We start from the raw sequence: 72,089 nt of genomic DNA, 5'->3' as shown, positions 1-72,089 counted from the left end.
GGATTAGATCTCTTCCAAGAGTTTTTAAAACCATCCTCACTGCTGTAATTGTATTTTCTTGTTATCCATATAAACATCCAGTCCCTCTTCGAATCCTGCTAAGCTTTTGGCCCCATTGATATCTTGTGGCTGGGAGTTCCACAGCCTACTTGAGAGCTCTGTGATTTTCAGTTGTGAATTTACCACAGACAACCTTTTTTGCCCTCTACTTCTGAGTATGGCCCATTATATGATGATGTATTTATGAACACATGGCAAGTGCATGGTGAAAACAGTCATTCTATCTATCTATCTATCTATCTATCTATCTATCTATCTATCTATCTATCTATCTATCTCATTTTCTCCAGTCCTGAGAGTCCAAATTAAGCTACTCCCTCCTTGCAGTACATGAGATAAATTCTTAGAGCCAAGATTTTAATTCAATAACTTTGACTTCAACTGTGTCATTCCAGATTTACATTTGTAAATTCAGTAAGAACTGGGCTATATTAACTTTCTCTTACCCAATACTCCCCTGTGATACACTCTGACCCCCAAGAATCCCTCCAACAGGTGCTGAAGTGCTTTGCCTGGCCAATGTTGACTGAATCCAGAAGATCTGATCAGACTACAGGCTTCTCCTCACACTCACAGGACCTGCATCCTCTCCCCATGCAAGGGTCTGTAGATATCTGGAACTTACAAGCTAACACAGAGGGCTACTTCACCTGTGTGGGGGAGAGGTTGGTGTCACAAATGACTGAATTGTGCAAACACTATGGTTGCACTAGTATCCACTTGAGTGTGCAAGTTACTTTAGCCAGGCTTGTGTCACTGTAGATAGGCATACATTACATATAACCACTAATACACTCCCCTTTCCTGTACCTCAGCTCTGCTCTGCTGAAATAGAGGCCAGTGGTTCTGTTCTCTCATGACCTTTTGGAAATTCTTGCACAGGTATTGCAAAGAAGTTCCGTTTATGACCCTGAACGTAAGTTTTAGATAAAGCTTCTGGTCAGTTACCGGGGCGGTATCATACAGTTGTTCACTGAACAAAGAGTTAATGGCAGAAACCCATTGCAAACAGTATGTTCAGAACTACTTTGTAAAACAAAAGCCATTAAGCAATAAAGCTGTCACTCCTCCTTCCTGTAGAGATTCCAACAACTCTGCTGCTGGCTTTCAATATTCATGCCAAGTCATGAAAGTTTGGTTTGCAATATTTGTATTACAATGAAAAGTTTAGCATAACATTTACACATCTGTACTTTAGTACACTCATGTCAACAAATTCTTTCCCCTCTGGTCTTTTTTCAGAAATGATTTCTCAGGTGAGAATAGAACTTTAAATGTAGAGTCTGTCATTTAAATGTCTTCACAAACTGAAAAGATTGCAATGTCTCAGCCCTCATTCAGTCACTTGTTGGCAAACAAAAATCCAGTAGCTGTCCTCTGTCCTTCTGTTAATAGCTGACTGGTTCTGCTCAGGTTCTGTTGTGTCAGTCTGTAGCCTTTATCTGCAGCATTAAGATTAATATTGAAAATACTCATTCCCTGAGCTCTCACTGTCTAGTATTTATATGATGGGTTCTTTCATTGGGACCCCCTTGGGACTGTCACATGATTTGCTGAGATTCCACTGAGCCTTACCCTTCTGCCAATATGGACACTCCTTAACTCTGTCTTCCTGAGCTAGACCCTCTTGGCTTCCTCCAGCACAGATCCAGAGATAGGGCCACACCCCTCTGCAAAATACAGACACGAGATCAGCTCCATTCTCGGAAGACTCGGTTAAAGGGACTTGCCTCAGCATCCCAGTGCACAGCCTTTCTGGGAGCCTGAACCCCAGATAAATTCATTGATGTTATTCACCCTCTTTCTCAAAGTAAAGAGAGATATACACAGACTGGTTGCCCCTAGGAAACAATTACTTACACTGGGTTTATTAATAAACAAAAGTGATTTTATTAAGTATAAAAGGTAGGATTTAAGTGATCATAAGAGATAACAGACAGAACAAAGTAGGTTACTAAGCAAAATAAAACAAACATGCATGGCTAAGCTTAATACGCTAAGAAATTGTTACATGTAAAATCACCCTCAAAGATGTTTCAATAAACTTCTTTCACGGAATATTCCTTCCTAGTCTGAGCACAATCCTAATCCGAGCCCAGCTGAGTCCTCTGCCACTGCACAGAATATCTGCAAATGTTAACAATTCACAGCCTTTATTCTTCACTTCACGTTTTAAAGATAGTGAAACTTGCCAACATACCCAGTTCCTGCTAGATGGGGAGCCGCTGACACCAGAGATCTTCACCTGAAACGACAAGGAGTCATCGGAGAGGTGGCATGGGCAGTAGGCAGTATCTGTTCAGACAGGGGAGGCTTTTATAGAGGCTCATTTTTATGAAGTATGCCTGCACATTCCCTTGGGGGCCACTTGGCCATCAGGGAACCTCAGGAAAGCTCACCAGCTTTAGTCCCCATCATGGCCCATGGCAAACTGCAGGAGGCCAAATCACAGGGGATGGGTGGTGGTGCTGCCTAACTAGACTGCAGCAAATGCCCTGTTGCAGGCTCCATTCCTGGAATCCTTGGGGGCAGGTATAAACCTGTTGAAATAGTAATAATAATAATAATAATAAACAACCCTATTTGTCCCCGGCACCTCCCTTTCCTGCATTACAAACTCTTGGTTCAGACCAGAGAAGGGAGATTCCACAAGGCTCCCCACATGGAAATTTACCTCAGATTGTTCCAGGAGGGGAGGTCCTGTCCCTTCTCCCTGAGGAATGAAATGGGGGACCCAGGATCCGCAGATCCCCAAAGTTATATACAGATCTCAATGATCCACTGGTAGCTAGGCCCACTCACCCACAATCTCTGGGCCTCTACAACCACTCCAGGACCCTCTCCAGCTCCCTTCTAGCACAGGTTCATCAGTGATGTGCTACCAGGGCCTGTCACAGCAGCCACTGCCCACGGGACTTGCTGAGGGGGGTGTTGTACAGGGTGGCAGGGGCTGCACAGAGATGGGAGGGCTGGTTAGAGTAGCTGAGGGGCACGACACCCCAGCCCTAGACTGGGCAGGAGGTTTCAATCTTTCCATGTCCAGAGTGCAGCCCGAGACTCCGTCAGTGCAACCTTCATTTATGTTACGAGGGAGAAGCAGATGAAAAGCCTCCAGTTTCGCTTGGGGATCCAGGCAGTTGCAGCTAGGCAGCATCATGGCAGCTGAGCTTACAAAGAAAAACTATCTGTTTTCTATGAAAACTCACCTTCCAAAAATGGATGAAAATGAAACATTTTAGTTTGGGTCAATTTTTTTCATGGGGGGGGACTCTGTTTTCCAGCCCAGCTGTAGCTCAAACCATGAGCCCCTGTGACTTCTACTACAGAACTATGCCCCGAGGGGGCAGCACTCTCCCTCCATCGGCTTCTTACACAGAGCAGCCCCTGGACGTCTTCTACGGTGGCTATGCCAGGTCTGTAACACAGGGAGCTCCTGGAAAAGGCTTGTCTGGAGCAGTCCATTCATCAATGGCACAATTTAAGAACTTAAGAATGGCCATATTGGGTCAGATCAATGGTGCATCTAGCCCAGTGTCGTGTCTTGTGACAGCGGCCAGTGCAGATACTTCAGAGGGAAAGAATACAACAGGGCAATTAACAAGTGATCCATCCCCTGCGTTTCCTCACATATTCTGGCAGTCAGAGGTTTAGGGACACCCAGAACATGCGGCTTGATCATTTTGGCTAATAGCTATTGATGGACCTGTCCTCTATGCACTTATCTAAACCTTTTTTAGACCCAGTTATACTTTTGGATTTCACAACATTCTTAGTTAATGAGTTCCTCTGGTTGACTGGGGGTTGTGTGAAAAAAGTACTTTTGTTGGTTTGTTTTAAACCTGCTGCCTACTAACTTCATTTGGGTAAGCCCTGGTTCTTGTGAAGGGGCGAGTAACACTTCCATGTTCACTGTCTCCACACCACTCATGATTTTATAGACTTCAACCACATCCCTGCTTAGTCGGCTTTTTTCCAAGCTGAACAGTCCAGGCTTTTAATCTCTCTTCATCTGGAAGCTGTTCCATCCCCCTAAACATGTCTGTCATCCTTTGCAGTATTTTTTCAGTTCAAATATATCTTTTTTGAGATGGGGCTACCAGATCTGCACTCAGAATTCAAAGTGTGGGTCTACCGTGGATTTGTACAGAGGCAATATGGTACTTTCTCTCTCATTATCTATCCCTTTCCTAATGGTTCCCAATAGGCAGTGAGTGCAGCCCCCCCCTTTGGGGAGGCTAGCCCCACCAGACCCAGCGCTTCTGCCTGAGGCATCCTGCCATGACCATGCCCCCACATCTTGGCGATCCCCAGTGCCTCCCCAGCCCCCAAGGCTGGAGTCCCTAACAGCACCCAAGTCCCCACGGTGGGAGAAGCCCCGGGTCAGCCAGAGCCCCCCTGCGCAGCCGCACCTGGAACCCTCTGCTGGGACCCTAAGCTGCCTCGTGGAAAAAGCTTGTGTCTTCTCATGGGGAAAAGAGAAGACTGAGAGGGGACATAGAATCATAGAATATCAGGGTTGGAAGGGACCCCAGAAGGTCATCTAGTCCAACCCCCTGCTCGAAGCAGGACCAATTCCCAGTTAAATCATCCCAGCCAGGGCTTTGTCAAGCCTGACCTTAAAAACCTCTAAGGAAGGAGATTCTACCACCTCCCTAGGTAACACATTCCAGTGTTTCACCACCCTCCTAGTGAAAAAGTTTTTCCTAATATCCAATCTAAACCTCCCCCACTGCAACTTGAGACCATTACTCCTCGTTCTGTCATCTGCTACCATTGAGAACAGTCTAGAGCCATCCTCTTTGGAACCCCCTTTCAGGTAGTTGAAAGCAGCTATCAAATCCCCCCTCATTCTTCTCTTCTGCAGGCTAAACAATCCCAGCTCCCTCAGCCTCTCCTCATAAGTCATGTGTTCCAGTCCCCTAAACATTTTTGTTGCCCTTCGCTGGACTCTCTCCAATTTATCCACATCCTTCTTGTAGTGTGGGGCCCAAAACTGGACACAGTACTCCAGATGAGGCCTCACCAATGTCGAATAGAGGGAAACGATCACGTCCCTCGATCTGCTCGCTATGACCCTACTTATACATCCCAAAATGCCATTGGCCTTCTTGGCAACAAGGGCACACTGCTGACTCATATCCAGCTTCTCGTCCACTGTCACCCCTAGGTCCTTTTCCGCAGAGCTGCTGCCTAGCCATTCGGTCCCTAGTCTGTAGCGGTGCATTGGATTCTTCCGTCCTAAGTGCAGGACCCTGCACTTATCCTTATTGAACCTCATCAGATTTCTTTTGGCCCAATCCTCCAATTTGTCTAGGTCCTTCTGTATCCTATCCCTCCCCTCCAGTGTATCTACCACTCCTCCCAGTTTAGTATCATCCGCAAATTTGCTGAGAGTGCAATCCACACCATCCTCCAGATCATTTATGAAGATATTGAACAAAACCGGCCCCAGGACCGACCCTTGGGGCACTCCACTTGATACCGGCTGCCAACTAGACATGATAACAGTTTTCAAGTACATAAAAAGATTGTTACAAGGAGGATGGAGAAAATGTGTTCTCCTTAACCTCTGAGGGTAGGACAAGAAACAATGGGCTTAAATTGCAGCAAGGGAGGTTTAGGTTGGATATTAGGAAAATCTTCTTAACTGTCAAGGTGGTTAGGCACTGGAATAAATTGCATAGGGAGGTTGTGGAATCTCCATCATTGGAGATTTTTAAGAACAGGTTAGACACCTGTCAGGGATGGTCTAAATGGTGCCTGGTTCTGCCATGAGTGCAGGGGACTGGACTTGATGACCTCTCGAGGTCCCTTCCTGTCCTTTGATTCTGCGATTCCCCAAGAACCTGAGATTTTTATATGTGCCATGCAGGATCCAGGGCAGCTGAGGAGGCAGTTGTTACACTACCCCCAGATGGTTATGACTTAGGTATGTTGCATCTTGTACAAAACATGATTTGTGAGGTGTCTGGAACAATTATGGTTTGCAGAATATGATGATCCTATTTGTGTGCATGTGTTATTTTTGGATCTGAATTTATGAATATTGACTATGTATCTCTATTTCAAATGTAGTTACACCTGGGTGACACCCACTAGGCAAAATGCTTCCAGTCTAGACAGCTGGTTGTGAAGGGCCTATTCAGGGTAATTGGCAGTTAGGGGAAGCAATAGGCCTGAGGAGAAGCTTATCCCCCACCTGGTGAGCCTTCCTGAGAACGCTCCAGACTGCGTATGGATAATGGATGCTATGATTGAGGCAGGCAAGGGCATGTGACCAGACCACATGTCACTAAACTCCATTTTGGTACTTGTATTTTCCCACTATATTAGGTGGGTTGTGACATCACCTTTTGGCCTCACTCCTCACACAAGACAACTCCTGGAAACACCCGAGGAGCAAAGACTGAACTGGGGGAAACGCTGGTCCCAGGCTAAAGGGATTTCTACCCTGTGTAGGGAAACTTGGTGGACTGCTTATACCATCAGTCAGAGTGCAAAATTGCTAATTCATACCCAATCTAACTTGTAGCTTAGGCTTAGTTTGTGGTTTTGTTAATTTGTTAGGTAATTGGCTTTGATCTGTTTGCTATCACTTATAATCACTGAAAGTTATTTTTGTCATTAATAAACTTGTTTTATGCTTTATCTTTACCAGCATGTTTTGAGCAACAATCAGTGGAAAATCTCAGCTCTTCGTACAAAGGCTGTTGCATCTTTCCCACATCAAGAGGAAAGTGACCTAGACTATGGAGCTTATGCTGTACAGACTCCTGTGCAGTGCAAGATGGTATATGTGGCACTACGCTCCATAATTTTCATCGAAATATTGCTCTAATATAATTTTGGCATAACTAAGAACTGGTTTATGTGAGATGGGTCAAGTAAGATAGCATTGGAAAGGTGACGATTTACTGAATGTGATTATCCTATTTGTATGCATGTAGCATTTCTGCATCTGAAGGTAGGAATGTTGACTATGTATCAGTTACAAAAGTGTTTGCACCTGGGGAACACCCAGAATAAAAAATGCAATCAGTCTCACTGGTTAGTCAATGAGCCATTTCACCTTCCTGGAAAGATTCCTGGGATGCTCCAAACAACCTTTGACACATGTCTGACACGTACTGGACTCCATCCTGGACTGCTAGTATTTTTGCACTAGGGGGTGGGGATCAAACTGGGAAACAAAGGATTCCCGCTATATGTAAATCCTATTTAAGGCTGGGGAGTGAGATAATCAGGGTTCTTTTTTTCACATAATCCCTCACCTCCCCCGCACCCCGGATGACTGCTGGAAACATCTAAGAAACAAGGACAAAGGGCAGGCTGGGAATCTGAGCCCAGGCTGGAAAAGGTGTCTGGCCTGTGAAAGGAATGCCTGGAGTTTTAAGCAGCAAGACAGAGCAGTTTGTCTTCAAGAAACTCTGCAACCTCCTTAAAACAACATTTAGGGTGAGAAATTACTATTTGCAGCCAGTTTCTTTCATGTATTAAGCTTAATTTGCATGTTTGTTTTATCTGCTCAGTAATCTGCTTTGATCTGTTTGCTATCCCTTATAATCACTAAAAAACTGGTTTTGTAGCTAATAGAATTCTTTTATTTTGTCTCAACCCAGTTTTTGGAATTTATAACGGGGGGGGCAGGGCGAGGAAAGGGCTGTGCATATCTTCCTCCACATTGAGAGAGGAGGTGAGATTTAATTAGCTTACACTGTACAGTTCTCTGTGCAGTGCAAGACAATACAAATTTAGGTTTAGGGGGCGTGCACTTGAGTGCTGGGCAATTCTTTAGCTTAAAGACTTCCATGCAGAGCTGATTTCAGTATCTGTGTCTGTCTGCAGCTGGATATGTCCCTACCTGTGTGTGTGCTCTAGGAAGCTTGAGGGCCATGTGCAGCAGGAAAGGATGAGGGAGCCCAGGCTGGTGGAACAGGCAGGCTCAGTGTAACTCCAGTACATCAGGTAGCACCCCAGAAGGTGGTGGGCAACCCATCACAGTATAATACTGTGTTATAATACAGCAAACATGCAAGGTCGGGAAGATGGGAAATTGACTGTTGTCTCCTGCCTGACTTTGAGTGGCTTAGGTAAAGCATTCAGGCACCTTAGTTATGTGTTTGGCACCACCTGCTGTCATGGTGGGTGATAGCAGGGCTTGAAGACACTGGCTGTGTCACCAACAAAGCAGCGTAAGATTGGCTAGTCCAGATGAAGGGTTAAGGGGCACAGCTGTTCCCATGGCTCCTCGACTGCACCCTGTCACAGCGGTCTGTGTTTCTCAGCTTCCTGATTTCATCAGTAATCTCCATGGAGTGCAGTGAGATTACTGAAGAAGCTGATTTCAGAGTAACAGCCGTGTTAGTCTGTATTCGCAAAAAGAAAAGGAGTACTTGTGGCACCTTAGAGACTAACCAATTTATTTGAGCATGAGCTTTCGTCCTCCTCAGCTACCCTGGAACCTGCATAGTGCATAATAAGAAGCAAAAACTTCCCTGAGCAAACCCCTCAACCAGCATCCAGTGTCTGGTGGCTGCAGCTGTGCCAGGGGAGGCTTAGCCTGTCCTAGATCATTATATCCGCCACTTATGGTTTTCAACATTCTGTTACTTTTTTTGACTGACTCTGCACACACTGAGGGGACGTTTTCAGAGAACTATCCACAATGGCTCCAACATCTCTTTCTTGTGGAGTGGTAAAGGATAATTTGGAACCATCATTTTGTATGTATAGTGCGGATTATGTCTATTGCTTTGTATTCATTGATAATGATTGTATCTGCCATTTTGTTGCCCAGTCACTGTTCCAAGATCTTTGCAGTCTGCTTTGGACTTAAGTATACTGAATAATTTTGTATCATATGCAAATTTTACCACCTCACTGTTTATGCCTTTTTCCAGATCATTTATGAATATGTGGAACAGCATATCACTAACTACCCCTCTCCATTCTGAAAACTGACCATTTATTCCTACACTTTGTTTTCCATCTTTTAACCAGTTACTGATCCATGAGAGCACCTTCCTTCCTATCCTGTGACAGTTTACATGGCTTAAGATCCTTTGGTGAGGGTCATTCTCAAAGACTTTCTGAAAATCTATATACACTATATCCACTGGATCCCCCTCTCAAAGAATTCTAATAGATTGGTGAGGCATGATTTCTCTTTCCAAAAGCCGTATCGACTCTTCCACAACAAATCATGTTCATGTATGTGTCTTAAAATTCTGTTTTTTTTATTATAGTTTCAACCAATTTGCCTGGTACTGAAGTTAGAATTACTGGTCTGTAATTGCTGGGATAACCTCTGAAGTCTTTTAAAAAAAAATCAGGATCAAATTAGCTATTTGCCAGTTCTCTGGTACAGAAGCTGATTTAAGTGATAGGTAACTTACCACAGTTACTAGTTTTGTCATTTGATATTTGAATTGCTTCGGAACTCTTAGGTGAATATTATCTGGTCCTGGGGACATTTACTATTTAATTTATCAGTTTGTTCTAAAACTTCTGTGATGGGTTGTCACCCCTGGGGTGCAGTCTGGAAGTTGGTGGAACCTCTGAGTCCCCTAATTTATCAGATCCCCACCCTTGCATACTTGCTTGAGTATAACCCCAGAATCATATGGTCTTGAACTGCACAGGGATCTATACAATGCAAACTCATTGATATAGGTCGATTTCCCCTTGATGTGTGAAAGACATGCAACAGCCATTGTTCACAGAGCTGAGATTTTCCCAGACACTTCACTCAAAACACACTGGTTATGATAAAGCATAAAACAAGTTTATTAACTACAGAAGGATAGATTTTACAGGCAGGGTCTTGGGGAAACAGATGGGGCAGAGGGTGAGGTCTCAGGGAAAGAGACGGAACAGGGTGTGGGGCCTCAAGTGGGAAGAAGAGTGGCAGGGGCATGGTCACAGAGGGGACGGGGATCCTGCCTGCATTGGTCCTGCTTTTGCCTTTTGAAAAGGTGGTCACCCTACACTGAATGGGATGGGCTGGGATAGGAGCTAGCTGTGACTCTGTGCGGGAGCTGAGGACCATCTCAACCCCTATGCAACAGATGGGGCAGCACAAACAGAAGGGCTGCGGAGGGGATGTGGGTATGAGTCTCTTTCCAGGACTCCTCTGAGTCAGACACTCACTCACACATGCATCTCGGCTCTGCCTCTGTGGGGAGTGGATTCAGCAGGTGTTCTCTCTGCAGAGACGTCAACAGAGGTGGTGGGGGGCTATGTGAATGGCTTCTCCTGGGTCTCCTAGCTGAAGGAGTAGGGGAAGGGTGGGTATTTGTGCTCATGGATCGCGCAGCACCCTGAGCACTCAGGAAGGACCAGAACTGTGACTACAGAACAGCTCTGCAGCTTTTCTCATGGCCCATGGATGTTTAACCAGAGACGGGACAGGGACAGGCCAGGTGTAATGGGAAACAACATCCACGTCCCTTCTCTTTATTGACTGTATCAAGAAGAATTCTGAGGTCAGAACACCCACTGATATGGATCTTTATGGGCCAAACTCCTACCATTGCCCTGGCTCTCCATGAACACAGTCACTTTGTAAATCCTGCTGCCTGCCTTGTTCGCCATCCTCCAGTGTGTTGTCATAGAATCATAGAATATCAGGGTTGGAAGGGACCTCAGGAGGTCATCTAGTCCAACCCCCTGCTCAAAAGCAGGACCCATCCCCAATTAAATCATTCCAGCCAGGGCTTTGTCAAACCTGACCTTAAAAACATCTAAGGAAGGAGATTCTACCACTTCCCTAGGCAACTCATTCCAGTGTTTCACCACCCTCCTAGTGAAAAAGTTTTTCCTAATATCCAACCTAAACCTCCCCCACTGCAACTTGAGACCATTACTCCTTGTCCTCTCCTCTTCCACCACTGAGAATAGTCTAGAACCATCCTCTCTGGAAACACCTCTCAGGTAGTTGAAAGCAGCTATCAAATCCCCCCTCATTCTTCTCTTCCACAGACTAAACAATCCCAGTTCCCTCAGCCTCTCCTCATAAGTCATGTGTTCTAGACCCCTCATCATTTTTGTTGCCCTTCGCTGGACTCTTTCCAATTTTTCCACATCCTTCTTGTAGTGTGGGGCCCAAAACTGGACACAGTACTCCAGATGAGGCCTCACCAATGTCAAATAGAGGGGGACGATCACGTCCCTCGATCTGCTCGCTATGCCCCTACTTATACATCCCAAAATGCCATTGGCCTTCTTGGCAACAAGGGCACACTGCTGACTCATATCCAGCTTCTAGTCCACTGTCACCCCTAGGTCCTTTTCCGCAGAACTGCTGCCTAGCCATTCGGTCCCATTGTCCTCCATCACCATCCCCTGACCCATTGCTCCAGGCAACATACCCCATCAGAACTGTGCTCTACAGCATGGAAATCAGTAGCTCATGTCATCTCGGATATAAGGGTCCAGGATGGAATATGTTGCCATTATTTTTATCTCTGGTGTCACCAGCACTGGAGCCAGGTGATGAACTGACCCTTCATTTGACAAACACCCTGATTATCCTTGCACGAAGATGTCTACTTTTCACGCTATACACAATTGGGTTCATCAGGGGTGGAACCAGCAGGTAGATGTAGCCCAGGAGAATCTGAAGCAAGGGAGAAGAGCCCGTCCAGAATCTGTGTATCAGAGACAAGCTGAACTCTGGTATATAGAAGAGCAGGACAACGCAGAGATGGGAGACGCAGGTGTTCAGGGCCCTGAGGCACTCTGTATTGGACGTGATGCTCAGCACTGTTTTGAGGATCATCACATAAGAGAGGAAGATGAGCAGCGAGTCCAACCACATTGTAAAGAATGCAACAGATAAGCCATAGATGCTGTTCACTGTGATGTCCGAACAAGCCTTTTTCATGACCTCCTGGTGCAGGCAGTAAGAATGGGAGAGGACATTGGAACGACAGTATTGGAACCGTTTCAGGAGAATGGGGAGTGGGAATATTATGGCCACCCCTCTTAGCACACACACCAGTCCCATCTTGGATATTCTCGGCAGGGTTAAGATGGAAGCATATCTCAATGGGTTACAGATCGCAATGAATCGGTCAAAGGCCATCAACAAGAGCACGGAGGATTCAGTGCACTGGAGTGAGTGGATGAAGAACAACTGGGCAAAACAGGCATCCAGGCTGATCTCCCTAACATTAAACAAGAATGTGCCCAGTATCGTTGGTATTGTGGCTAACGATAAGCCAAGGTCTGTGACGGCCAACATGGAAAGGAAAATGTACATGGGCTCATGGAGGCTTGGATTTGTTTTTATAATGAACAGAATGACTGAATTTCCTACTATCGAAATAAGATACATTAAGCAGAAGGGGATAGAGATCCAGAGATAGACGTCTTCCTGGCCAGGTATCCCAGTGAGAAGAAACACTGCAAATTTGAATTTGGTGTCATTGACAGTTGACATAATGTACTGGGCAGGTCCAAGGAGATTTGAACTTTCCTTTCTGAAAGGAAAAAGAACAGGAGACTCAATGATAATTAGTAAGGCATTATTCTGCTCTCAGTGCAAGTATATAGACTCCCAGGAGCTCAAGGAAGATCAGCACAAATATAGTCTTGGATTTACACCACTGATAGGAAGATAGGCATTGCCAGGTTGGATCAGACCTGCAGTTCATCTAGTACAGTAACCAGTGGCCAGTTCCAAATGCTTCAGAGGAAGGTGGAAACAGCCCTGCAAGAGGCAGCTATGGGAAAACCTGCTCCAAAGGAAAGTTTCCCCCTGACACGCACTAGTTTGAGATATTTTGTGGTGTTAATCAGGAAGTTTTATTGCCCCTCCAATTTTTTTTTAAATAGTCCTCACTACTGTAGCTGGATTTCCTGGTTATGCAGATAAGTATCCAGAGGAAGTATCAAAGAGGAATCCTGCTAAGCTCTTTGCCCCATTGACATCTTTAGTCTGGGAGTGACACAGTCCACTTGAGCACTGTATGATTGTATAATTGTGACCTTACCATAGACACCTTTCTGGCCCTCCACTTCTGAGTGTAGCCTATTGTATCAAGACAGTGGGTAAATACATGGCAAATGCATGGGAAATATGGTCATTGTATTTATCTGTCCTGAATTGAAGCTATATATAAATGTATTTCATTGCCTCATTATGTATATTTTTTTAAATTTTCTCCACTCCTGAGAGTCCAAGTTATGCCACTGACTCTTTCCAGCACATGGGATAAATTCTTAGTGACAGGTGCTTAATTCAATAACAGGGACTTTAACTATGTCACTCCACATTTACTTGGTAAATTCTATCCAAACCGGGCTCTATTAACTTTCCCTTACAAAATGCTCCAGATGATATTCTGACCTGCAAGCTGAGATGCTTGGCCTGGACATTGTTGACTGATTCCAGAGATTTCAATCATCCTACAGGCTTCTCTTTATTCTCAGATGACCTACATCCTCTCCCCATACAAGGGTCTGTAGATATTTTGGAAGTTACAAGCTGACACGGACAGTAACTTCAGCTCGGCAGGGCAGGGATTTGTCCCACACATTCATTGATTCATAGATTCATAGATACTTAGGTCAGAAGGGACCATTATGATCATCTAGTCCGACCTCCTGCACAACACAGGCCACAGAATCTCACCCACCCACTCCTGCGAAAAACCTCTCACCTATGTCTGAGCTATTGAAGTCCTCATATTGTGGTTTAAAGACTTCAAGGAGCAGAGAATTCTCCAGCAAGTGACCCGTGCCCCATGCTACAGAGAAAGGCAAAAACCCTCCAGGGCCTCTTCCAATCTGCCCTGGAGGAAAATTCCTTCCCAACCCCAAATATGGTGATCAGCTAAACCCTGATCACATGGGCAAGATTCACCAGCCAGATACCCAGGAAATAATTTACATAGGTTAATAGTGCAAACAGTGGGTTTCAACTAATATCCAGCTGAGTGGGCAAGTTACCTCAGCCATGTGCATGTGACAGCTGATGGGCATAAATTATTTAAAAGGATTATAACACTCTCCTTTCCTGAACACCAGCTCTCCTCTTTGCTGAAATACAGACCAGCAGTTTTGTTCTTTAATGACTTTTTGGAAAGTCTTGCCCAGGTACTGCATTTATTGTGTGCCTGGCTCTGAATATAAATGTTTGAAACAACTTCTCATGAGTTTACCAGGAGACAGTATCATACAGATTTTCACTGACAAAAGAGTTAATACCAAAACCAATTGCAAACAGTATTTGGAGTATTTGGAATAACATTTACACATCTGTACTCTAGCACACAGATGTCAACCCACTCTTTCCTCTCTGATCTTCCTTCAGAGGTGTCATAAATATAAAGAGAAGGTACACACCTTTAAAATCCCTCTACACACCTTTAAAATCCCTCCTGGCCAGAGGAAAAATCCTTTCACCTGTAAAGGGTTAAGAAGCTAGGATAACCTCACTGGCACCTGACCAAAATGACCAATGAGGAGACTAGATACTTTCAAAAGCTGGAAAGAGGGAGAACATCAAAGGGGTCTGTGTCTGTCTGGGTGAGGCTTTTGCCAGGGACAGAACAGGAATGGAGTCTTAGAACTTAGTAAGTAATCTAGCTAGATATGCGGTAGATTATGATTTCTTTAAATGGCTGAGAAAATAAGTTGTGCTGAATAGAATGAATATTCCTGTCTGTTTCAGAGTAACAGCCGTGTTAGTCTGTATTCGCAAAAAGAAAAGGAGTACTTGTGGCACCTTAGAGACTAACCAATTTATTTGAGCATAAGCTTTCGTGAGCTACAGCTCACTTCATTGGATGCATACCGTGGAAACTGCAGCAGACTTTATATACACACAGAGATCATAAAACAATTCCTCCTCCCATCCCACTGTCCTGCTGGTAATAGCTTATCTAAAGTAATCATCAAGTTGGGCCATTTCCAGCACAAATCCAGGTTTTTTCACCCTCCCCCCCCCACACACAAACTCACTCTCCTGCTGGTAATAGCTCATCCAAAGTGACCACTCTCCCTACAATGTGCATGGTAATCAAGGTGGGCCATGTCCAGCACAAATCCAGGCTTTCTCACCCCCACCCTTTTATTTATTTATTTATTTTTCCCAGACACACACACACACACACACACACACAAACTCACTCTCCTGCTAGCAATAGCTCATCCAAACTGACCACTCTCCAAGTTTAAATCCAAGTTTAACCAGAACGTCTGGGGAGGGGTAGGAAAAAACAAGGGGAAATAGGCTACCTTGCATAATGACTTAGCCACTCCCAGTCTCTATTTAAGCCTAAATTAATAGTATCCAATTTGCAAATGAATTCCAATTCAGCAGTTTCTCGCTGGAGTCTGGATTTGAAGTTTTTTTTTGTTTTAAGATAGCGACCTTCATGTCTGTGATTGCGTGACCAGAGAGATTGAAGTGTTCTCCGACTCGTTTATGAATGTTATAATTCTTGACATCTGGTTTGTGTCCATTTATTCTTTTACGTAGAGACTGTCCAGTTTGACCAATGTAAATGGCAGAGGGGCATTGCTGGCACATGATGGCATATATCACATTGGTGGATGTGCAGGTGAATGAGCCTCTGATAGTGTGGCTGATGTTATTAGGCCCTGTGATGGTGTCCCCTGAATAGGTATGTGGGCACAGTTGGCAACAGGCTTTGTTGCAAGGATAAGTTCCTGGGTTAGTGGTTCTGTTGTGTGGTATGTGGTTGTTGGTGAGTATTTTGCCAACTGTGCCCACATATCTATTCAGGGGACACCATCACACTATCAGAGGCTCGTTCACCTGCACATCCACCGATGTGATATATGCCATCATGTGCCAGCAATGCCCCTCTGCCATTTACATTGGTCAAACTGGACAGTCTCTACGTAAAAGAATAAATGGACACAAATCAGATGTCAAGAATTATAACATTCATAAACCAGTCGGAGAACACTTCAATCTCTCTGGTCATGCAATCACAGACATGAAGGTCACTATCTTAAAAAAAAAAAACTTCAAATCCAGATTCCAGCGAGAAACTGCTGAATTGGAATTCATTTGCAAATTGGATACTATTAATTTAGGCTTAAATAGAGACTGGGAGTGGCTAAGTCATTATGCAAGGTAGCCTATTTCCCCTCGTTTTTCCTAGCTCCCTCCCTCCCCCCAACGTTCTGGTTAAACTTGGATTTAAACTTGGAGAGTGGTCAGTTTGGATGAGCTATTGCCAGCAGAAGAGTGAGTTTGTGTGTGTGTGTGTGTCCCCGGGAAAAATAAATAAATAAATAAAGGGGGGGGGGTGAGAAAGCCTGGATTTGTGCTGGACATGGCCCACCTTGATTACCATGCACATTGTAGAGAGAGTGGTCACTTTGGATGGGCTACTACCAGCAGGAGAGTGAGTCTGTGTGTGGGGGGGTGGAGGGTGAGAAAATCTGGATTTGTGCTGGAAATGGCCCAACTTGATGATCACTTTAGATAAGTTATTACCAGCAGGACAGTGGGGTGGGAGGAGGAATTGTTTTATGATCTCTGTGTGTATATAAAGTCTGCTGCAGTTTCCACGGTACGCATCCGATGAAGTGAGCTGTAGCTCACAAAAGCTCATGCTCAAATAAATTGGTTAGTCTCTAAGGTGCCACAAGTACTCCATTCCTGTCTGTATGTCTTTTTGTAACTTAAGGTTTTGCCTAGAGGGATTCTCTATATTTTGAATCTAATCACCCTGTAAGGTATTTACCATCCTGATCTTACAGATGTGATCCTTTTCTTTTTACTGTTTCTTCTATTAAAATGTGTCTTTTCAAGAACAGAATGCTTTTTTCATTGTTCTAAGATCCAAGGGCTTGGGTCTGTGGTCACCTACGCAAATTGATGAGTGAACTCTAGGGTACAGATGTGGGGACCTGCATGAAAAACCTCCTAAGCTTATCTTTACCAGCTTAGGTCAAAACTTCCCCAAGGTACAAAATATTCCACCCTTTGTCCTTGGATTGGCCGCTACCACCACCAAACTAATACTGGTTACTGGGGAAGAGCTGTTTGGACACATCTTTCCCCCCAAAATACTTCCCAAAACCTTGCACCCCACTTCCTGGACAAGGTTTGGTAAAAAAACCTCACCAATTTGCCTAGGTGACTACAGACCCAGACCCTTGGATCTTAAAAACAATGAACAATCCTCCCAACACTTGTACCCCCCCTTTCCTGGGAAATGTTGGATAAAAAGCCTCACCAATTTGCATAGGTGACCACAGACCCAAACCCTTGGATCTGAGAACAATGAAAAAGCATTCAGTTTTCTTACAAGAAGACTTTTAATAAAAATAGAAGTAAATAGAAGTAAAGAAATCCCCTCTGTAAAATCAGGATAGTAGATACCTTACAGGGTAATTAGATTCAAAACATAGAGAAGCCCTCTAGGCAAAACCTTAAGTTACAAAAAAGATACACAGACAGAAATAGTTATTCTATTCAGCACAGTTCTTTTCTCAGCCATTTAAAGAAATCATAATCTAACACGTACCTAGCTAGATTACTTACTAAAAGTTCTAAGACTCCATTCCTAGTCTATCCCCGGCAAAGATAGAATATAGACAGACCCACAGACCCTTTGTTTCTCTCCCTCCTCCCAGCTTTTGAAAGTATCTTGTCTCCTCATTGGTCATTTTGGTCAGGTGCCAGTGAGGTTACCTTTAGCTTCTCAACCCTTTACAGGTGAGAGGAGCTTTCCCCTGGCCAGGAGGGATTTCAAAGGGGTTTACCCTTCCCTTTATATTTATGACAGGTCACCTAGGCAAATTGGTGAGGATTTTTACCAAACCTTTCCCAGGAAGTGGGGTGCAAGGGTTGGGAGGATTTTGGGGGGAAAGACATTTCCAAACCACATTTTCCCAGTAAGCCCAGATAAAGGTTTGGTGATGGCAGTGGAAGTCCAAGGGCAAAGGATAAAATAGTTTGTACCTTGGGGAAGTTTAAACCTAAGCTGGTAAAAGTAAGCTTAGGAGGTTTTCATGCAGGTCCCCACATTTGTACCCTAGAGTTCAAAGTGGGGAAGGAACCTTGACAAGAGGTGATTTCTCAGGTTAGAGTGCGACTTAAAATGTAATATTTCTCATCTGGATTTCTTCAGAACCTGAAAATTTCACAGCGTCTCACCCCTCATTCAGTCACTTGTGAGCAAACAGAAGTCTCGTAGCTCCCCTGTCCCTGGGTTAATCGCTGACTGGGTGTCCTCAGGTTCTCTTCTGTCAGTCTGTAGCCTCTACCCAGAGTGGTAACAGGCATGGGCATCAGTAAGAAAATATTCATTCCCTGAGCTCCCACATTCTCATACATAGTAATCCCAGCAACTATTATTTAGCCGCAATGCGGGTTTGCAGGAAATGATTTCCAATGTCAAATGCATGAGTGTTCATGGAAATGGAACTTCATTTCCCACAGGAAAGTAGCCTATTGCTCTCTCTGTCTCTGTCTGTCTTTGTCCTGTATTCGTAAAATCTGTAGCACCCGGGAAAGGCATTGGCACAGACGTGGAACTGAGCTGCCATAATGAATGCGTATGTTAAATCCAGTTGTTGGGATGTTTGCTGAAGAGCTATATAGGGTTAACTATTGGGATGTTTATGTTATGGCTGTACTGAGTGAAACCAGTGTGGCTCTTCTTAGTTTAATAGCAGGCTGCTGGAAAACATGAAGGAAGGGAAGCAAGAGCTCAAGAAAAGCCACCGCTCAGTAACCACCCAAGGGAGGTTGAGAGACCACAATGGAGCTACAAGCTGGAAGAGATTTCTGGGGCCAGTTTTGTTCAATATCTTCATAAATGATCTGGAGGATGGTGTGGATTGCACTCTCAGCAAATTTCCAGATGATACTAAACTGGGAGGAGTGGTAGATACCCTGGAGGGCAGGGATAGGATACAGAGGGACCTAGACAAATTGGAGGATTGGGCCAAAAGAAATCTGATGAGGTTCAATAAGGATAAGTGCAGGGTCCTGCACTTAGGATGGAAGAACCCAATGCACAGCTACAGACTAGGGACCGAATGGCTAGGCAACAGTTCTGCGGAAAAGGTCCTAGGGGTGACAGTGGACGAGAAGCTGGATATGAGTCAGCAGTGTGCCTTTGTTGCCAAGAAGGCCAATGGCATTTTGGGATGTATAAGTAGGGGCATAGCGAGCAGATCGAGGGACATGATCGTCCCCCTCTATTCGACATTGGTGAGGCCTCATCTGGAGTACTGCGTCCAGTTTTGGGCCCCACACTACAAGAAGGATGTGGATAAATTGGAGAGAGTCCAGCGAAGCGCAACAAAAATGATTAGGGGTCTGGAACACATGACTTATGAGGAGAGGCTGAGGGAACTGGGATTGTTTAGTCTGCGGAAGAGAAGAATGAGGGGGGATTTGATAGCTGCTTTCAACTATCTGAGAGGTAGTTCCAGAGAGGCAGGTTCTAGACAATTCTCAGTGGTGGAAGAGGAGAGGACAAGGAGTAATGGTCTCAAGTTGCAGTGGGGGAGGTTTAGGTTGGATATTAGGAAAAACTTTTTCACTAGGAGGGTGGTGAAACACTGGAATGCGTTGCCTAGGGAGGTGGTGGAATCTCCTTCCTTAGAAGTTTTTAAGGTCAGGCTTGACAAAGCCCTGGCTGGGATGATTTAATTGGGTATGGGTCCTGCTTTTGAACAGGGGGTTGGACTAGATGACCTCCTGAGGTCCCTTCCAACCCTGATATTCTATGATTCTATGATTCTAAGAGCCTATTCCCGGGCTCCAGCCACATTACACAGCTTGATTTGCCAGTACTGGGAGTCTGTCCAGAGGTTTGGCAGCTGTTGCTGAGGAGCTCTTCAGGTTGACATGCACATCTTACTATATGTTCCATTCTATGCATCTGATGAAGTGAGCTGTAGCCCACAAAATCCTAGGCTCTAATAAATTTGTTAGTCTCTAAGGTGCCACAAGACCTCCTGTTCTTTTTGTGGCTAGACTAACATGGCTGCTACTCTGAAACCTATCTGACCTGTTACCACAGAGCAACACAGCTCTGAATTTCTGTGTTCACAATCGAGCCAGAGAATAAACCCATTGAAAATGCATTTGTTCATTACATTTCCAGAAGCAAATAAGCGTGAGGCGATTTGGGAACTAGTCACTGAGATTCCGGGGGGGGTCTCATGTCGCTCAGCCCCTGGCAGGATTGGGCCCAGAGCACATGGTACCTCTAGAAAGGAACACTAGAGAAATCCTGACTTGAGGCGTCAGGGTTTTAACACTCCGAGCTTGCTTTGAATCTTAGATTTCTCTGTAGCTTGAAGAGCCCACCATCGAGCATGATCAGATGTAGGGGAGGGGTTCCCAAGCTACCTAGTGCTGCCTGCCCTCCAGCCCCGTCACTGAGTCACCCCGACAGCCCAGCTGAGTCCTCTGCTGCTGTACAGAACATCTGCAAATGGAAACAGCTTCCAGCCTTTCCTCTTCACTTCACATTTTAAAGATAGTGAAACCTGCCAACGTACCCAGTTCCTGCTAGGCGTGGAGCTGCTGACACCAGAGGTCTTCACCCGAAAGGACAAGGAGCTATCTGAGAGGTTACATGGGCAGCAGGCAGTATCTGTTCAGACAGAGAGGCAGGTGTCTTTATGAAGCATACATGCAAATTTCCTTGGGGTCCACTTGGCCATCAGGGAACATCAGCTGCTTGGCTTCGTGTGCATCAGCTTTAACCCCATCATGGCCAATGACAAACTGCAGGAGTCCAGACCACAGGGGACGCGTGGTGATGATACCTCATTGGATTGCAGCGCCAGCCCTGCTGCAGGATCTATTCCTGGAATCCGGGCTTGCCATCACTGTTCGTATGGTTCCAGTTAGTCACAGGGCTACCTCAAGAGTGGCCAAGCAGTAAGCATGATGCCGTCACAGCTGTGATCTTGCTGAAATAAAATATAACAGTAATAATAATAATAATTAATTAATAATAACGTAGGACCAAATTTCTCCCCGGCAGCCCCCTTTCCTGCATTACAAATCCAGGGTGGAGGCCAGAGAAGGGAGATTCCACACGGCTCCCTTCATGGAAATTTCCCTCTGATTGTTCCACGACGCGAGATCCCTTCCCTTCTCTCTAAGGAATGAAAAGGGGGACCCAGGATCACTGAATCCCCAATATTAAGCATAGATTTCAGTGATCCACTGGTAGCTAGGCCTCCCACCCACAATCTCTGGGCCTCCACAACTGCTATAGGACCCTCTCTAGCTCCCTGCTAGCACAGGCTCAACAGAGATACCAGGGCCTGTCACAGTAGCCACTGCCCACAGGACCTTCTGAAGGGGTGTTGTAGAGGGTGTAGAAGGCTGCACAGAGATGGGAGGGCTGGTTAGAGTAGCTGATGGGCTCAATATCCCAGCCCTAGACTGGTCAGGAAGTTTTGACCTTTCCATACCCAGACTGCAGCCAGACACTCCATCAGTGCAACCTTCATTTACTATATGAGAAAGAGACAGATGAAAAGCCTCCAACTTCTCTTGGGGATCCTGGCAGTTGTAGCTGGGCAGCATCCTGGCAGCTGAGCTTACAGAGAAAAAAATGATCCATTTTCAGTGAAAACTCACCTCAAAAAATGGGTGAAAAGGAAACATTTTTGTTTGGGTCAAAATTTTTCATGCGGGGAATATCTCTGTTATCCCAACTCTAGCTCAAATCATGAGGGTCTGTCCCACGTGCTACAGGACCATGCCCCTAGGTGCCAGCACTCACCCTGCATCAGTCTCCCATACTCAGCAGGCCCTAGACTAGGGTGAACAGGAGACCCCCAGTTGCTTTCCCAATCTCCCCCGACCCCATGCGCGAGGGGCCACTCAGATCTCAGATCAAGTGTAGTATCAAGTTTTGCCTTCCCTGAATATTCTTCCGCAACCCACTTCCACACGTTTTTGACAGAAGTGGGCATTTGTCCTGTTTGCTCTTGCCAACTAATTAAGTCAGCAAGAGCAATTGGGACAAATGCCTCCTTTGGGGGGTGGGGAGTCAGGGCAGCTGGCACAGGGCTTAAAAAATGGACTGTATCAGCCAAAACACGACGTGTGGTCACCCTACCACAGACGTCTACTACGGTGGTTACACCAGCTTTATAACAGAGGGAGCCCCTGGAAAAGGCTTGTCTGCAGCAGCCCATCCATTAATGCAACAATTTAAGAACACAAGAATGATCATACTGATGATTCAGACCAATGGTCCATTTAGGTCCATCTAATCCAGTGTCCCGTCTTCTGACAGTGGCCAGTGCAGATACTTCGAGTGATCCCATCCTCTGCCATCTGCTCCCATATACTGGCAATCAGAGGTTTTCAGACACTCAGAGCATGGTTCTGCATACATGATCATCTTGAATTACAGCTATTTATGGACCTATCCTCTATGAACTTACCTAGTTCTTTTTTGGACCCAGTTGTACTTTAGGCCTTAACAACATCCCCTGGCAATGGGTTCCACAGGCTGACTCTGCATTGTGTGAATAAATACTTTATTTTGTTTGTTTTAAACCTGCTGCTCATTAACTTCATGGGTGACCCCCTGATTGTGTTGTGTTATGTGTGTTTATGTTGTGTTATGTGAAGGGATAAATAACACTTCCTTATTCACTTTCTCCACACCACTCATGATTTTATAGACCTCTGTCATAGCCCCCTGTGTCAGAGTGTGACATTATTGACGTGAACTGTTACTGTATAGATAATTGTCGCAACAAAGGTCTGAAAGTTGCACCAAATCTTGTACAAAGGAGATCAAGTAAGGTGTCTATGAAAAGGTTGTAATTTGCTGATTATGATTATGCTGTCTGTATGTGTGTATCATTTTTGTATTTGAAGTTATGAATATTGGCTATGTACTTGTATCTCAATGTGTTTGATTCTAAGTAGCATCAGTGAAGCATTTGGTCAGCTTCTTGAGATAGGAGAAACACTTAACTGACAATGGACTTTGGAAGATTCCAATCTACATCTGACGAGCCTTCTTGGGAACATTCAAGGTAGCATGTGAGCAAAGGCTGCCACCTACAAACTGAGTCATGCATGGACATGTGACTTGCCCATCTGACTCCAAACTCCATCTTGCTGCTGTTATTTTCCACAGTCAGAACAAAGGGGTCCTTCCACATGGCAGAGGATATAAAATGCCCTAGAAACCCTCCATTTTGTCTTAAATCCTGCTTCTTACCTCTGGAGGAACTTTGCTACAAACTGAAGCTCTGAACAAAGGACTGAATGATCCATCCCAGCTGTGGATGGACTCCAGAGACTTGATCTGTGCCTGCAGTTTATTCCATCACTGCTACAAGCCTGAACCCAGAAGTTTGCCATTACTGCATGTATTTGACTCCATTTAATCAATTTTAGCTCTCATCTATGTTTCTTTATTTTTATGAATAAACCTTTAGATTCTAAAGGACTGGCAACAGCATGATTTGTGGGTAAGATCAGACTTGTGTATTGACCTGGGTCTGGGGCTTGGTCCTTTGGGATTGGGAGAACCTTTTTTCTTTTACAGGGGTATTGGCTTTCATAACTATTCATCCCCATAAGGAGTGGCACTGGTGGTGATACTGGGAAACTGGAGTATCTAAGGGAATTTCTTGTATGACTTCTGGTTAGCCAGTGGGGTAAAACTGAAGTCCTCTCTGTCTGGCAGGTTTGGTGTGCCTTGGAAGTAGAGAAACCCCAGCCTTGGGCTATAACTGCCCTGCTCTAAACAATTTGTCCTGAATTCATACTCTCAGCAGTGTCCCACCAGAGGCAGCTTTGTTACATAGGACACTGTAGGGAAAGTTGCAATCAGCTCCTACCACTCCAGTCCTAATCAGGGGAAATAGGTTGGGGCTGGGCAACTAGTGAGGACTGACCTGGAAACTGGCAACACCTGCCAGCCTTGTTAACAGGGTCTAAAAGCTTGGGAGGAAGTGAGAGTAAGCACAGAAGGAGCTAGGAACCTATTACTCTGTTTCCACTAAAGCCAGACCTAAAAATCGTCTGTAAATAGTGGGAGTTTGGGGGTGGGAACCAGATACATGAATAAAGAGCACAGGTATAGCACCAGCTTGCAGTGGTCCTGAGTCATTGGGAAGCGGGGCAAGGAGGCTGAACCAGTGGGGCATGGTGAGCATCCTGTTATACCCCCTCTAGTCAGCTCTTTGCCAAGCTAAAATGTCTGGGATTTTTCAATCTCTCTTCATATGGAAGCTATTCCATAGCCCTGAACATTTTTGTCACCCTTCTCTGTCCTTTTTCCTGTTCTAATATCTCTTATATGAGATGGGGTGACCAGAACTGCACACACAGTATTCAAGGTGTGTGCATACCATGGATTTATATACAGGCAAGCTATTTTCTGTCTTATTATCTATCTCTTTCCTAATGTTTCTAACATTCTGTTAACTTTTTTTGACTGCTGCAGCACACTGAATGGATGTTTTCAGAGAGCTATCCACAATGCCTTCAAGATCTCATACTTTACATTGAGTACTTTTGTCTTGTCTGCAAATTTTGCCACCTCACTAATTACCTTTTTTTTTCCAGATCAGTTATCAATATGATGAACAGTACAGACTCCAGGAGGACACCATTCTTTACCTCTCTCTCTTCTGAAAACTCATCCTTTATTGCTATCTTTTGTTTCCTCTCGTTTAACCAGTTACTGATCCATGAGAGGACCTCCCTCCTTCTCCCATGACTGCTTACTTTTCTTAAGAGGCTTTGGTGAGGGACCTTCTTTAAGACTTTCTGAAAGTCCTAGTACACTATGTCCACTGGATCACTCTTGTCCACATGTTTGTTGACCCACTCAAGATAATTGTAATAGATGGGTGAGGCATGATTTCCCTTTGAAAAACTGTGATGATTCTTCCCCAATAAAATGTGTTCATCTATGTAACTGATAATTCTGTTCTTTACTATATTTTCAACCAATTTGTATGGTACTGAATTTAGCTAATAGGCTTCAAAATCAGCTTCACAACTGCCAGTCATCTGGTACAGAGGCTGATTTAAGTGATAGGTAACTTACCACAGTTAGTTATTCTGTAATTTGATATTTGAATTGCTTCAGAACACTTGGGTGAATCCCATCTGGGCCTCATGACTTATTACTAGGTCTGTCAAGCAATTAAAAATGAATTGTGATTAATCACACAATTAAAACATTTAATTGAGATTAATCTCATGATTAATCATGCTGTTAAAAATAATAGAATACCATTTATTTAAATATTTTTGGATGTTTTCTACATTTTCAAATAGTAATTTCTGTTTTAACAAAGAATAAAAAGTGTACAGTGCTCCCTATATTTTTGATTACAAATATTTGCACTGTAAAAAAAAAAAGAAAAAGAAAAGGTATTTTCAATTACTGTAGTGCAATCTCTTTATCATGAAAGTTGAACTTACTAATGTGAAATTATGTACAAAATAACTGCATTCAATAATAAAACAATATTAAACTTTAGAGCCGAAAAGTCCACTTAGTCCTACTTCAGCCAATCGTTAAGACAAACAAGTATGGTTACAATTTGCAGGAATTTGCTGCTGGCTTCTTGTTTACATCCCCTGAAAATAAGAACAGGTGTTCACATGGCACTGTTGTAGCCGTTTGATATTTACTTGCCAGATATGATAAAATTCACATGTCCCTTCATGCTGCAAGCAGCGTTCCAGAGGACATGAGTCCATGCTGATGACGGATTCTGCTCGATAAAGATCCAAAGAAGAGCAGACTGATGCATGTTCATCATCTGAGTCAGATGCCACCAGCAGAAGGTTGATTTCTTTGTTTTGGTGGCTCAGGTTCTGTAGTTTCCACATTGGAATGTTGCTCTTTTAAGAGTTCTGAAAGCATGCTCCACACCTCATCCCTCTCAGATTTTGGAAGGCACTTCCGATTCTTAAACTGTGGGTTGAGTGCTGTAGCTATCCTTGGAAATCTCACATTGGTATCGTCTTTGTGCTTTGTCAAATCTGCTATGAAAGTGTTCTTAAAACAAACATGTGCTGGATCATCACCCAAGACTGCTATAACATGAAATATATGGCAGGATGTGGGTAAAACAGAATAGGAGACATATAATTCTCCCCCAAGGAGTTCAGTCACAAATTTAATTAATGCTTTTTTTTTTAAAGAGCATCATTATTATGGAAGCATGTCCTCTGGCATGGTGGCTGAAGCATGAAGGGGCATATTAATGTTTAGCATACCTGCCATGTAAATACCCTGCAATGATGGCTACAACAGTGGCATGGGAACACTTGTTCTCACTTTCAGGTGACATTGTAAATAAGAAGCAGACAGCAGTATCTCCCGTAAATGTAAACAAACTTGTTTGTTTTAGTGATTGGCTGAACAAGAAGTAGAACTGAGCGAAGTTGTAGGATCTAAAGTTTTAGATTACACTACAGTACTTGTGTGAAGTGAATTGAAAAACACTATTTTTTATCATTTTTACTGTGCAAATATTTGTCATAAAAAGAATAATATAAAGTGAGCACTGTACACTTGGTTTTCTGTGTTACAATAGAAATCAATATATCTGAAAATGTAGAAAAAAATCCAAAATATTTAATACATTTCTATTGGAATTCTATTGTTTAACAGTGTGATTAATCTTTTTATTAATCATGTAAGTTAGCTGTGATTGATCAACAGCGCTACTTGTTACTGTTTATTTTGTCTATTTGTTCCGAAACCACCTCTACTGACACTTCAATTGAGGACAGTTCCTCAGATTTGTCACCTAAAAAGATTGGTTCAGGTGCAGGAATCTTTCTCACATCCCCTGCAGTGAAGACTGATGCAAAGAGTCCATTTATCCTCCCTGCAACAGCTTAATCTTCCTTGAGTGCGCCTTTAACTCTTCAATCTTCCAAGGGCCCCACTCATTGTTTGGCAGGCTGACCACTTCCGCTGTACTTCATAATATTTGCTCTTAGTTTTTGTGTAATTTTCTAATTGTTTTTCAGGTCTTTTGAACTAGTTACACAACCCACATTTAACAAGTATGAGCCACACCTCTAAAAAAAATCAGGGGATTGCTTTAAAAATAATGAGATTTAAAAATATACTAATGTGGGGGTCATTTGCATGTGCCTTTGGTGTTTGAGCCTTTGAGGTACACCTGCTTCAGGTTTTCTAGGGCTTTTTTTTTTTCTGCAACTCACTTTTTTTTTTTTTTAAGAAAACCGAAAGCTGAGATTCCTGTGCAACGTCTTGATCCCAGAAGTTGGGGCTTTAAGAAAGACAGGAAATAGTGCGAGACTCCCAGTAAAATCCCAGGAAGTGGCACTGTTGGCCGTATCTCAAGCGGAGCACCCACAAACGAAGACACTAGGGGTTGGTTAGGGAACATTTCTGGTCACAGAGTTAATCTGTGGCGGATACGCTGGTTCCCTCTGCACTAGGCTACAGAGACCCCGGCTGTAAGTAACAGGGTTACACCACAGGCAGCCGGACATAACGGTGACTGTCTCGCAGATTCACTGGTTTCTGAGCAACAGTTCAGAGTGTCTCCTCCTCATGTTCAGGCATGAGACATGCACTCACCCAGCAAGCAAGCAAGCTAGCTCTCTACTGGAACCAAACAACCCTCTCCCCCAGATCTAGCTGTCCCCAAACTTGGTGATGTTGGAAATTTGGATGAAGGGTGTGAGGTCAGTCTCCAGTGCTAAAGCAGATCTCATTGCTCAGGGTGAGGGTGGTGTCAGGATCAGACCAAGGGGCAATGCAGCAGGGCTCTATTCAGCCAGGCTACACTCTCAAAATCCTTCGCTCTCTGAAACCATGTCCTGATTCCCCCTCTTACTGCCGAGCTGCAGGAGGAGTCCAGAACTCTCTCATTAAATGTGCTTTCTAATAACAGGCCTCATCAGCAAGGGGTGTTGAGGAATTCAGGTTCTCCGTCCACTGCCCAAAACTATCCTTATGAGCTGTACAGAGCTGAAATCTCTCAAGGCACTTAGCTGTGGCCCCAATTATTGTAGCATCCGAGAACCTCACAATGTATAACATATTTTTTTTTTAGTACAATATCCTGTGCAGTAGGGTAGTACTACTAAAACCTCTTGGCAGATCTCAAGGCTAGAAGAGACCATTGTGATCACCTAGTCTGACCAGCTGCATAGCACAGGCTAGAGACCTGCCCCGAAATAGTTCCTACAATGTTACCATATGTCATAAATATAAAGGGAAGGGTAACCACCTCTCTGTATACAGTGCTATAAAATCCCTCCTGGCCAGAGGCAACTTTCTGTTACCTGTGAAGGGTTAAGAAGCTCAGCTAACCTGGCTGGCACCTGACCCAAAGGACCAATAAGGGGACTAGATACTTTCAAATCTTGGGGGAAGGAAGGCTTTTATTTTGTGCTCTTTGTTTACGTGTTGGGTTTCTCTTGGGACTGAGAGAGGCCAGACAGAAATCCATCTTCTCCAACCCATCCTAATCCAAGTCTCTAATACTGCAAACAGTATAGGTAAGCCAGGTAAAGCGGATTAGTTTATCTTTTGTTTTATGTGAATTTCCCCTGTGTTAAGAGGGAGGTTTATTCCTGTTTTTTTTTTGTAACTTTAAGGTTTTGCCCAGGGGGGATCCTCTGTGTTTTGAATCTGATTACCCTGTAAAGTGTTTTCCATCCTGATTTTACAGAGGTGATTCTTTTACCTTTTCTTTAAATAAAATTCTTCTGTTAAGAACCTGATTAATTTTTCATCGTTCTTAAGATCCAAGGGTTTGGGTCTGTGTTCACCTGTACCAATTGGTGAGGATTCTTATCAAGCCTTCCCCAGGAAAGGGGGTTGGGGATTGGGGGTGGGTATTTGGGGGGAAGACGTCTCCAAGTGGTCTCTTTTCCTGTTCTTTGTTTAAAACACTTGGTGGTGGCAGCATACTGTTCAAGGACAAGGCAAAGTTTGTACCTTGGGGAAGTTTTAAACTTAAGATGGTAAGAATAAGCTTAGGGGGTCTTTCATGCAGGTCCCCACATCTGTACCCTAGAGTTCTGAGTGGGGAAGGAACCCTGACACCATAGTTTTCAGAACTCCCAACAGGGGCAATTTAACAATTTTATTCCAGGTGGAGTTAGGAATAAATCAATAGGAACTCAGCAGTTCAGTCAGATCAAGGATTAAATGCAAGTAGGCGTGCTCTTGTCTAACACTTCAGTTGACTAGATTTAAGCACACAAACATAAGCCATATGTTTAGAACATCCCAAATATTTACCAATATTCTGAGACAGTATTGAGTAATCTATGATGGGGTAGTGCTGGCCAAACACCTCCCTACCAAGGAGTAAACGTGTCAGGAAAAACATCTCCCGCAGGATAGCTCCAGAGGACTGCTCCAAAGTACACTATAGTAGCTAATCTTTTATATCTAACTTCTGCAAAATGCATACGTCACAATGACCTCTACTGGAGCATCACTTTTCTAACTTTCAATAAACCTTTAATATCAGATGCAGCTAGATTCAAGGTTTTCTAGCCACCAAGGTTTTCAGTCTCATTTGTTTAATTGCCTGTCCCCTCCTCCCATTCTGATTAGCAGAAACTGCTAGCTAGATATGACCTTGCTTCTGAAAACCTGTCTCCAAATTGACCCTTAGCTATGTAGTGTTCTATTTCATTAATTTATGGTGGCTGAATGCATATAATGTGGTTGCAATTGGCTTGATCATGTTCTGGGGTATACACACCCCTCAAATCCAAGGCTACATTCCCCTCCTTAAAGTCCACATATCTTTAATATTAAGGCCTTTATCTGTATATAACAAGTTTAGTGAGTTACTTCTGAAGGTCCATCATTAGGCTTAAGGCTCTCAGCTAAGACGAAGCAAGAATCTTCTTGCTGCCACTCTACCGTTTCATCCCTGACCTTGCTTCGTTGAAGACCAGGCATCATATACTAATTTTGGGGAGTACCCATAATCTGTAAAACTGCTGGCTTTTCAACCAATCAATCTTCCTTTGAATCCAGTATATCAGTACTAGGGACACAACAGCCAACACCACGTGAAACATTAGAATCACTATAATTTAATGTCAGGCCAAATTAAACCCCCAGTGATGTGAGGGACCATCTCAACAATGTCTCCCACCAATTTTGTTCTGAATCTCTGATACTGCTGGAAGAGGAGCTGATGACACTAGAGGTCTTCAGCCAAAAGGAAAAGGAGTCATTGGAGAGGTTGCACATGCAGCAGGCTGTATCTGTTCAGATAGGGAGGCAACCGTCTTTATGAAGCATGTTCTCACATTCCCGTGGGGGCCACTTGGCCATCAGGGAAGCTCAGCTCCTTGGCTTAGTGTGCACCAGGTTTAACCCCCATCACAGCCAATGGCAAACTGCAGAAGGCCAAATCACAGGGGACGTGTGGTGATGCTGCCCAACTGAACTGCAGCCCAAGCCCTGCTGCAGGCTCTATTCCTGGAATTAGGTCTTGTTGTCACTGTTTGTATCATTCTGATTAGTCACATGGCTACCTCGGAGACAGGTAAGTGGCAACGATGATTCTGTCACAAATGTGATCTCACTGTAATAAAATAATATAATAACAATAATAATAATGATATAGGACCAGTTTTTTCCCCAGCAGCCTCCTGTTCTGCATTACAAACCCAGGGTGCTGGCCAGGGTAGGGAGATTCTACCAAGCGCCCTACATGGAAATTTCCCTCGGATTGTTCCAGGAGGGGTGGTCCATTCCCTTCTCCCTAAGGCATAACACAGGGCCCCAGGATCCAGGGCGTCCCCAAAGGTATACACAGATCTCAGTGATCCACCTTGAGCGAGGCCCACACACCCACAATCTCTGGGCCTCCACAAATGCTCCTGAAAGCTCCCCAGCTCCCTGGTAGCATAGGTTCATCAGAGATGAGCTACCAGGGTCTGTCACAATAGCCACCACTCACTGAATCTGCTTAAGGGGCATTGCACAGGGTTGAGGGGGTGCACAGAGAGTTGATGGGCAATATACCCCAGCCATAGACTGGTCGAAAGGTTTCATACCTAGAGTGCAGCCATAGACTCTGTCAGTGCAACCTTCATCTATGTTACGAGGGAGAGTCAAATGAAAAGCCTCCAGTTTTTGTTGGGGATCCAGGCAGCTGCAGCTGGACAGCTCATGCACCTGAGCTTTCAGAGAAAAAATATCCATTTTCTATGACAACTCACCCCTAAAAAGTGAATTAAAAGGAAACATTTCAGGTTGGGTCAAAATTCTGTTTTCCAGCCCAGCTCTAGCTCAGCCCAGGAGCCTCTGTCCTCATGCTGCAGGATCACATCCATCAGTGGAACAATTTAAGGACATAAGAACAGCCATATTGGGTCAGACCCCCCGTCCCGGTCCATCTAACCCAGTGTCCTGTCTTCTGAGAGTGGCCTGAGCAGATACTGCAGAGGGAACTAACAGAACAAGGCAATTATTGAGTGATCAGCCCCTGCGGTCTGGTCCAAGCTTCTAGCACTCAGAGACTTTGGGACACCCCAGATCATGGGGCTTCTCTTTCTAAATCTTATATTGAGAAAAAAAGAATATACAAATGGTCATACTGGGTCAGGCCAATGGTCCATTTAGGCCAGTATCTTCCAGGAGTGTCTTCCAAGAGTGGCCAATGCTAGGTAACCCAGAGGGAACGAACAAAACAGGTAATAATCACCTGTCAACCATTCCCAGATTATGGCAAACAGAGGCTAGGTACACCATCCCTGCCCACCCTGGCTCATAGCCATTGATAAACCTATCTTTCATGAATTTATCTAGTTCCTTTTTTAACCCTCTTAGAGTTTTGGCCTTTACAACATCCCCTGGCAAGGAGTTCCACAGGTTTACCCCCCCCCCAATGTATTTATAATGAAATCCAATCCCCACTCAGCCTGCATTGTGTTAGGCTAAATGAGCCGAGCTCTTTCCATTGCCCTAACAATCTGAGGAGTCCTTCTCCATAGCTGTTCCAATCTGAATTCATCATTCTTGAATGAGTGATGAGAATTTAACAGTTTTTCAGTAAAGGTCTCACCAGTACCTGATATAAGGATATTAAAAATTCCCTGTCTCACTGACACATTCTAGGATCTCATCTGCCTTGTTGACAGCCACATCAGATTGGTGGCTCACAGTCATCCTGGGACTAACTAATATAACCAAGTGTTTCTCCTCCTCCGTTGTTTCCAACTTACCCTTGGCTGTATAAACAGGGGTGTAGTGAGTAGAAGTAGGGAAGACTGAAAGGTGGCTTGATGATAGTGTACAAGCACTTTCAGAGGGATGAAATACCAGATACTAATGGGCTCCTTAATCCAGCAGGGTAATTTATAACAAGAAACAATGGCTGGAAACTGAAGACAGACAAATTAAATTTGGAAATGAGGCACACATTTTTAGCAGTGAGGGTGACTAACCAGTCAAGCAACCACCAAGGGAAGTGCTGGATTCTCCTGCTATCTCCAGACCAAGACTTGGCGCCTTCCTGGAAGATATGCTTTAGAGGAACACATGTGGTAGACATTCAGGCACCCTGCCCTTCCCTCTAAGGCAGAGGTGGGCAAACTATGGCCCACAGCCCTTGAGCTCCTGGCCATGGAGGCTCACCCCCAGCCCCTTCCCTGCTGCCCCTCTCCTGCACAGCCTCAGCTCGCTGCGCTGCCAGCACTCTGGGCGGTAGGGGTGCGAGCTCCTGCCAGGCAGCATGGAGGTGTGTCTGGCTCTGGCCGGGCGGCGCGGCTGCCAGTCCTGGTGCTCAGAGCAGCATGATAAAGGGGTCGTGGGGGGGGCTGGATATCGGGCAGTCAGGGGACAAGGAGCAGGGAGCAATTGGATGTGGTGGAGGTTCTGGGGGGTGCAGTCAGAGGACAGGGAGAAGGGGGTGGTTGGATAGGCGTGGGAGTCCCGGGGGGGTCTGTCAGTGGGTGTGGGTGTGGGTGTGGCTAGGGATCAGGGCAGTTAGGGGACAGGGACCGGGGGGGGTTGGATAGGGGGTGGGGTTCCAGGGGGGTGGTTAGTTGTGGGGGGTCCTGTGAGGGGGCAGTCAGGGGACAAGGAGCAGGGGGTGTTGAATGGCCTGGAGGTTCTGAGGGGGGCAGTCAGAGGGTGGGAAGTTGGAGGGGTGGACAGGTAACGGGGGCCAGGCTGTTTGGGGAGGCACAGCCTTCCCTACCGGGCCCGCCATACATTTTCAGAACCCCGTCGTGGCCCTCAGGCAAAAAAGTTTGCCCACCCCTGCACTAAGGTCCTTGCAATGACTTACTCTCAGCCTGGGACACTTACAACAAGAGCCCCCTTTGTGGAGTTTCATTTATTCAGTCTTCTGTAAAGCACAGACTCTCCTACCTTCCGGCCCCATCTCCCTCCTTTACTCATGAGCCCCCGCCCTCAGCGACCTCCTTGCAGGGGGCTGCATTGGTTTAGGCTTGCTGTATTCCCTGCTTCTCCTTTTCCCCTGAGGCCCTGCCCTCTGCCCAATCTTTTCCCCTAAGCCCCGCCCCCTGCTCTTCCTCTTCCCCTGAAGACCCACCCCTCTGATCAGACCTCAGCTTGATTTTGGTAAGAGCTGCCCAGGGAGCCACTGTGCAGAGCCCCGGACTCACCAGTTTCCCTGGTTTGAACATCCTGGGGGGTGAGGAGACAGGGTGGGGGCTTCTTTCAGGCAGCTTTTATTATGGTCTACCTCTGGCTTGTAGCCTGGGCAGGGGATGGAGCCTTGGGTAATGAGGAGGAGCAGGGGATGGGATCTCAAGGAGGACAACAAGAGGCAGGTCATAGAGGGGATGGGGCTCCTGCACCTGTCCTGCTTTTGCCTTTTGAGAGGTGGTCACCCTACGATGAATGTGCTGGGCGGGGATAGGAGCTAGCTGTGTCTTTGTTGGGGAGTTGAGACCCACTTCCACCCCTTTGCATTGCTGGGGCAACACAAACTGAGGGGAGGAGGAGGGAATCTAGGCCTGAGTATCTTGCCAGGCATCCTGTGTCAGGCCCTCACTCACACAGCCAGCTCTGCCCTGCTTTGGTGGGGAGTGGGCTCAGCAGGTGTGTGGTGTGCAGAGCCATCAACAGGTGAGCTGGGGGCGCTGTGTGAATGGCTTCTCCTGGGGCTCTGACATTAATCATGTCTCTGACATGACGCAGTCACACGCACCTGGCTGAGGGCGTGGGGGAAGGATGGGTTCCATGCCCCTTGAATAACCCCTGTCCATCGCTGGTGCAGCACCCATGGGTCATGCAGCACCCAGAGCTCTCAGGAAGGGCCAGGACTGCGACTGCAAGACAGCCCTGCACCTTTTTGCAGGGCACTTGTTTTTTAACTAGAGACGGAACAGCTACAGACTGGGGGCAATAGGAAACAACCTCCAAGTCCCTTCTCTTTATTGACTGCATCAACAAGAATAGTGAGATTGGAGCAGCCACCGATGTGGCTTTTTATTAGCCAACATCTCACCTGTCCCCTGGCTCTCCACGAACTCATTCAATTTTGAACTGCTGCTGCCTGCCTTGGTTTGATTCCACCAGTGCATTGCCCTCCCTCAACAGTGTTTAGGGACAGCCCATCACCCATTGCTCCAGGTCTTAGACGCCACCTGAACCACTCTCTACAGAGTGGAGATCAGTAGCTCATGTCTTCTCAGATGTAAGTGTCCAGGATGGAATAGGTGGCCTGTATATTTCATGCCCATATCAGCAGCACAGGATCCAGGTAATGAACTGACTCTTTATTTGATGAATACCCTGATTATCCTCGCACGAAGGTGTTTGCTTTTCACACTGTACACAATTGGGTTCATCAGGGGTGGGACAAGCAGGTAGACATAGCCCAGGAGAATCTGAAGCAAGTGAGAAGAGTTGTTCCCAAATCTGTGTATCACAGATAAGCCAATTTCTGGTGTGAAGAAGAGCAAGACGGCGCAGAGGTGGGACATGCAGGTGTTCAGGGCCCTGAGGCTCTCCATGGGGGACGCGACGCTCAGCACTGTTTTGATGATCATCACATAAGAGAGAAAGATGAGGAACAAATCCAACCCAACTGTTAAGAGCTTAACAGACAATCCATAGATGCTGTTGACTGTGATGTCTGAACAAGCCATCTTCATGACCTCCTGGTGCAGGCAGTAGGAATGGGAGAGGATATTGGCTCGACAATATCGGAACCGTTTAAGGAGAAAGGGGACTGGGAATACTAGGACCACCCCTCTTAGCACAAACACCAGTCCCAGTTTGGCTATTCTTGGTGGAGTTAAGATGGAAGCGTATCTCAGTGGGTTACAGATTGCAACAAAACGGTCAAAGGCCATCAGCAACAGCATGGAGGATTCAGTTAATGAAAGTGAGTGGATGAAGAAGACCTGGGCAAAACAGGCATCGAGGCTGATCTCCCTAGAGTTAAACAAGTATATGCCCAGTATCGTTGGCATGGTGGATAACGATAAACCAAGGTCTGTGACAGCCAACATGGAAAGGAAAATGTACATGGGCTCATGGAGGCTTGGATCTGTTTTTATAATGAACAGAATGACTGAATTTCCTAATATCGAAATAACATACATGAAACAGAAGGGGATAGAGATCCAGAGATAGATGTCTTCCTGCCCAGGTATCCCTGTGAGAAGGAAGACTGCAGAGTTGAATTTGGTGTCATTGAGAGCTGACATAATGTACTGGGCTGGTCCGAGGTGTTTTGAGCTTTCTTTCCTGAAAAGAAAAAGAATAGGAGACTAGATAATATTTAACTAGACATGTTTCTGATCTCAGGGGAAGGCTAGAGAATCCCATGAGCTGAAGGAAGATTAGCAAAAATATTGTCTTGGTTCTTCATCACTGATAGGAAGATAGGCATTGCCAGATTGGATCAGACCTGTAGTCCATATAGCTCAATATCCAGTGGTCAGTTCCAGATGCTGTAGAGGACAATCCAAGAAGCTCTGCATTAGGCAACTATGAGATAAACTGCTCTCAGGGAATGTTTCCCCCTGACACCTACTAGTTAGAGACATATTTTTGGTATAAATAAAGAAGGTTTAAAGCCCTTACAGATTCTTTTAAAAACTCCCATTATTGTAATTTAATTTTCTGCTTAGCCATATGAACATCCCATTCCTCTTTGAATCTCTCTGAGTTCTTGGTCCCATTGATATCTTGTGGCTGGGAGTTCCACAGCCTACTTGAGCACTATGTGATTTTACAGTTGTGACTTTACCACACACACAGTTTCTTGCCCTCCATGTCTGAGTGTGCCCCATTGTATCATGACATGTGTGTAAACACATGGTGATAATGGTCATTGTATTTATCTGTGCTGCATAGAAGCTATTGTGGTAAACCCAGGACAAACAGCTACAAAAGGGGGGTAGTAATTAGTCCCAGGGGATTAAAATGCACCTCCCTATCCACTGTGGAGAGAGAACCACTGGGCAATAAGGTTCAGCTGGAAAACAGGTTGCTAGGGAACCAATTAGGTTCAGCTGACTCCAACTACTTGGGACCTTTTTAAACCCTCCCCTGGGTGGTTGGAGGGGCAGAGTGAAGGAGTGAGAGGAGCAGGGAAGCTGCCAGTAGGCTGTTTGCAGCAAGACACCAGACCTTCCCAGTAGGGAGGCTGCACTCACTCCCCAGAAGGGAAGGAAAACAAGCACAAGGGACTGACTGATGAGATGAGTAGCAGGACCCTGTGCCACCTATAAGGATTTGCCTTGCCCCAAACCTGAGTGTCCAAGGCTAAAAGGGACTGAACCTACTGAGGCGAACAAGGTATTTTGCCACACTTGGTGTCAGAAGTGGGATGTGGTGAGTGAATAAGGCTCTGTGGCAAGCCATCTCAGGGCAGGGTAAATCTCACACACACACACACACACACACACACAAATGGAGGATGTAGTGAAGGCATTGGTACAGGCCACTGTGGCCCAACAAGAGGCTACCAGGGTGCAGATGGCTGCCCAGCAAGAGTCAGTACGTGTCCAACAGGAGACGAACCAATTACTGATGAACCACGCCACCCAAGATCGAGCCACCCTGACTGAAGTAGTGAACCAGTTAAAAGCCCTGACCATGCTGACGCACGGGCCCCAGGGGATCCGGCCGCTGCGGGTAAGCAACTATTTACAGAAGATGACTACATATGACAATATAGAGGCCTATCTCCTCGCCTTCGAGAGGATGGCACTGTGGGAGGCCTGTCCCCAAGACCAGTGGGCAGGTATCCTGGCTCCATTTCTGTGTGGGGAGCCCCAGAAGGCCTATTTTGACATGACCACAGAGACAGCTATGGATTACCCCAGCTGAAGGTGGAAATTCTGGCAAGGTCAAGTGTGAAATCAGCCATACGGGCCCAGCACTTCCATGAGTGGAAATACCAGGACAGCAAACTGCCGAGGTCCCAGCTATTTGATTTAAACCACCTCACCTGGAAGTGGCTCTGCCCCAGAACCATGGGCCAGAGAAGATAGTGGAAATCCTTGTGTTGGACAGGTACATGAGGGGGTTGCCACTGGACATACGGGGGTGAGTCTGGCAAAACAATTCCTCCTCCTATAATGAACTAGTTGCCCTCGTAGAGAGACACCTAGCAGCCGAAGACCTTTTGCATCCCACCAGGGAAGGAAGGCACCAGAATCAGAGACAAGTCTCTGCATCGAGGTCCCAGTTTGCCCTAGCACCAGGGCAAGGGAGGAAGGAGGCTGAAGAGCAGTCAGAGGTCCTGGAGAGACTTGAGGACTGGGGGGAGAAATGCTCAGGGGATAAAGCCCAGTAGCCCAAAAAACCAGGGGCTGCCCCGAGCAAGGTACTGATGTTATGCATGTGACGAATTGGGGCATATCGCTACCCAATGCCCAAATCTAGAAGAGCCCATGCAGTGCAAACTGGGAGATATAGGGGGACCATGTGATCTAATAAGTCTAGTAGGGGTTGCAATGGTCCCTCATAGATACACTGGACCCGTTAAGATGAATGGTATAGAGACCACTGCGTTAGTGACTTGGGAAGTGCAATCACTCTGGTCTCGGGAAGGCTGGTCAGGCAGGACCAACTATCCTGGGCCAAACACTCAGGAATATCCTGTGTGCATAGGGATGTCAGTTACTACCCGACCATCCCTGTAAAAATAGAAGTTCTCAGAAACCCCACTAAGGTGACGGTGGGAGTAGTTCTGAAACTCCCCTACCCAGTCCTTATTGGACAAGACTTCCCGGAATTTGATAGCCTACTCCCTGGGGAGAAGGTGGAAGAAAATAATGAACCCAGGACCCAGGGGGTGGCCCAGATAGATAACACTCCCCCGGCCTTCCACGTATTTGGCCAGGATTTGTTCTCCCCGCTGGGAAAGCCCCAGAAGCCTCGGAGGGAACGGAGGGCGGATAAAAGAAGGGGAATGAGGATCTTGATCCAGTACCAGAAATCTATACTTGTAGGGGAAAGATGTGGCTCAACGGACAGTGGGGTGGGGCAGGAGATCAATGATCCAAAGCCGGACCTTGTTCCCTGGGAGTTTTCCCCAAGGGGGAGACAGAGGTACATCCCCCTGAGTTTGGACAAATGGGGACCTCACTCAGGAACTTTGGTCAGGATCAGACCAATGATCCAATATACAGCAATATTTGTAAAGAAGTAGTTGAGGTAAATGGGGTCCCCGTGGAGGGGAGAGTCAAGGGCCCAGGGCCATATTATGTGATTAAGGGTGATCTGCAATACAGAGTAGTCCAGGTCCAAGAGCAAGTCGTAGAACAACTCTTGGTCCCACAGAACCATCAGAGGGGCGTGATGGATCTGGCCCACAGCCATCTTTTGGGGCCATCTCGGGGTAGATAAGACCCTTGATCGGATTCTTCAGAGGTTTTTTTTGGTCCGGCATTTATGCGGCTGTCCGGCGATATTGTACCTCCTGTCCAGAATGTCAGTTACATGGGCCTTGGGTACCTATACCAATTATTGAAATCCCATTCGAGCGAATAGCTATGGATCTAGTAGAGCCACTGGAGAAGTCAGCCTGGGGTCATCAGTACATTCTGGTAGTACTAGATTATGCCTCCCGATATCCCAAGGCCGTACCCCTACGGAACACCATGTCCAAGGCCATAGCCAAAGAATTAGTCTGGATTTTTTCCAGAGTGGGGATACCTAAAGAGATCCTGATGGATGAAGGGACCCTCTTTGTGTCTAAGTTAATAAAGGAACTATGTACAATGCTCCATATACAGACCCTCAGGATGTCAGTCTATCATCCCCAGACTGATGGTCTTGTTGAACGCTTCAATAGAACATTGAAGAACATGCTACAGAAAGTGGTTAGTCACGACGGGAAAGACTGGGACACCCTGCTGCCTTATTTGCTGTTTGCTGTATGGGAGGTTCTCCAAGCTTCCACTGGATTCTCCCCATTCGAACTGATATATGACCGCCACCCCAGGGGCATATTGGACATGGCCAAAGAGGGCTGGGAGGAACATCTGAACACCGGGAGAAACATCATTGAACATGTATTGCAAATGAAAGACAGGATAGCCCAAGTCCCCCCCGCCCCCCCCCGTACGCGAACACCTGGAGAAGGCCCAAGGGGCCCAACGGGCATACTACAATCGCCAAGCAATGATCCGGAAGTTCCAGGTGGGAGACCGGGTAATGGTGCTCATACCCATGGCAGAGAGCAAGGTCCAGGCCAGGTGGCAGGGGCCACATGAGATAATAGAAGCCATAGGAGAAGTCGACTATAAGGTCCGACAGCCGGAAGCTGGAGCAGATCTACCATATAAACCTGCTGAAACCATGGCAGGATAGAGAAACGTATGTGGTTGCACTCGGGACATATCCCTTAAAAGCAACCTGCCAGACCAAGTGGGAATATCCCCGGAGTTGACTCCGGAGCAACGATCTGAAGTGATCAGCTTGATTAAATGCAATCAGGATGTGTTCTCAGAAAAGCCAGGCAGGACTACTGAGGTTCACCATCACATCCTCACAGGGCCGGGAGTGAAAGTGAACGTCAAGCCATACCGGATCCCAGAGGCCAAAAGACAGGACATCAGGACAGAGGTCAGGAAAATGCTGGCCTTAGGAGTCATTGAAGAATCTCCTAGCCAATGGTCAAGACTAGTGATTTTAGTGCCTAAGCTGGATGGCAACATGAGGTTCTGCAACGACTTCCGAAAGTTGACAGAGGTGTCCCAGTTTGATGCTGTCAAGGTTCCTTCCCCACTCTGAACTCTAGGGTACAGATGTGGGGACCTGCATGAAAATCTCCTAAGCTTACTTTTACCAGCTTAGGTTAAAACTTCCCCAAGGTACAAATTAATTTTATCCTATGCCCTTGGATTTCCTATGCTACCACCAAACTTTAATTGGGTTTACTGGGAAACGTAGTTTGGACACATCTTTCCCCCCAAAATCCTCCCAACCCTTGCACCCCACTTCCTGGGAAAGGTTTGGTTAAAATCCTCACCAATTTGCATAGGTGACCACAGACCCAAACCCTTGGATCTGAGAACAATGAAAAAGCATTCAGTTTTCTTACAAGAAGACTTTTAATAGAAGTAAAGGAATCACCTCTGTAAAATCAGGACGGTAGATACCTTACAGGGTAATTAGATTCAAAACATAGAGAATCCCTCTAGGCAAAACCTTAAGTTACAAAAAGGACACATAGACAGGAATAGTCATTCTATTCAGCACAGTTCTTTTCTCAGCCATTTAAAGAAATCATAATCTAACACATACCTAGCTAGATTACTTACTAAAAGTTCTAAGACTCCATTCCTGTTCTGTCCCCGGCAAAAGCAGCATACAGACAGACCCAGACCCTTTGTTTTTCTCCCTCCACCCAGCTTTTGAAAGTATCTTGTCTCCTCATTGGTCATTTTGATCAGGTGCCAGCGAGGTTACCTTTAGCTTCTTAACCCTTTACAGGTGAGAGGATTTTTCCTCTGGCCAGGAGGGATTTTGAAGGGGTTTACCCTTCCCTTTATTTTTATGACAGATGTGTACCCTGTACCCCAGATAGATGAGCTAATTGACAGTTTTGGAAAAGCATGGTTTATGTCTACACTTGACCTGACCAAGGGCTATTGGCAGGTCCCCCTGGCCAAGGCTGATAAAGAGAAGACGGCCTTTGCAACTCCAGAGGGACTATATCAGTACACTGTCCTCCCCTTTGGGTTGCATGGGGTGCCCGCTACTTTCCAAAGGCTCATGGACAAACTGTTACGACCTTCCCAGTAGGGAGGCTGCACTCACTCCCCAGAAGGGAAGGAAAACAAATACTAGGGACTGACTGAGGAGAGGAGTAACAGGACTCTGTGCCACCTGTAAGGATTCGTCTTGCCCCAAACCTGAGTCTCCAAAGCTAAAAAGGACTGAGCCTACTGAGATGAACAAGGTATTTTGCCACACTATTTATAAACATGTTTCATTGCCTCATTATATTATATATATATATATACACATATTATTTTGTCCACTCCGGAGAGTCCAAATTATGTCATTGCCTCTTTCCAGTATATTGGATAAATTTTCAGGTCCTGGTTCTGAATTCAGTAACATTGACATTTACAGCGTCACATGTGTAAATTCGATCAGAACGGAGCTGTATTAACTGTCCCTTACGAAATGCTCCCGGTGATACACTCTGACCCCCAAGAATCCCTCCAAGACAACTGAAGTGCTTTGCCTGGTTAGTGTTGACAAAATCTAGAGAGTTTTATCATCCTGAAGGCTTCTCTACCTCCTCACAGGACCTGCATCCTTTCCCCATACACGGGTCTGTATATACCTGGTAAGTTACAAGCAAAGCCAGACAGTTACTTCAGCTTTGTGCTGGGGGTTCGCTTCACAGATGGGTGAAGACTGCAAACACTAGGTTTTCACTAATATCTAGCTGAGTGTGGAAGTTCCTTCAGCCATGCTCATGTAAGAGGTTATGGGGGTAGGTTACATACAACCACTATTACACTCCCCTTTCCTGTACCTCAACTCCACTCTTTGCTGAAACACGGACCAGCGGTTCTGTTCTCACAGGACTTTTTGGACAGTGTTGCCCAGGTATTGCAGATGGATTGTGTTTATGACCCTGAATGTAAGTGTTAGAAACAGCTTCTGGTCAGTCAGCAGGAGACGGTATCATGCAACTATTCACTGAAAACTATTTCATACCATAAACAAACAGTATGTGGAGTACTTCTGATATACTTTTGAAAGCAAAAGCCATTAAGCAGTAAAGTTACCACTGCTCCATCCTGTAGAGATTCCAACAACTCTGCTGCTGGCTTTCAATATACAGGCATGTCATGACAGTTTGATTTATAAAATTTGTCTAACAATGAGAAGTTTTGGCTTGTAATATTTACACATCTGTACTTTAGCACACACACGTCAACCCATTCTTTCCCCTCTGATTTTCTTTCAGAGATTATTTACCAGGTTAGAGTGGGTCTACAAATGTAGTGTCTGTCACCTGGATTTCTTCAGAACCTGAACAGATCATGCATTTCAGCCCCCACTCAGTCACTTGTCAGAAAAAAAGATGTCTAGTAGCTCCTCTGTCCCTGGGTCAACAGCTGACTCGTTCTCCTCAGGTTCTGTTCTGTCAGTCTGTAGCCTGTATCTGGAGTGGGGTCAGTGTAGATAATATTGAGTCCCTGAGCTCTCACTTTGTAGTACATAGAAACCTCAGCACGTGTTATTCAGACACGATAAGGGTTTGCAGGACATGGATTTCAAAGTCAATTGCATGAGAGTTCATTGAAATGCAACTTCATTTCACACACAAAAGTAGTCTACTGCTCTTTCTCACTGACTGCCTCTGTCCTGTATTCACAAAATCCATACCACCTGGGAACGGTATTGGGACAGACATGGAGCTGAGCTGCCATAATGAGTGCATATGTTAAACCCAGTTCTGGGGATATTTGCTCTACAGGTATATTGGGTTACAATCGGGATGTTTATGTCAAGGCTATCTTAGGTTAAACTGGTATGGCTGCTCTTACTTTAATAAGAGACTGCTGGAAAACAAGGAGGTTGGGAAGTAAGAGATCAAGAAAAGCCATCTCTCAGTCAGCACTTCAGGGAAGCTGAGAGACAACACCAGAGGTACAAGCTGGTAAGAGCCTATTTCCAGGCTCCAGCCATGTTACACTGTGTGTATTGCCAGGACTGGGAGTCTGTCCAGAGGTGGGGCAGCGGTTGCTGAGAAGCTCTTTGGACTGACACTCACAAACACTGCTCGGGAAATCTGAAGGCCCTCGGCCTGCCTGGATCCCCATCAGAGTTTCAGGGCTTGGTATCAGAGACATGTACATACAGTTCTTTGAAAACCCTTTTATTCTCCCATGTTACACTTTCTTCCTACTCTTCAGATTAAACCGTATTTTGGTTCAAGAACGCTGGCTGACCACTTATCTCACCACTCCCAGAGGGAAGAACCACAGGTGTCAAACCCACTGGGACCTGCTTGGCAAGCACAGTTGACCCGCAGTGTGTGGTAGCCCAAGGCCCAGTCTGAGGGTGGGAGGATTGTGGGTTTCCACCCCATGAGAGGGAAGGCACTTGGAGACCAGAGAGGGGGCAGAGATGCTGGTAGCCCTGTAACTCTATAGGGCAGAGATTCTAGAGCCCTCAGCCAATCAGAAAACAGAAATAATCCCTGTCAGACCTGTTACCACAGAGCAACACAGATCTGAATTCCTGCGCTCACAGTCAAATCAGAGAATAAAATAATTAAAAATACATTTCCTAATAACATTTCCAGAGGCAAATAAACATGAGGTGATCTGGGAACTACTCACTGATATTCCTTGGGTCTCCTCTTGCTCAGCCTCTGGCAGAATTGGGTCGAGAGCACATGGCAGTGGTAGAAATAGGACCCCTTGAGAAATTCTGACTCGGGGCATCAGGGTTTTAACCCACTGAGGTTGCTTCCAATCTCAGATTTCTGTGTAACCCAAATAACCCACCATGCAGCATGAGCAGATGTGGGGGAGGGGTTCCCAAGCTACCTAGTGCTGCCTGCCCTCCAGCCCCGTCACTGAGTCACGCTGACAGCCCTGCTGAGTCCCCTGCAGCTGCACTGAACATCTGCCAGTGGAAACAGCTTCCAGCCTTTCCCCTCCACTTCACATTTTAAAGAGAGTGAAACCTGCCAACGTACCCAATTCCTGCTAGATGGGGATCCGCTGACACCAGAGGTCTTCACCCTAAATGACAAGGAGTCATAGAGGAGATTGCATGGGCAGCAGGCCGTATCTGTTCAGATGGGGAGGCAGGTGTCTTTATGAAGCATGCCTGCACTTTTCCTTGGGGACCACTTGGCCATTAGGGAATGTCAGCTGCTTGACTTAGTGTGTACCATCTTTATCCGTCATCACAGCGAATGGCAAACTGCAGGAGACCAATTCACAGGGGACGCATGCTGATGCTACCTAATTGGACTGCAGCACCAGCCCAGCTGCAGGCTCTCTTACTGGAATCCGGGCTTGTCATCACTGTTCATATGGTTCTGTTTAATCACAGGGCTACCTCAGGGCGGCCGAGTGGTAACGATGATGCTGTCAAAGCTGTGATCTGCTGAAATAAATAATAAATACTAATAATAAGGGAAAGGATATTCCACAAGATTCCCTATGGATTTCCCTCGGATCATGCCAAGAGGGGAGGTCCCTTCCCTTCTCCCTGAGGAATGAAAAGGGGACCCAGAATCCAGGGATCCCCAAAGTTAGGCAGAGATCTGAGTGATCCACTCTGAGCTAGGCCCACCCTCCCACAATCTCTCTGCCTCTACATCTTCTCTATGTCCCTCTCCAGCTCACGGCTAGCACAGGTTCATCAGCGAAATGCTACTATGGCCTGTCACAGGATCTGCTGAAGCGGGGTTGTACAGGGTGGAGGTGGCTGCTCAGTGATGGGAGGGCTGGTTAGAGTAGCTGATGGACACAATATCCCAGCCACAGACTGTCCCCATATCTACTCTAGCAACACCATCAGAGGACCCAACAACATCAGCCATACCATCGGGGCTCATTCACCTGCACATCTACCAGTGTGATATATGCCATCATGTGCCTCTCAACCATGGACATTGGCCAAACCAGACAGGCTGTACATAAAAGAATGAATGGACACAAATCAGACATCGGGAATGGTAACATTCAAAAGCCAGTAGGAGAACACTCCAATCTCCCTGGGCACTCCGTTACAGATTTAAAAGTAGCCATACTTCTTCAACAAAAAAACTTCAAAAACAGATTCCAAAGAAAAACTGCAGAGCTGCAATTCATTTGCAAACTTAACACGATTAATTTGGGCTTGACTAGGGACTGGGAGTGGCTGGCTCACTGCAAAAGCAATTTCCCCTGTCTTGGTATTGACACCTCCTCATCAACTATTGGGAGTGGGCCACATCCACCCTGACTGAATTGGACCTGTCAACACTGGTTCTCCACTTGTAAGGTAACGCCCTTCTTTTCATGTGCCAGTATATTTATGCCTGTATCTGTAATTTTCACTCCATGCATCTGATGAAGGGGGCTTTTTGCCCACGAAAGCTTATGCCCAAATAAAGCTGTTAGACTTCGGGGTGCCACCAGACTCCTCATTGTTTTTGTGGACACAGACTAACACAGCTACCCTTCTGATACATGAAATATAGGGCAGAATGTGGGTAAAACAGAATAGGAGACATACAATTCTCCCCCAAGGAGTTCAGTCACAAATTTAATTAATGCTTTTTTTTAATGAGCATCATCAGCATGGAAGCATGTCCTGCCATGGGAAATGTCCCCTCACCTTGAATACAATAGTTTCTGGAGTCACACCATCAAAGAAGCACAGCTGTAGTTCAACACCAGCAGACACAGGAATGCCTCACCTCCAAAATGTTTCAGCATCTATGCTCTTCATCTGAAAAATAAAACAAAACTTTCCCCCCTCCCTATGTAGCAGGAGGTTACACAATAACAAAAACTAAACATTAACTTATGCTCAAACCATGCAGCTGAGTTCTCCCTCTCCCTTTCTCGGGGGTGAGCTCTTGATTTTTTTTTTTCTCACTGTGCTCCAAACGCCCTCTTGGGGTCTAGCATGTGCAGTAATTTTAATTTGTTTGGAACCTATCAGGGTTTTCTCCTTTCCAACTTTTCAGCTGTGAGGAGTGGAACCATTTCAGTGTGGTTTTCTTCTCTGACTGGATTTCTAGCTGATAAACAGTGGGACTTCTCTTATTGCAAATTCTCACAGGTCCTGCCCAGACTGAATTTAGGGTTGTCAGGGTTCCCTCCCCACTCTGAACTCTAGGCTACAGATGTGGGGACCCGCATGAAAGACTCCCTAAACTTATTTCTACCAGCTTAGGTTAAAAACTTCCCCAAGGAATAAATTTCTATTTGTCCATGGACTGAAGTATGCTGCTACCACCAAGTGATTAAGACCAAGAATCAAGGAAAGGACCACTTGGAGTTCCTATTCCCATAAAATATCCTCCCAGGCCCACACCCCCCCCACTTCCTGGGGAGGCTTGAAAAATAAACAAGGTGAGCAAAACCAGACCCTTGGGTTTGTAGGACACTAAAAAGCCAACCAGATTCTTAAAAAAACAGAACTTTATTATAAAGAAAAAAAAAGTAAAAGAAGCACCTCTGTAAAATCAGAATGGAAGGTAATTTTACAGGACAATCAGATTCAAAACACAGAGGATTTCCCTCTAGGCCAAACTTTAAATTTACAAAAAGAAAACCAGGAATACACCTTCCTCTTAGCACATATAAAATCACAAGCCAAAACAAAAATAAGCTAATGCATTCCCTTGCTAATACTTACTGATTCTAATGGAGTTGGATTGCTTGCTTCCTTGATCTGTGTCTGGCAAGCACTCAGAACAGACAAACCAAAACCACCTCCCCCCACCCCCAGATTTGAAAGTATCTTGTCCCCTTATTGGTCCTTTTGGTCAGGTGCCAGCCAGGTTACCTGAGTTTCTTAACCTTTATAGGTAAAAGGATTTTGTGCCTCTGGCCAGGAGGGATTTTATAGTACTATACACAAGAAGGCTTGTTACAAGCCTTACTGTTACCCTTCCCTTTATATTTATGACACGCCCCCCAAATTGCAGATAGTGTCGGACAGCTGGTTCCACACTGGCTGTGATTTCTTCCTGGAGCTCTAGGAGAAAACAGAGTCAATTAGACACATGTACCTTTAGATGTACTACTGACTATATAAAAACTAACAATATTTTCCACATCTCAAGGAAGATTTTAACCAGTTGATTCTGGGAAACTTTCATTGGAGAGTGCATCAGTCACTTTGTTAGAAGCTCCTGAGATGTGTTGTATTTCAAAATCAAAATCTTGGAGAACTAAAGTCCACCAAAGAAGTTTTTTGTTGTTGTCCTTGACGGTATGAAGCCACTGTAGTGCAGCATGGTCTGTTTGCGGGTGGAAATGCCGTCCCCAAATGTATGGGCATAGCTTTTCCAGCGCGTACACAATGGTACGGATTGACCAGTGGCTTTCCCTCTCAGACAGTTTTTTTGCTGAGAAACACGACAGGATGGAATTCTTGATCCGGTCCTTCCTGCATTAAAACTGCTCCCACACCACACTCAGACGCATCTGTGGTTACTAGGAATGGTTTGTCAAAGTTTGGGGCCCTTAGTACAGGGTCAGACATGAGTGTCGCTTTAAGCTGGTTAAAGGTCTTCTGACACTCTTCAGTCCACTGAACTGCCTTTGGCTGTTTCTTTTTGGTTAGGTCTGTCAGTGGGGCAGCGATTTGGCTGTAGTGAGGTACAAATCACCTGTAATATCTGGCCAAGCCTAAGAAGGATTGGACCTTTTTTTTTTACTTTGGGACAGGCCACTTTTGGATAGCATCCACTTTGTCCTGTAGGGGGTTGATAGTTCCTTGACCTACCTGGAGCATCTACAAAAAGTCTTCGAGAGCGTAAGGGAGGCAGGACTAACTGTTAAGGCTAAAAAGTGTCAAATAGGCCTAAACAGAGTGACTTACCTTGGACACCAGGTGGGTCAAGGAACTATCAACCCCCCACAGGCCAAAGTGGATGCTATCCAAAAGTGGCCTGACCTAAAGTAAAAAAAAAAATTAGAAAAACTGTGGAATCTGTCCTGGCAGTATGACCCCTTCTTGTACTACATTTCACCTAACCACACAAATTTCTGCCCTGTATGTTCCCACCCAAGGTGTTCCCTGCCATTAATGCTGGCAGCCTTTGTGTGCTTCATGCCTTGTGCAAAGGCCCATTTTAGAAACCCAGTGTGACAAGTGACAGATTAATGGGGGGCTTCTGTGCTCAGGGTGGTAGAATTCACATAAGATACCTATTTCCTGCTTCCCTCCAGCACAGGGCATTTATTCCTCAGGTGATCAGTGGAATTACAATGATAGCACATTCTCAGATCTTCTGTTTTTACAGGAGATTTAGATCAGGGATTTTAAGAATGGGGAGGTGAGTGCCCAGATTTTCAGCCAGCCTCTTTCTTCCCAGGAGTAAAACTTGAACCTTGTGTCCTACCAAGTTTAAAGCCTTCTCACTGTGGTTTTTTTTTCACAATAGATGCCTGTGTTTGCTCAAATCATCAGCTAGAGAAGCCATCTCATCCAGAGTTTTTAATTTCTTGTCCCATAACCATTATTTTACAACATATTTACATAATGGCCAACGGCTCTGCAATCACATCCCTGCAACTCCCTATTTGACACAAGAGGTGTTGACCTGGAATATGAGTCATATCAGAGAGGAAGGTCTCTGGCCTGTCCCCGACCCACCACGTGGGACAACAGAGACTATGAGGATTGTTCTCCTCCCTTTCCCCCATGCTGGCCAGTTATGAGGTTAGCTTAGTGAATGGCAGGTTTGAGCTGGTAGCAAAAGTGGCCAAACTGAGGGCTGCCGTGAACCTCTAAGGTGAGCAAATCCACCAGAAAGTGCAGGACCCACCAAGGCAGAGGTGGAATTTGTCACAATGTGTTGTCCCTCTGTGTTGTCCGAGCTCATTGCAGACAGTTGGCAGAGTGGACCTTGAGCGATCCACCCAATGATCACAATACCTGATAAGATATGAAGTCACCCAGCCAGGTTTATTGTTGATGAAGCACAATAACACCTGGTAGACTCTACAAGAATACTAATGTATGCCTGTGACAATGGATGCAACTTGGTCAGTGGTGGGACTTTCCACAACCCCCTAGGCTGGCCAAAGGTACTCCTTTTGAGATACATCTTTATACCCTGATAAAAAGAAGGATGTATTTGACGTTGTGAATATGGACTATGCCACTTTACTGCACCACATTCTGACACACTGGTTCAGTCTTTTCCCAGCTGTAAACAGGCTTGTAAATACATGGCAGGCTTTGTCTGGGCAGTGATGAGTATCCAAAATCTCTATGAATGCTGTTTTCCGACATGGAAAATGGTGAACAAGGTGAAGGGCCTAGCAAAGTTGAGGTTCATCTGTTTTTCCTCCAGAATGCCCTGAAAGTTTTCAGTGATACTGTGCTGTGCTTGGAAAATGAAAGTGTGGTGGCATGTGAAGTGTATGCCATAATGAATATTCTGAGAAAGTTCAGCAATGGAAGAATAACACATTCATCAGATCCAAAGCTGAAAACTGAGATGCTGTCAGCCAGTGCTGAATGTCTCCGGAAAGACTTCCTGAAATGTTATGGTGTGTCTGTCCAATATCTGGGAAAATGTTTTGGTTTTTTGACAGCTGGCTACTTGTTCAATCTTCAGTGCTTGAATATCAAAGTTAAGAGGGACTTCAAATACAGGGATCAGGGCACCACTTACATAGCCTATAGCCCGCACCCTGAACCTCTGAATTTCATACTTGAGGTCTGCTTAAAGTGCAGGTCCTAGCCCCAAACGGAGCTCTTAAATGCAGCAGAGCTTGTGCTGCTCCTGGCTTTCCCTTTGGAGCAGGGAGTTCATTTATAAACAAAGGAAGGAAAACATTGCCAAGTATCCATTTAAAAGATAGGAAACAAAGGGTAGGAACCAATGGTGAGAATGGACAGAGGTAAATAGTGGTGTCTCCGGGTGTCTGGATTGGGACCAATGCATGTTCAACATATTCATAAATGATCTGGAAAAAGGGGTAAAAAAACAAAATTACTCAAAATAATTAATGACTGCAAGGAGCCACAGGAGGATCTCACAAAACTGGGTGATTGGGCAACAGAAGTCAGATGGAATTCAATGTTGATAAGTGCAAAGTAATGCACATGGCAAAATATAAACCCAGCTATACTTACAAAATGATGGGGTCTAAATTAGCTGTTACCGCTCAAGAAAGACATGTTGGAATCATCGTGGATAGTTCTCTGAGAACATCTGCTCAATGTGCAGCGACAGTCAAAAAAGTGAACAGACTGTTGGGAATCATTAGGAAAGGGATGGATAATAAGCCAGAAAATATCATATTGCCTCTCTATAAATCCATGGTATGTCCACATCTTGAATACTGTGTGCAGATCTGGTGGCCCCATCTAAAAAAAAATTCACAAAATAAAAAGGCTTTTGGTTGGTATCTAAAAGAAATACAAAAACTTAAAATACAAAAATCATAAAAAGCTAATATTCACTAACACACCTCAGATGTGTGGAGAAAAGGAACCAGGAGCCTGGGGGACAAGACACTCAACCGGTGTGGGAGAAGGAAAAGGACAAAATGCTGCAGGACAGTGTGGCCAAGGCAGAGGAACAGCTGGAGCTCCAGAGAGAGACAGAGGGAGGAGAGGCAGCTGCAGAGAACGAGGGAGGTAGCCCAGCTGGAGGAGAGAATGGGGGCATGGTTCCTGGAACATGGCTGGAAGTTGAGGGAGGAGGACAGAGCTCAGCAGAAAGACTTCTTGGCAGTAGGTTAGACTAGATGACCCTTGAAGTCCCTTCTAACCCTATAATTCTATGACACTTTTGAGCAGCTGGCCACCAAGACACAGGCCCATAAGATGATTCGTCCAACCACAGAACCATTTTCAGCTCTCTGCAGTCCCTGCTCCCCATGGCAGCTGCTCACTGCAAGGCCGCTGATGGAGGTCCTCCCTGGGGGCATGGTTTTGGAGCTGCTGCACTTGATGCAGCGGCATCGATTTTGCAGGTCTGGTGAAGACACGCTAAATCAATGTGAGAGCGCTCTCCCGTCAATATCTGTACTCCTCCACCCTGACAAGCATAAGGTAAGTCGATGGGAGAGTGTCTCCCATGGACACAGCGTGATGTAGACACCACAGTAAGTGGATTTAGCTACCTTGACTTCAGTTACATTATTCACATAATTCAAGTATGTCTCAAGGACGGGCCTGGTGTGACCAGGCTCCCATTGGGGGCCAGCTGAGGTCACTCAATTAGGGTTGTCAAAGTTTGACTCAGACTCACAATTTATCAGACCACTCTGTTTTATTAGCAAAGCTGCTCTGCTAATACATTTAGAAGTGAGCCCCCCGAATGGGGCTTGTGTCTCTTAATTTATACAGCTTGCTGGAGAACAAGTTACGGAGAAGTTACAGACAAAAGAAGAAAAGGATTTTAGTCACCACCCTTCGAGATCCCTGAGACCAGTCACGTATCTTCAATTACCTGCCACCCTTAACAATCTCCTTTAACAGCGTCCAGTTAACTTAACTAATTGCCCTTCACACCTTCCATTCTGATGCCTGCTTCTTTGATGTGCTGGCTCTATCTTAATTGCTTCTCCATTCAAAAGCTAACTGTCCCAACGTGTGCTCCCTCAGATACTTTGTAACATGTTTTGGCATGCCCTCTCATATACAACGTATCCAGCATGTCCCCTTATACAAGGTTATACTTATACAATGTTATACTTCCACAGGGTGAACTGCAAAGAATGGAGCAGGCAATCCTCCAGCGAGCTGGTGGATATTCCAATATTTAGATTTACAAAGCCAGCACAAAACAGCTTCTATTATACCTCACTGGTTACTCAGAAGCCAGCAACACAGTTCTCTTAAAATAACCACACCTCAGGCCTCCACCTAGGTACACAAGTCAAATAGGATAAAAATTACCGAAAATCTCATTTAATCATATAATAGAAAAGGTTCTACCAATCCCAAAAGATTGGACACATTACCTCCCTGGTCATTGAGTATTCCAGATCTTATCCAAATACATGCTTACCGCCAGTTGGTAACTAAACTAAAATTTATTACAAGAAAAAAGAGAGTGTATAGTTAAAAGCAGGGCCGGCTCCCGGCACTAGCTCTCCAAGCAGATGCTTGGGGCGGCACTGAGAATGGGGCGGCAGTTCGTCTCCTGCGGTTGCAATTCGGCGGCAACTCCGCCGCTCTTCCGGGCGTGTCAGCTGTGCCGCCCTTCCATCCGGGCGCGGCGTCAATTCATAGAATCATAGAATAGAATCATAGAATATCAGGGTTGGAAGGGACCCCTGAAGGTCATCTAGTCCAACCCCCTGCTCGAAGCAGGACCAATTCCCAGTTAAATCATCCCAGCCAGGGCTTTGTCAAGCCTGACCTTAAAAACCTCTAAGGAAGGAGATTCTACCACCTCCCTAGGTAACGCATTCCAGTGTTTCACCACCCTCTTAGTGAAAAAGTTTTTCCTAATATCCAATCTAAACCTCCCCCACTGCAACTTGAGACCATTACTCCTCGTTCTGTCATCTGCTACCATTGAGAACAGTCTAGAGCCATCCTCTTTGGCACCCCCTTTCAGGTAGTTGAAAGCAGCTATTAAATCCCCCCTCATTCTTCTCTTCTGCAGGCTAAACAATCCCAGCTCCCTCAGCCTCTCCTCATAACTCATGTGTTCCAGTCCCCTAATCATTTTTGTTGCCCTTCGCTGGACTCTCTCCAATTTATCCACATCCTTCTTGTAGTGTGGGGCCCAAAACTGGACACAGTACTCCAGATGAGGCCTCACCAATGTCGAATAGAGGGGAACGATCACGTCCCTTGATCTGCTCGCTATGCCCCTACTTATACATCCCAAAATGCCATTGGCCTTCTTGGCAACAAGGGCACACTGCTGACTCATATCCAGCTTCTCGTCCACTGTCACCCCAGGTCCTTTTCCGCAGAACTGCTGCCTAGCCATTCGGTCCCTAGTCTGTAGCTGTGCATTGGGTTCTTCCGTCCTAAGTGCAGGACCCTGCACTTATCCTTATTGAACCTCATCAGATTTCTTTTGGCCCAATCCTCCAATTTGTCTAGGTCTTTCTGTATCCTATCCCTTCCCTCCAGCGTATCTACCACTCCTCCCAGTTTAGTATCATCCGCAAATTTGCTGAGAGTGCAATCCACACCATCCTCCAGATCATTTATGAAGATATTGAACAAAACCGGCCCCAGGACCGACCCTTGGGGTACTCCACTTGATACCGGCTGCCAACTAGATATGGAGCCATTGATCACTACCCGTTGAGCCCGACAATCTAGCCAGCTTTCTACCCACCTTGTAGTGCATTCATCCAGCCCATACTTCCTTAACTTGCTGACAAGAATACTGTGGGAGACCGTGTCAAAAGCTTTGCTAAAGTCAAGAAACAATACATCCACTGCTTTCTCTTCATCCACAGAACCAGTAATCTCATCATAAAAGGCAATTAGATTAGTCAGGCATGACCTTCCCTTGGTGAATCCATGCTGGCTGTTCCTGATCACTTTCCTCTCATGCAAGTGCTTCAGGATTGATTCTTTGAGGACCTGCTCCATGATTTTTCCAGGGACTGAAGTGAGGCTGACTGGCCTGTAGTTCCCAGGATCCTCCTTCTTCCCTTTTTTAAAGATTGGCACTACATTCGCCTTTTTCCAGTCATCCAGGACTTCCCCGGTTCGCCACGAGTTTTCAAAGATAATGGCCAATGGCTCTGCAATCACAGCCGCCAATTCCTTCAGCACTCTCCGATGCAACTCGTCCGGCCCCATGGACTTGTGCACGTCCAGCTTTTCTAAATAGTCCCTAACCACCTCTATCTCCACAGAGGGCTGGCCATCTCTTCCCCATTTTGTGATGCCCAGAGCAGCAGTCTGGGAGCTGACCTTGTTAGTGAAGACAGAGGCAAAAAAAGCATTGAGTACATGAGCTTTTTCCACATCCTCTGTCACTAGGTTGCCTCACTCATTCAGTAAGGAGCCCACACTTTCCTTGGCTTTCTTTCAGCAGCGGCTGCTTGGGGTTGTAAAAGTGATGGAGCCGCCCCTGGTTAAAGGATCAATATATATACAGATGTGAATTCAATTCTTGAAGTTCAGATACACAGCAGAGAGAGTGAGCTTTGTAGTTGCAAAAATTCTTTCAGAAATGGTCCATAGGTTATAGTCCAAAGTTTATATTCAGGGCAGTACAGTCGGAACTGGGATCTCAGTCCTTTTGGCTTAGATTTCCCTGCATGAATTCTCAATTAGATCTGAGAAAAACAGGATCAAGACCCAAGGGCCTTTTATACAGTTTTCTAGCATCTACTTGACCATACAGTCCTAGGTAAACAATAGATTTTAGATGTACCTTTCTGTTTTCTAAACACTACCGGTAATAAGTTACACAGATCAACAAAGGGCAATTTATCCATTAGGCAAACTATCAGCACAAATTTCAAAGACACATATAGACAATGACCTTATTTCACCCAAGATTCATCTAAATGTTAATATTCCGTTTTGCCCTGACAATTTGAGCCCCTGTTAACAGCAAATCATTTCTTATTCCTGAGGCTCACAGGCTGAAGCTCTCCAGAGTCTATTTTCTGCTCTTCCAGTTGTTCACAGAGCTGAGGGAATTGCCTGGGAGTCCTGGCCAACCTGAAAGCCCTCAGGGACTGTACAGGGGAATCATAAAGGTTGCTGTACAGCATGGCGAGTGTCAGACATGTGAGACTCATAGACTGATGCTTTGGGCTCTGCCTTTCTGTCTCAATAAGGAGATTCCTTTTCTCTGCAGATTGGGATTCCGGTAAGTTGCCTGTTTCTGCAATAATTTTAGTGCTGAGGGCTCAGGGAGGGTTCCAGGGTTCATGTCACGAACCATGAGAGCAGGAATTCACCAGCACAAACAGCATGAACTGCTTAATGTTGTCAGAAACACCAAGGGATTTACCTGGAATAGTTGGAACTAAAAATTTATTAGAAATAGTTTAGACAAATATTTGTTTTTAAGATAAATTCCTTGTCTCTTACTGTGTCCTTCTATTTGTCTCAGTAGCTTCCTTTTTTTTGGTCTATGTGTTTTTTCCTCTGGTTCACTCAAGTGTTACAATTCAGCAACTTCACTGGCCTCTTCAGAAGTGCAGCCAAGGCCTCTGCAGTGGGTATCTGTGTTACCAGATGTTTCACAAGAAGAATGGAATACACAGGATTTCACACAGTGGAAAGATTCTGCTCTCACATTCTGCCATTGGTAGGTCACTCTAGATTTACACTGACCTCCCTGAGAGCAAAGTCAGAGCCCCTGTGAGTTTTGGAATCCCCATCTCTCATGCCTTGTCTCAGAACGCCACAGAAACTGGGGGTTTCCCTCAGACTTTTCCAGCACCGTGGATAATAGTGCTCTCTGTAGCAGGATGTGAAGCTGGGAGTGATTTTCACAGCCAGGGGCCAAAATTAAATACTAAGGGTGAAATATTGTACCATTGAGTTCAATGGCAGAACTCCCAGCATGGCCTAAGTCCTCAAGTAAGGACTTAAATGAATGTCCTGATTCACACCGGCCATGAACCTCCAGTGAGTTCAACTGGAGTTGTCCTGTCACTGCTAAAGATGGAGTGAGCTCATTTGAACCAAAGAGGAGCTGGCAGGAGAGTTGCTGAAATCCTTAGAGATTCATAAAGTCATAGAAGATTAGGGTTGTAAGAGACCTCAGGAAGTCGTCTAGTCCAACCCCCTGCTCAGGCAGGACCAACTCCACTAAATCATCCCAGCCAGGACTTTGTCAAGCTGGGCCTTAAAAACTTCTAAGGGTGGAGATTGCAACACCTTCCTAGATAACCCTCCTAGTGAAATAGTGTTTCCTAATATCCAGTCTAGACTTCCCCCACTGTAACTTGAGACCATTGCTCTCAAATCCCCCCTCACTCTCCTCTTCTTCAATCTAAACAAGCCCAATTCCTTCAGCCTCTCCCCATAAATCAGGTGCCCTGGTCTCCTAATCATTTTTGTAAATGAACAATTAGGATTTTTTTTTCAGAGAGAAAGGGAGGGTCTGGTTTCTCTGTGGCCCTGCATCTCTGGGTATAGAGAGGATGAGAAGCATCAAAAGGCAGGAGAAATAAAAGCAGGTTTCTGGCTTACAGGAAACCAGGCGGTGTTGGAAATCTCACTATGGGCAGTTCAGGGATGCACAATGTTTGTGTGTTTTGGTGGGAGGGGGGCGGCCAGTATGCACATTACAGTGGTAAAGATACCTGAAACTGGACAAAATAGGGAATGGACATCCTGCCTAATGCACAGAGCAAAGAGGCGTAATGAGGCCTCCTGGGATAGTGGGTGTCTCAGACTGTAATGGAATGTGGACCTCACTGTAGCAGACTGTCTCTGACCAATCCCCCCTCTGGACTATCCCTCCTCCCGTGAGCAGCCCTACAACAATCTTGTGGTAATGTCAGCAATTGCCAACATGGAACACCAGCCTCAGAAAGGGGTGTCTGGGTTTCTAATGGGCTGCAATACGTTAAAGCGTTTTGTCGTTTTGAGGTAGAGTTACTCACACTGGCTCCTTCTAGTCTCCATGTCCTCTCCCCTTCTCACCGGGTCTGTCCCTCTCTCCTTCCCTGCACAGCCTGAGCTGCTGCTGGGGTTCCCTTCACTGAATAGGTTCCTTTTCCCGGGTGCAGGCAGACACTGAGTTTAACTTAGTCTGAGGACGTATTTCTGGGAGCTGTCTCTGTGGGATCTGGCACCTGCTGATGGTCCCGGCTGAGGGGTAGCACAGTGTGGCAGGGCTGGAAGTTGTGAGGTGGGGAACATACATTGACAAGTGGCCAGCACTGGAGGTTCTGTGGCAGGGACTGGGATATATACAGTCAGATGGGCAGTACTGAGTGTTATGGAGGTGGGGAGAAGGGTATAAATGGACAAGCAGGCAGTGCTGAGGGTTGTGGGAGTAGGTAGGGAGATCTACACAGAGAAGCAGGCAGCACAGTGGTTTGTTGGGAGAGGCTGAAGGTGTAAAGTCTCAGTATCCATGTACATGTCCAAACCCTTCCTCATTCTCGCTTAGCTCATGGCCATATATACATCTTGTGGCAAGGAGTTCCTCATTCTATTTAGGCATTGGGGGAAGAAAGCATTCTATTTTTATCAGTTTTGAATTTACCACATTTCAGTTTAGTTGAATGTCCTCTTGACCTTGTGTTATGAGACAGGGAGAACTTATTCTCCATCTACTCTACCAGTGAGTATTTTCTCATATCTCCTCTTATTCATCTCCTCTGTAACATAACAATCCCAGTCTTTTCAACCTCTCTCCATATGACAGTTTCCCCAGGCCCTTGATCATTCTCATTGCCCTGGACTTAACCCCTCTAGTTCTGCAATATTCTGTGTGAGAAGGGTGCCCAGTACTACATAGAGGAGACCAGAGGAGGGTGAAATATTGACTGACTGATCTCATGCCATTGTATTTTCTGTATGGTTTCCTATCCTACTCTTCCTGGATCCCAATGTTTTGCTTAGTTCAAGCTTTTTCCTCCAATGGGCAAATACATCACAGTTTATTGACATTGAAATTCATCTGCCATCTTGCTCCCTGTTGACTTGGCTTGTTCAGTTCCCTCAGAGGACTTCTCTGCACTTGACTCTGACCTAAATAGTCTGGTGCCACATGTAAATGTTGTCACTTCACTGATCACCTCCAGATTGTTGTTAACTATAAAATATTTATCATACTATTTTCTATAAAGGGCGTAACCCCCCTTCACTGCGCTTCTCTCCCTTTACAGGCATCTTGAGAATTTCTGAGCCCAACTGATGCATTGACCACCTGATGGCAGTTTTCAACATCACCCACTCTAACCATCCTAATGGGCATCCCTGGCCTGGAAGCTGCCCACATCTGGATTTCCATCCCTTTCTTTATATTCTACATTATCAGCCTGTTTGGAAATTTTACAGTTCTGTTTGTTGTATACAAAGAGCAGACTCTCCACAACCCAATGTACCTGCTGCTCTGCATGCTGGCACTCACAGACATCGCCACACCTACCTTTGTCGTACCAAAGGCACTGTGTATATTTTGGTTCAATTTGAAAGCTATTACTATGGGTGGCTGTCTCAGCCAGATGTTTTTCCTTCACACTGTTTCTCTTATGCACTCCACCATCCTTGTGACAATGGCCTTTGATCGTTACGTTGCCATATGTAACCCTCTGAGATACACCATCATCATCAATAACAGACGTATTGCTAAACTAAGGTTTGTGGGACTGATAAGATCTGTTCTCTTCATTCTTCCCCTGCCCCTGCTCCTGAGCCAGCAGCCATTCTGTGCAAATCGCATTATCCCCCACACTCAATGCGAGCACACAGCTGTGGTGACGATGTCGTGTGGGGACATTAGAGTGAACAGGATATACGGCCTGGTGCTATTATTTGTAGTCAACATGTCAGACCTGACACTCATTGCCCTGTCCTATGGCCTGATCATCAGGACTGTCCTCAGAATCCCCTCCAAGAAAGCCCACCAAAAATCCCTCAACACCTGCACAGCCCACATCTGTGTGATGTTGACATATTATACTCCCAGCCTCTTTTCCAACCTGACAAACCGGTTTGGTCAGGGCATCGCTCCCCACATTCACATCATCTTGGCTGACCTCTATCTCCTCATCCCTCCCATGCTCAACCCTATCATTTATGGGGTCAGATCCAAAGAGCTTTGTGACAAAGTGGGCAAATATATCTGCAGAAAATGATCACCATGGGTCACCGATTGAAATCTTTGTAACAAGAATTAGAAAGTATATGTCCTCATTAATCCAGAGTGCTCTGTCCATGTTTGGCGGAGCTCAGCGTTGTGGGAAATGTTACCTTTTTTTTCCATGTCCAATACTTCAGGAAGCCTGGAGGATAACCAAAGACTAACATGTGAGCTGTAGCTCACGAAAGCTTATGCTCAAATAAATTGGTTAGTCTCTAAGGTGCCACAAGTACTCCTTTTCTTTTAACAGTAACAGAGTAATTTAATACAAAATATGGACATTGACTAGCATCACTTGCAGTATCTTGTGAATATTCTTCCACTGTGGCTAAACAACAAAGGAAAAGAAGAGGCAAAAAGGCATCATTTAAAAAGTAGAAGTTAAATTCCATTGAGGAAAATAGAAAAGAACATAAACTCTGGCAAATGAAGTGTAAAAATAGAATTAGGAAGGCCAAAAAGAATTTGAAGAACAGATAGCCAAAGACTCCAAAAGTAACAGCTAAAATTGTTTTAACTACATCTGAAGCAGGAAGCCTACTCAATAGCTAGTGAGGTGACTGCATGATTGAGATGATAAAGGAGCACATAAAGACAATAACACAGAAACAAAATGAATTTTTTGCATCGGTCTTCATGGCTGAGGATAAGAGGGAGATTCCCAAATCTGAGCCTTTCTTTTTAGGTGAAAGTCTCAGGAACTCTGAGGTGTCATTAGAAGAGGTTTTGGAGCAAATACACACATTTAAAAGTAATAAATTGACAAGACCAATTAGTGTACTAGGAAGGATACGATTCAACATATTCATAAATGATCTGGGAAAAGGGTAAACTGGGAGGTGGCAAAGCTTGGAGAACATACAAAACAACTCACGATAGTTAAGTCCAAAGCAAACTGAAAAGGTTTACAAAGGGAGCCCATAAAACTGGGTGACAGGGCAATAAAGTGGCAGATGAAATTCAGTGTTGAGAAATACAAAGTAATGCACATTTGAAAACATAATCTCAACTGTACATATAAAATGATGGGGTCTAGATATGGTGTTACCACTCAAGAAAGAGATTTTGGGGTCATTGTAGATACTTCTGTGAAAACATCCACTCAATGTGCAGTGGCAGTCATAAAAGCTAGCAGAATGTTGTGAATCATTAAGAAAGGGATAGATAATAAAACAGAAAATATTGTATTTCCTCTATGTAAACCCATGTTATGCCTCCATCTTTAATACTGCATGCAGATCCAGTTGCCTCATCTCAAAAAAGATATATGGGAATTGGAAAAGTTTCAGAAAAGGGTAACAAAATGGTTAGGGGTATGGAACGGCTTCCATATTGGAGAGATTAATAGGACTGGGACTTTTCAGCTTGGAAAAGAGAAGACTAAGGGGAGATATGGCAGAGGTCTACAAAATCATGACTGGTGTGGAGGAAGTAAATAAGCAAGTATTATTTATGCCCTCTCATAGCACAAGAACTAGGTGTCACCAAATGAAATTAATAGGCAGCAGTTTAAAACAAACAAAAGGAAGTGTTTCTTCCCACAACACACAGTCAACCTGTGGAACTCTTAGCCAGAGGATGTTGTGAAGGCCAGGACTATAACAGGGTTCAAAAAAGAACTAGATAAATTCATGGAGGATAGGTCCATCAATGGCTATTAGCCAGGATGGGCAGGGGCAACTCAGAGCTCCAGGTACCTCCACTGACCAAGGTGGCAAAGAGCTGCTGGGTCCTTGAACACCTTGGGAGCTGAGAGCTCAGGGTCCTCCACCAGCTGACAGCTCTGGCTCAGCTGTTCTGGAGTTTAAGTGAAAAATGCCATGAAGGTCTTTGAAAATCATGGAACCCACGAACTCCATGACATGAATGTCATTGTTTCAGGAACATGGTTCAGCCTGCTCAGTCCTTGTGTCCTTGGTGCTCCAATGTTATCAGTATCAGCAGATAAGGAAGCCTGCTCATTCAGCAGACCACAAAGTTATTCATAAAGAAAGATCACAGGAACGGTTTGGTGACAAATGCACCCAGCCAAGTTTATTGACCTCTTGCCACAGTCCTAGCACCCTGGCTATGAACCAGATAAGCAAATGAGCTTATGAAATTCCTCTCCAGGTGGTATTACACCAAGAAATCCTTACTGATCAAGGACCCAACTTCACATTACAACTCATGAAATAACTGTGTGATCTACTGAGGGTAAAGACATTTTGGGGGAGGGATAACTCAGTCCTTTGAGCATTGGCCTGCTAAACCCAGGGTTGTCAGTTCAATCCTTGAGGGGGCCATTTAGGGATCTGGGGCAAAAATTGGGGATTGGTCCTGCTTTGAGCAAGGGGTTGGACTAGATGACCTCTTGAGGTCTCTTTCAACCCTGATATTCTATGATTAAGAAGTGATGAGTTGGTAGAGTGATTTCACAGAACTTGAAATCTTAGGTGGTGGTGGCGTGGCAGAAATTTGTATGCTCGGATTGCAAACACTGGGACCAACGCTTCCCCCAGCTCCATTTTGGTATCAGGAAGTTGCCTCAAGCCTCCAAGTTTTCTCCCTTTGAACCACTGTCTGAGAAGCAGCCTCATGGTTTTCCAGACCTCCTTGGAGAAACATAGAAGAGCAAAGACCCCAGGTGAGGAACATAGTCCAATACATTCTTCCATTAAGAAATCACCTCAAGATTTTGTGGACGTTTCTAGAACAATTTTGCTAAATGCAGCACAGGTACAAGAAGAGGCCTGTAAGAAAGGGATCCAGCTCTGAATGTTCAAACCGGTGGAATGAGTGTTATTCTGACTATCGAGCTTGTTCAAATTACTGGTTCCATGGAAGGGACCGTTTGAGACAAAGAAGCATTTGGGCCTCATTAGCTATGATGTCCAGCACTCAGATAAGAAAAAGGAGACTCAGATAAGAACATAAGAATGGCCATTCTGGGTCAGATCAATGGTCCATCTATTCCAGTATCCTGACAGGGGCCAAATGCCAGGTGTTTCAGAGAGAAAGAACAGAACAGGGTTATTATTGAGGGATCCATCTCTTGTTGTCCAGTTCCATGATTTAGCAGTCAGAGGCTAGAGACACCCAGAACGTGGGGTTGCATCCCTGAACATTTTGGCTAACAGCCATTGACGGGCCTATAAAATTATCTTATCTTATCCATAAACTTATCTTATTCTTTTTCAAACCCCATTATACTTTTAACCTTCACAACATCCCCCAGTTTCATAGGTTGCCTGTGTTGTATGTTGTACTTCCTTTTCTTTGTTTTAATCTGGCTGCCTATTAGTTTCCTTGCCTGACCCCTGGTTGCTGTGTTATGTGAAGAAGTAAACAAGGCTTCCTCATTCATGTTCTCCACACCATTCAAAATGTTATGGTTCCAAGCTGAAAGAAGGTCATGTGAGACTGTATCAAAATCCTTACTAAAAGCCTTACCTCATCTACCACTTCCCCCCATCCACAAGGCTTGTTACCCTGTCAAAGAAAGCTATCTTATTAAGACAGTAGGGAAATACAACCTAGATGGAGCTACTATAAGGTGGGAGCATAACTTGTTGGAAAACCGCTCCCAGAGAGTAGTTATAAATGGTTCACAGTCAGGCTGGAAGGGCATAACCAGTGGGGTTCCACAGGGATCAGTTTAGGTCTGGTTCTTCTCAATGTCTTCATCAACGGTTTAGATCATGGCATGAAGAGTACACTTATTAAGTTTGCAGATGATACCAAGCTGGGAGGGGTTGCAAGTGCTTTGGAGGATAGGATGAACATTCAAAATGATCTGGACAAACTGGAGAAATGGTCTGAAGTAAATAGGATGAAATTCAATAAGGACAAATGCAAAATAGGAAATCCACTTAGGAAGGAACAGAATGGGTAAAAACTGCCTATGAAGGAGTAATGCAGAATGGGATCTAGTGGTCATAGTGGACCACAAGCTAAATATGAGTCAACAATATAACGCTGTTGCAAAAAAACCAAACGTCATTCTGGGCTGTATTAGTAGGTACGTTGTAAGCAAGACACAAGAAGTAATTCTGCCGCTCTACTCTGCACGGTTTAGGCCTCAACTGGAGTATTGTGTCCAGTTCTGGGCACCACATTTCTGAAAAGATGTGGACAAATTGGAGAGAGTCCAGAGAAGAGCAACAAGGATGATTACTGGCCTGGAAAACATGACCTATGAGGGAAGATTGAAAAATTAGGTTTGTTTAGTCTGGAAAAGAGAAGACAGAGAGGAGACATGATATCCATATACAAATATCTAAAAGGTTGTTACAAGAAGGAAGGAGAAAAATTGTACTCCTTAGCCTCTGATGTAGGACAAGAAGCAATGGACTTAAATTGCAGCAAGGAAGGTTTAGCTTGGACATTTGGAAAAAACTTCCTAACTGTCAAGGTGGTTAGGCACTGGAAGATATTGCCTAGGGAGGTTGTGGACTCTCCATCATTAGAGATTGTTAAGGGCAGGTTAGACAAACACCTGTCAGCATTGGTCTAGATGGTGCTGGTCCTGCTATGAGTGCAGGGGACTGGACTTGATGACCTCTCGAGGTCCCTTCCAGTTCTATTATTTATCTTAGTTTGTAGTTTTGTTTATTTGCTAGGTACTCTGCTTTGATCTGTTTGCTATCACTTATAATCACTTAATTCTTTTTTTTTTGTAGATCAACTTGTGTTTGGCTTATGTAAATGAGTGTGCCTTTGAATGAAGTGTCAGAAAAATCTCAGTTTGGTTAACACAGGCTTGTTGTATATTCTTCCCATATCAAATGCAGGGTGAACTCTATTTATTGGGATATGTGCACAATAATCCGTATAACCATGTAATATATTACAGGCCATGAGGCCTAGTGTGGTTGAAGTGCATTTGGACATGAGTGCATGACCTGCATTTTGGCAACCAAAGCAAAAACGTAAAGGTTAAGCGATCAAAACAACGTAAAGTGCCTCTGGAAAAATGGATAATCAACAGATAAGCAAATAAACACCAGAAGGATTGCTATGAAAATGTATAAGTATGGGAGTAAATGGCGTGCCTTGGATCATGGAGGCCTGCCCAGGATTGTCTCTTTGGAATTAGTAAAAGGCCGAGTAAACAAAGACAAAGAACTGATAACGCAACAGAATGGAGTACAAATGATTGTCTATATTTTCTGAAAATCGGAGTCATTTATTGATCCAGAACCCCATGTGGATATAGGTGTGGTATTTGTGGATTCCCTGCACCTTGTGACTGGACTGAACCCCAGATGACCATCAGGATCTCTGTCTCGAGTGGGTTCTGGTAGAGTGTATTTGAGGTATGAATGTTCTATATTATTGGACTTTTGGGAAATTTCATGATTCTTTTTGTTGTAGTCCCTGTATAAGCTGATGTACCTGCTGCTCTGCATGCTGGCGCTCACAGACATTGGCATATCTACGTCTGTCATGCTGAAGGCACTGTGTATATTTTGATTCAATTTGAAAGGCATTACTGTGGGTGGCTGCCTCAGCCAGATGTTCTTTCTTCATTCAGTTTCTATGATGCACTCAGCCGTCCTCGTGACAATGGCCTTCGATCGCTATGTCACCATATGTGACCCTTTGAGATACATCATCATCCTTCCCAATGCACAATTAGCTTCAGATGCCTGTGCAGCCTGATGATATGCTCTCTCCAGCCGGGAGATGTACTCCTCCACCACTACCCCCTCATCTCTGTGGGGGAAACCCAGGGCCAGAGCTACCTTCAGCCCTGGGTGTCGGCCAAACATTAAGAAGAATGGGAAAACCCAGTGGACTCATGCTGGATGCAATTATAAACATGAGGCATGGGCTCAGCATAGTCCTTCCAGTTCTCCTTTTGATCCAAATGCAGGGTTCCCAGCATATTCATAAGTGCTCGGTTGCACCGCTCTGTAGTCTCTTTCCTTTGAGGGTGACAGGGCATGGTTCTGCTCTTTGAAGTCCTTAAGAGTTTCCAAAGCTGGACAAGGAGATTACTTTCAAAATTTCTCCCTTTGTCTGTGTGTAGCCTTTCAGGGATGCCATAATGGCAGATAAACTATTTCCACATCACCTTGGCCACATTAGATGCCCGCTAGTCACAAGTAGAGTATGCCTGAGAATAGCAAGTGAAGTGGTCAATGATTAAAGGGACATTCTCAATGCCCCCTCCTGGGATGGTTCCAAGGGGAGAAGGTTGAGGCACACTAGCTGCAGAGGCTACTGATATAGACTGAGGTAAGAGGAGCTTTGCATTCAGAGACGACTCTCTCTCTTTGGCAGCACCATTCGCAAGAGAGGCACCACCGCTGGATGGTGAATTGCATGTGTGTCTCTCGCCTGAGTGGCTGCCTGCCTGCCTCCATAAAGCCAGCTGGCTCATGGTCAGCAAGTCAGGTGACATGGAAGGTATCAAATTGCACCCCCTTCCTTATGTCCCCCTTTTCAGTTGCCCAGACTGCCCATGTCAAAGGCCAATGCTGGGTTTGACACCCACTGTCATGGTGAACACTTACTACAGGGTCTAGGATGGCCTCCCTCTGGGTTCTCGTTCAGCACCAGCCACTTCCCTGACCAGCTGATCACTGCATGATGTTCACACCACATACTATTTATTAAACAGCAACTGTAAGAAAACTAAAGGAAAACTGGAAAAGATGAAGGGAAATGATCTGTGGGGATAGGGACACCACAAAGAGCCGTCTCTGCAATATAAGAAAACTTCATAGTCTGCTCTTGATACGTCTCAGGCCTCCTGCCCAGGCTCTGGCTTCCCTGTGCTGACACCTGGTGTCAGATACCTGCTGTGGCCACACAGCCCCAGGCTGAAGGTGACAGGACCCTTCTCCCCCTCATCTACCTTCCCGTCAGGTCCACATCCCACCCTCTGGGTCCAGCCTTCAAGGGCCTCCTCTTTGGGGATGTCTCCCAGCACTGGGCCCTCTGCCCATGGTCCCAGCTTGCTCTCCCCACCTGTGCATCATGCTTGGCTGCCGTGTTATTTGTGGCATGGCCGGCATCCACTATCCTGGCTCTGGCCCCACATCTCCCTACTGTAGCTCAGCCGTGGCTCCCCATTGGCACAGCTGGTTTGTGCTTCCCCATCTCCCGGTTCTGGTCTGCTCCAGCTGCAGCTCCCCAGCTCTGCCTCCGTGCTGCTGCTCTGCCTCCGGCCCAGCGCTGGCTCTTCTGGCTTAGTGCTGCTGCTCTGCCTCCGGAAGAGCTCTGACTTTTTGGATGCTTCTCTGGACCATCTGGGTCTGGCTGGAGTTGCCAGATTTCTACTGCATTAATAGCTCAAAGTCCCTTAAAATATTACCTAAAAGTAGCCCAATCAATTTCTTGAACCAATTATTTTTTCATGAACACATTGGTCTGTACATTATTAGATACATAGTACAGAGTTGATTAAATAATAATTTAAAAAACGCTAGAAGCTCCAGCAGGAGTTCTTCCACATTAGCAACAAAGCTATGAAATGACAATCAAATTCAAAATCAAAACCCCTTTACTGGTGTTTGAAATATGCACATGAATTAATATATATTGTGATTTATATAGCCATGTCGTGTGTTATGGGTCATTGAGGCCTGGTATGACTGACACATGCTTGTGACGAATATGTGTGTTGTGACTTAGTAACTGAAGCAAGAACTTAAGGTCAAAAACTATTAGAACTATTTATGCAAAAAACAATCTCATTATGTTCTGGAAAAATACATAGAACCAACAGAAAAGGAAAGAACTGCTAGACTGACAAGAATTGGAGGACATGGTGGCCCGACCAGGATTGTCTCTTTGGAATTGTGTGGGTAGAAGGCCTAGTTGTTACCTATCAGCTCTGTGTTCTTGGGGAACCGGCACACCATACACAGCCTTTCTGACTCATGAAGGACACCCTCCCCAGCCTCTTATCAAACTAAAACTGATCAGAAGAAAGACTTCCAAAAAGCAGTGAAAAAGCAGTGGGAGATACACCTATGCCCCTCCAGACAAGGGTGACAGGATTAAGTAAACTCCCTTAGCTGTTTAAGGTGGCAGTTTTGAAATGCTGATAAACCCAGTCCACTAAGTCGAGGTACATATAACAGATCAGTTTGGGAGTGCTGATTAATCCAGGTTTCAGAGTAACAGCCATGTTAGTCTGTATTCGCAAAAAGAAAAGGAGTACTTGTGGCACCTTAGAGACAAACCGATTTATTTGAGCATGAGCTTTCGTGAGCTTCTGATGAAGTGAGCTGTAGCTCACGAAAGCTCATGCTCAAATAAATTGGTTAGTCTCTAAGGTGCCACAAGTACTCCTTTTCTTTTTGCTCATTAATTCAGTCATCTTAGAAGCATTTCGGTGTGTGTGTGTGCTTGCACGTGTGTGTTCATCTGATTCGGGGGCTGGCAGGTCTCAGCCCTGGGGAACCTAGGATCTGCAGGCTAGCTCCATTGTGAGGGAACTTGCAGAAGGGAGAAGTAGAAGGACACAAGTGACAGAAGCAGTGCATTGATAGAATTACAGAAACCACCCCAGAAGAGTTACGCTAATAAATGAGGATACCCCAAAGTAACAGGCAAACCTGATAACATAGTAAACAGAGACAATGAACCAATGACACAAGGGAATGGTCTATAAATGGTTACTTGTGATTTATTCAAGTTGGAGTCTTTTATTGATCCAGAACCTCGTGTGGATACAGATGTGGTTTTCTCCAGCTCCCCACGTCTTATGATCTTATGATTGGAAGGAATCTTGACTGGCCATTGGGCCTATTCTGATCTTTTTGAGACTATGGTTTCGTATATTTGGAGTGTGATTGTGGACTGAGGAAGGTTTGTTTTGAAATTAAAAAAAAGAGCATTTAGAGACTTGTGTACCAAGACTGTGTCCGCTATCTGCCTGCTCCCATCCTGCAGGGAAACCTATATTGCAGGGTGTAACCTGTGGCCTAGAATGAGGAGCAGGGAGAGATATTAAGGAGTGCCGGATTTCGAGATGGGGTCTTACAGTGTTGGGAGAGTCCTTACTGAAGATTAAAATGGGTGACTCTTTCTTTGTGAACTTTATGAGAAATTTATGTGAGAGAGAAAAAAAAATGTGGGGAGATTGCATGTGCTGTTAATTTAATACTGTTTAAACCATTGTTTAAGAGGAGAAGTAAAGGGGTGGAAGAGGCAGCCCAGTAAACTAAAGCTAAATCCCCTTCTCTGTTCAAGAAGGAGATTATTGCACTTGGGACGTGCCACTGGTGGGCTCCTAGTGTAATAATGGATACCTTAGAAAATATGTTTGAGACATATGTACAGTTGTGCAAACCTAATGCCAGTAAAAAGCAAATAGCCGAAGAATGGCTGTTGAGGAAAGCTGTAAACAAAGAAATTGCATGCAAAGGGGAAATCTGTGCAGAGTTACAACATTACAAGAAGAAAAGGAGGACTTGTAGCACCTTAGAGACTAACAAATTTATTTGAGCATAAGCTTTCGTGAGCTACAGCTCACTTCATCGGATGCATGCAGTGGAATACAGATTAACACGGCTGCTACTCTGAAACCTAACATTACAAGAGAATTTTAAAATTTTCCAGAAAAATTTGGAGTGTGAAGTGAGGCGGGCACAGATAATGCAAACACAATTAGAACTAATGGGGAAACAAAATACAGAATTGGAGAAAAGAACGATGGACTGGGAAAAGGTTAAAACAGAGAAAGATAAATTAGACCATCAGGTGACAGGAATAAAACAGTTAATTCAATATTTGACCAAGGAAAAGAAAGAGGAGAATGCAAGTTTCTCATAGCTCAGTTGTCTTCATTATTTTTGAAAGAATTCCCCAGGGCCTGCATTGTGCTCTGCCTTTTATGCACCAACATCTGGTGCAAATGCTGGATTATCCTAAGAGTGTCGAGAGAATGCCACCTCATATGAAGATGCTATATTAGTGTGAGGGGACGCTGAAGAGGAAGTGACTGAGCGGACTAGAAAAGGGTTGAGACTCATCCAGGAAACGGGTTCAAGGCTATTAGAGAGAAAGCCCAACTAGTGCATAGGAGAGTGAATTATTTGGGGGGGTGACCCTAGGGGAATAAGGAATTCAGCTAGATCAACAAAAGGGGAAACCATTCATGAATTTACTAAGGCCAGAGAATTCTCCTGCATTGAGGGTGACGTTGGGAGGATCTAACTATTGAAGGAAACACATCTGGAATTTCATCATTATCACAGGACCTTTGTGTCATTTACTAAAAAAATAAGGTAGAATGGAAGTGGGGGCCCGAAGAAGAAAAAGCTTTCTGTAATTTAAAACAAGCCTTGATGCAGGCTCCAACATTGAAATTCCCTGAGATAGATAATCCATTTCTGATTAAGTTGTCAGCGACCCTACAGGGCCTAGCGGTGGTATTAATACAAGACACTGACAGGGAGCATACAAGTCTAGAAGATTAACAGCCACAGACCAGCAGCTTGTGATGTGTGAAAAAAAGCAAGAATGAAATGAAAAATATTGGAAAGATAAAGCGGATGCTTTATCTAAATTAGCAGCAAAGGAACCTTTGGGAGTTATGGTAGTTACTAGCGCTCAAGCCATAAAACAGGAGGTTAAACCTGAGGAAAGAATAAGAAAACAGGGGAGATAAGGGATATCTTACAAACTTCAAAGAGAGGAGATTATTAACTTGTGTCACTCTCTGGCCCTCAAGGAATAGAAAATAATCTCTTTAAGGTAAAACAATTTGGAATATGGTCTAATGTGCAAGAGGACATAGAAAACTTTGTTAAAAACTGCATAAGATGGGCAGCAAATGGAATAGACCACCAAATTCGGGACCCTTGTTGCACCAAAGAATTGTGGGGCCATTGAGTACAATACAGGAGGATTATATTGATAAATTGCCTAAGATCCAAAGGGGAAATCAGTATTTATTAGTGATAGTAGATTCTTTTCTGGATTGATGGAGGCAATTCCCACCAGAAATCATAGTGCAGAGAATATTCCTGAGAAGTTGTGGGAAGTAGTGTTTAGTAGATATAGGACTTCAAAAATAATTGAATCAGATACTGGGCCACATTTTGTAAGAGAAGTTTATTAAACATTTATTAAAAGCTTTAGGAATAAAACAACAACTACATATCCCCTATCATCCTCAATCATCAGAGACAGTAGAAAGAATGAATTGAACTATTAATCAAGCTCTACACAAAGTAGTGTAAGAAGCTGGCAAAGCTTGGGATGATAAATTACCAGTGGTGTTAGCAGCCATCTGAAGTAGTGATTGATTGGGTACTGGTTACCACCCTTATCAAATTCTCTTTGGAAGGCCTATGAGATTGTGGAACCCTTTATTTTATCCAGAAGAAGAAGAAGAAGAAGAGGTGTCAATTATGCAGTAGGTAAGGGAGTTACTGATAGAACTTAAGAAAATGGAATTAAAACTGAATGCCACTATTGAAAAAGCAAGAGACTACATGGATTCGTATGTGGCTCAGGACAGTAAATTATGAAAAAATAGGAGATAGAATAATGTATTTTAAATTAATAGAGAAAAATCATGTTCTGGAGTCTAGATGGGTTGGACCTTTTTCCATCCTGGATAAAATTTCACCTACTGTAGTTAAGATTAGCAGGGGTGAAAAGGGAAAGTGAGTTCACACATCACAATTAAAGTGGTGTCCTAAAGATTAAATAACATTCCTTTAGTTATTATGAGAACAATCTGAATATGAGTATTGTGAACTGTACCTTTTTGAGCTTGGGATTTGATATAGTCACCCTAGATGTGACTAATGAACAAGAATTGGCTAAGACATCAGATGGAATGAGTCAACGGCTCTCCGTTTATGGGAATGTGGGGTACTGGGAAATCCTTCCATGATGATAAGATTGAGTTGCTTCAGTAAAATTAATTGGGGAATATATTTTCAGGGATAAGTCAAGTTTTTATGTTTATTACCAGATCCTAGTAAACAAGATTGCACCAGGAATCATGGCAGACGAGAAGTAATGGAGGGGAGAAGTAATTGAAGCCCCAACTATTGTGTACCAAATAATTGGGTTGGGGAGAGTGCAAGTCAATATAAGGGCACAACATCCGGAGCGTATGCCATCTGCCGCACCTCTATCACAAGCATGGCAACAACAGTGGGGAGATGGTATAATACAAAATAAAGGAGGTAAAGGGGAATATACTGTAGGTGGCATTGGTGCTGGAGTTTTAAACTCATTTGATATTGAGACGTTACAAGGGAAAATGTCAGCCTTGGGTAAGATTTTTGACGGCTGTACAGAAAGATGTGACACCAATTTTGGTGCATTATCGGAACAAGGTATAAGAAGTGGGGAACTCCAGTTCAAAGAAGCCCAAACCGTCACAACATCTCTAAATGTGAATATATTTGGTGTGTCTGAGATTGAGAGTGGAACTGTGCCAGCAATATGATGTGTGCAGATGCAAATTTATGGGCTATATTATATAGAGAGAATGGTTAATCTGTTAAATAATGGGCAGTGGCCTTCTGAGTGGTTCAAAGATCCTCATATATGGAATCAACAAATTGTAGGATAGAAGAAATATATGGAATTTAATTGGAATAAAACCACCCTTGAGGGGAGAGTGGGAAGGCAGAATGCTGTTACACAACACAGGGAAGCAAAGAAAACCAATAATGGCCTGGGTGTTGCCAAAAATATTAATGGAGAGTTATTGCAGAAAGAAATAAGTGGGACACATGATTCAAGAAGAAAGGGATTATAAATTAGGAAAATTCAGGAAACATTGTGAAGAGTGGGGATGAAGTAAATGGGTGTGTCCAGAACTAATTTGGTCCCTAGAGGGATGCCGTTTGAATCATTCAAGTGGACAATGTACCATGGAATATTTAGCCTCTGGTGGCACAAGAGTGTGTCATTTAGGGAAGGGGTGTATTCGTGTGGTAACCACTGAGAAACATGTATTTTGAGGAAGTATGACAGAAAAAGGCCCAATTGAATCATGTAAATGTAATATAACAGAGGTAATTATTAATGGTATTATTTACTGAGGACTTCTATTTCTAAAAAAGGACATTATCTGGGAACCAAAAGATGTAAATTGGTCCTTTGATTTGGGGATACATTGGGAACAGCGGGGAAAATTGATCAATAAAAGTGAA

General features: G+C 44.9%; 2 protein-coding genes and 1 pseudogene across 3 annotated transcripts in view; 1 reads left to right on the top strand and 2 right to left on the bottom strand.

The window, feature by feature from the left end:
- LOC311514470 (olfactory receptor 51G1-like) overlaps positions 1–12,502 on the bottom strand; it is a gene marked incomplete at both ends in the record, with an annotated part of 14,933 nt that extends 2,431 nt beyond the window's left edge. Inside the window, 2 exons of the mRNA XM_084617034.1 lie at positions 2,261–2,305; positions 11,582–12,502. Of these exons, the coding sequence (XP_084473160.1) occupies positions 2,261–2,305; positions 11,582–12,502 (966 nt within the window). The remainder of the gene's footprint in view (positions 1–2,260; positions 2,306–11,581) is intronic.
- Positions 12,503–34,792: 22,290 nt separating this feature from the next.
- Positions 34,793–35,728, bottom strand: LOC311516003 (olfactory receptor 51G2-like; the record flags this gene model as incomplete). Its single annotated transcript, XM_084619597.1, has 1 exon — positions 34,793–35,728. The coding sequence occupies one exon, from the start codon at positions 35,726–35,728 to the stop codon at positions 34,793–34,795; it is 936 nt and encodes a 311-aa protein (XP_084475723.1).
- A 22,307-nt stretch (positions 35,729–58,035) lies between these two features.
- LOC311515541 (olfactory receptor 52E4-like) lies at positions 58,036–58,963 on the top strand (annotated as a pseudogene). Its single transcript has one exon. The product of its transcript is annotated as an olfactory receptor 52E4-like (transcript).
- Positions 58,964–72,089: the final 13,126 nt, after the last annotated feature.

This window comes from Lepidochelys olivacea (assembly GCF_965140295.1).
Source record: "Lepidochelys olivacea isolate rLepOli2 genome assembly, chromosome: 1".
In the NCBI taxonomy this organism is placed as follows: domain Eukaryota; kingdom Metazoa; phylum Chordata; order Testudines; family Cheloniidae; genus Lepidochelys; species Lepidochelys olivacea.
Note: the sequence above shows the minus strand (reverse complement) of the source record. Positions and strands in the feature narration are given on the sequence as shown.